At 43.5% G+C, this 72089-nt stretch overlaps 2 protein-coding genes and 1 long non-coding RNA gene across 3 annotated transcripts; all 3 read right to left on the minus strand.

Moving 5' to 3' along the window:
- Positions 1-13847: 13847 nt before the first annotated feature.
- LOC143751360 (uncharacterized) lies at positions 13848-15193 on the minus strand. The gene is made up of 3 exons (XR_013207200.1): positions 15062-15193; positions 14146-14277; positions 13848-13882 (listed from the first exon to the last, which is right to left on the minus strand). It is a non-coding gene; the product is annotated as an uncharacterized LOC143751360 (long non-coding RNA).
- A 10164-nt stretch (positions 15194-25357) lies between these two features.
- Positions 25358-28391, minus strand: LOC143751361 (uncharacterized). Its single transcript, XM_077243930.1, has 5 exons — positions 28108-28391; positions 27183-27314; positions 26782-26919; positions 26469-26550; positions 25358-26435 (listed from the first exon to the last, which is right to left on the minus strand). The coding sequence occupies exons 1-5, from the start codon at positions 28190-28192 to the stop codon at positions 25358-25360; spliced, it is 1515 nt and encodes a 504-aa protein (XP_077100045.1). The 5' UTR covers positions 28193-28391.
- Positions 28392-36579: 8188 nt separating this feature from the next.
- Positions 36580-39620, minus strand: LOC143751358 (uncharacterized). Its single transcript, XM_077243929.1, has 4 exons — positions 39337-39620; positions 38421-38552; positions 38020-38157; positions 36580-37386 (listed from the first exon to the last, which is right to left on the minus strand). Exons 1-4 carry the CDS (start codon positions 39419-39421, stop codon positions 36677-36679), a joined length of 1065 nt encoding a protein of 354 aa, XP_077100044.1. The 5' UTR covers positions 39422-39620; the 3' UTR covers positions 36580-36676.
- Between the last annotated feature and the right edge of the window lie 32469 nt (positions 39621-72089).

The raw sequence follows: 72089 nt of genomic DNA on the forward strand, positions 1-72089 counted from the left end.
CGTCACATTTTTTAAATTTCAGTACCGACTGTGAAGACGATGCTGAACTAGAAGTCTTCTAAGGACCCCCAACCTTGTGCCAGGCTAGGCCTTGACTTCCATTCACCAAAGATCCTCTGACTCCTACTGGTTCTCTCTCATCAAGACAACATCAGCAAAGATCAACTGGAGCCCTCAACAAACTGCATCAGGACAGTTTAATTCAAAAGGGGAAGGCATGCAAGAATCAAACTTAAGTCTCATTATTTGATACATTATGTATCCTTACCCATTTTAAAGAAGGGCGTGTTAGAACTAAACTGATGGTTTGCTCAAGGCTGCTGATCTGCTGAATTTTAAGCAATGCTATAACTTCTTGCTTTCCTGTATTCTGCTTCAGCTCTCTTTCCCTAGGTAAACATGTATGCATGCATGTATGTGTACGTTAGAGTATGTTTAGTCTACTTAAAGTCTTGTTCATGTCACACGTAAAGTTTTCCATGTTTCATGCTCACATACTGGAGTCCCTAATCGTGCAGATTTGGCCTAACGTAGAGAGCGTTCCTCCTTTAGCTAGGCTAATCTCTTTGAAGCTTGCACGGCCATAAAGTACTTGTCTGTATGCACATATCATACCATCCCAAAACAATTTCTGACGGACCAATCGAACATTGTTCAACGACAACCAATATATGTGACCACTATACTTTGTAGCAAATGCTTCAGAATGCAGCAGAAGACTATTGGTCTATAGGCAATACTGGTTGAAACTCTTCATATCCTGATAGCAATCAATATTAGAAGTGTTCTAAATGGTAAAATGAACATAGCTTCTGTAAAGGTCTCAGGACCCAAAAAAAAGTCAGTCCAATCGTTGCATTCGTATTCAGATTTGGATGTATTCGTTTTCATGTCAACACCATTAACGCCGAAATGAATCTGGATTAGTCAGATGGTACAACTAGAGCACTGTAAGATGTTTACGTTCATTATCACTGTAATGTTATGCGATTTGAGACATGAGACAATTTAACAGTCTTTCATCTCATGACACTTTGTAGACTCTGCTTTGTGCATTCATGCGTTTTGAAGGAGGCATGGCTTTGGATGCATTCAAAGCTAGCTTAATATTGCTAGCCTCTCTGAAACCGTTTTGAATGTGTTTGGGTCTTCAGGAGGGGAACTTACACATTCCTAAAGCAGGAATTCCAATGAGCCATTATGTGAGAGAACAGCCATTATGTGAGAGAACAGCCATTATGTGAGAGAACAGCCATTATGTGAGAGAACAGCCATTATGTGAGAGAACAGCCATTATGTGAGAGAACAGCCAAACTAACGCTGGCACACAAAAAACACCAACTTTGTTATCACACTTAAAGAAATATAAAAGAGAAAGTAGTCTTACAAGTGTGAGATTTATTTTGTGATAACAGGGAAAATATACCATACATCCAATGGTTAAATCAGCACAGTTACCTGCATGCATAGCCACATTACTTATGACCTGAACATTGGCCATAAGGGTTAGTTTGGCGACAGTTTTCAGCACACACTGGAGGCTTCGGGGGTTCGGCTCCAGGCCTCCCTGGTCGCTTCGGGGGTTCGGCTCCAGGCCTCCCTGGTCGCTTCGGGGGTTCGGCTCCAGGCCTCCCTGGTCGCATCGGGGGTCCGGCTCCAGGCCTCCCTGGAGCCATCGGGGGTCCGGCTCCAGGCCTCCCTGGAGCCATCGGGGGTCCGGCTCCAGGCCTCCCTGGAGCCATCGGGGGTCCGGCTCCAGGCCTCCCTGGAGCCATCGGGGGTCCGGCTCCAGGCCTCCCTGGAGCCATCGGGGGTCCGGCTCCAGGCCTCCCTGGAGCCATCGGGGGTCCGGCTCCAGGCCTCCCTGGAGCCATCGGGGGTCCGGCTCCAGGCCTCCCTGGAGCCATCGGGGGTCCGGCTCCAGGCCTCCCTGGAGCCATCGGGGGTTCGGCTGCAGGCTTAACCGGAGGTTCAGTTGCAGGCGGCTCTGGCAGTTCGGTGGAGGGCTCCGGCTCAGGCAGTTCGACGGAAGGCTCCGGTTCAGGCTCAAGCAGTTCAGTGGAAGGCTTCGGGGGTTCGGCTCCAGGCCTCCCTGGAGGCTTCGGGGGTTCGGCTCCAGGCCTCCCTGGAGGCATCGGGGGTTCGGCTCCAGGCCTCCCTGGAGGCATCGGGGGTTCGGCTCCAGGCCTCCCTGGAGGCATCGGGTGTTCGGCTCCAGGCCTCCCTGGAGGCATCGGGGGTTCGGCTCCAGGCCTCTCTGGAAGCTTTGGGCGTTCGCTCCCTGGAGGCTTCGGGGGTTCGGCTCCAGGCCTCCCTGGAGGCTTCGGGGGTTCAGCTCCAGGCCACCCTGGAGGCTTCGGGGGTTCAGCTCCAGGCCACCCTGGAGGCTTCGGGGGTTCAGCTCCAGGCCACCCTGGAGGCTTCGGGGGTTCAGCTCCAGGCCACCCTGGAGGCTTCGGGGGTTCAGCTCCAGGCCACCCTGGAGGCTTCGGGGGTTCAGCTCCAGGCCACCCTGGAGGCTTCGGGGGTTCAGCTTCAGGCCACCCTGGAGGCTTCGGGGGTTCGGCTGCAGGCTTCACTGGAGAGATACAGATTAGTCGATCCATTTAGCGGCATTCAGTCTCAGATACAGCACAAAAACCAAATTGCAAGTTTTACTCCGTATTAATCTTCTGTTAATTTTGTAAAGCCATCTTGTGCTTGAAACCATGCTAGTTGGCTAAATACTTTACATTGAGAACGACTTATTAGAAAACAAGACAAACTGAAATAACGAGGTAGCTGAGCCAAACACTAATACAACACACACCTGCAAATGGAGCCATACACTGATGTCCACAACCATTGCTGCAGCATTTCTCATTGTTCGGACAGTCACTGTCATAGCAACACATCTCGGCACACATTCCTGGTCCAAAATTTGTGCTTGGACACTCTCCTGGCTTTGCTGTTATACAGACACATGACAGAAACCACATCAATGAATGTCTCATTCACTGTATGAAAAAAAAAAAAAGAAAGTTGTCATAAGATGATAGTAGGAGGTTTTACCGGAATATTCAGTCTATCTACTTCATAGTTTCACGTTTAGTTCAATGTGTTGATTGCGGTTTCTTTGCAATTATTTGTGAAACTTACTAGCAATTTCTGAGTCAAAACATTTTTCAGCGTTTTTGGAAGGCGTGTAGCATCCATCATTAATAAAAACTCACTGAAAACAGGCGGCACACACACGGGGCCACAGGGAAATTTACAGCATTTGTGTCCTCCAAAGCAGTCTCTATCAGAAGTGCATCCGCGACGGGACGGCTCGACCGTCAGCGTCGCCGGACACTGACCGGACACTGCAGAAGAGGATTCAAGAGGATCATTTGTGTAGACCAGGAAGTGCTGTAATAGTTTGATTCAGCTTTTGCAAGTCAGGGGTATTGCAATGAGTCTCAAACTTTACAATATTCACACATTCATCTGCTTCAATTCAAAGTAGCTTAGAAATCTACAATTTTTCAATAATCTGCATCAATCGGTTTCAGAGACGGAGAGTGCTGTTACAACCCATCCCACTAAAGTAGAGGGAGTAATAGTGCAATGCTGATAGAAAACATGGACATCAGTTAATATGTTGTATACAAATTTACCAGTGTACATCATCAATTTATGCCATCCCCATGACCACCCTAATTTCCTTTTAAGCATTTTAATAGGCTACTCAGAAGACATAAATATAGAAATGCACTACATATACACAACGCAGAGCAACCGGTTATAATTAGCTCCCCATGTTATATTGTAGGCTTATTTAGTTGCTAAAACAAAAAGTTTAGGCAAAAGTTTAAACTCCGGATTGGTAATTTTGTAGCCATGTTATAAGACTAATGTTCTTGTTTTACATTAAACAAAAAGGCTTATATTAGTGATTATATGGGTTTTACTTGTACAATGAAAAACAGATGACAGTTTGCATATTTATACTTTGCTTATTAAAACTAAACCAACATACAAAGTTGAACTTCCACTTGACATCTGTACTGTATTTTTGTAAGCCTATGTGCTGAGATTCATCTAAAGTCAAATTTTGTTAGGCACTTTATTTATGCACTTCTTCGGGCTGTGTAATCAAGCTAAAACAACTTCTCACCTACAACTCCAGCGTCTGTTGTGCTCAAACATGCAGAAAGACACAATAAAACGGCACTAAACGAGCAGTACACTCGAGCGGTCATCCTCTCGACCTGCAATCTCACAATCAACTCTGCAGGAAGATGTGCTGAATTAGTGAGTCAGGAGGGGCAGACAGCGAGGAACACAAACCTACAAAGAAAAACCCCGTTGCTGAGTCCCACACACACACAAAAAAAACGCTGTCAAAGCAGTTTAAAGTGCTTTTTGAACGCGTTTTTAAAGTTCCAATTGGAGGCCCGTGTAACTCCAACCATAATGAAAATCACCTGCCTGTAGCTTTCTAATATAGCCTAATCTTGAAGACTTTGATTAGCTTGTTCAGGTGTGTTTGATTAGGGTTGGATGTCGTAATAATTGCTGTGATTAGGAGATGATTGAGCGTTTGTATGGCAACACTATCAATGCCGAATGATTCTGCATTGGTCAGGTGGTACAGGTCAGAGTTCTACCACAAGTTACAAGTTGGACTAAACTCCTACACCTAGTGATGGCAAAATGAGGCTTCCTGAACCACTGAGACCTCACAGACCATTGCTTCACCCAAAGGTTCATTACTCGAAGCTTCATTCAGCATTGCTCACTAGTGACACCTAGCTACTGTGCAAAGAAATAGCAGACCAATTAATTCATTCTGAAACAATGACCTGAGCAGACTTATGATGTCAGTATACCCCCCTGTTCTGTTTTATTTATTATTTTCTTCTCACTGTTAATGTCTGTAACCTTTCATTTGCAATAATAAAAATACCTGAGCAGACATTTGTCCATTGCCTGGGTATAAAATAAAATATGTATATTTCTCTGTCTGAATTTACTTCTGCAGAGACAACTGTCTCTCACACACACACACACACACACACACACACACACACACACACACACACACACACACACACACACACACACACACACACACACACACACACACACACACAGTTAATTAATTATTCATAAATGGTTTGGATAGTGACAGTATGAACAACAAAAGTGACACTGTGTTGAGTGCAGTGCTTATGGTGGAGGGAGTGTAATAAAGTAAAGTGCAACAGAAAAGTGTGGGGTGGTAAAGGTTAAGAATTGTTTCTGGTGATTTGTGCATTGAACTGTTACTATTTTTGTGCAGTGTTGTGCTTATGGGACTGGGGACGTAGAGGAACGAAGGAAGGATTAAAAATTATTTTTATTGAGGAACAGAATTTTTTCAAGTGTGTTGGGGCTTAGACGATTCCTCTTCTTGGACAGAACCTCTCCAGCCTTGGAAAAGATCCTTTCACATGGAACAGAGGATGCGGGGGAACATAAAAATGCCAGGGCCAGATGGTATAAATGAGGATACTGATGTTTATGTTGAGCCCAATATACCAGTGGATCCTCAGATCTTGTGAGATTCACTTCAGATAAATATCGGTCCACTTCTACAGTAGCATCTGCTGTTGCACTTGAGCTCCTTCTACCGTGTTCAACCGTGCTATCCAGCAGATGCCAAAGGTCACCTAATAATAGAGGTACAAAGAAAAAATACTCCATTAACAATGGTTCACATTACTAAATCACTAATGTGAACATTCACACAACAAACACATATAGTACTTACTGTTGTCTGTGGATTGGCCTGCTTCTGAAGAGGCTGGCAGCTGAGTTGGGGGTATATTGGTGGAAGCAGAATGGAGAGCAGAACTTCTGATTACAGTAGCGCATTCAGATTTTAATCTTGATATGCCTTCTTGCAGTTTCCCTTGACTTAAGAATCCCAGTTTTTTGAATCTGGGATCCAATAACGTGGGTATGGTCATCACACTTATTGATTCTAAATGTACTGCTTGTTCCCTGACCCTCCGTACAAGGCTGTCACCCAGCTGCCTTGCCGGATTGGACTTGAGGCCCTCTAGCTTACTCGTTACAGCGTGATTAAGCATCTTCATCAAAGGAATCACTTTGGAGGCAGACACCCTTTTCTCTCCTGAAAGCTCTACTGTAGCCTGGCGGAAAGGGGCAAGAACATGTAAAGCATCCTGGACTGCCTCATACTCCAGGGCTGTAGGAGGGGTGATGTCGGTCTTTAGAGAGGCCAGGGCTGCCCCCACTGGCTCTCTCAGCTGATAGAGACGTTCCAGCATGTTGTAAGTGCTGTTCCAGCGAGTGTCCACTTCAATTATCATTTTCAGAACTGGTCTCCCCATCTGCTCCTGTACTTGGGCCAGTCTCTCTTTTGCTGTAGTTCTTGTTCGGAAATAGGTCACAAGTTTCCTACATTTGGTTCGAATGTCGTTGAAGCTACTGATGTCATCAAAAGATTTCCCCACAATAAGGTTTAGTGCATGTGCAATGCATACCGCATGCCTAACATTCAGTGATCGTACACATGCTATCATGTTGGCTGCTGCATCAGTTACCAGGCACTTAACTTTATCCTTTATGCCCCACTCCTCCATGAGCTTGATATGTCCAGTAGCCAATTTCTCAGCAGTATGGCTCTTAGGGAAATGCTGTACACCTAGTAAAATAGTGCAGAGCTTGTCATTGTCAATAAAATGGCAAGTCACTGCTAGGTAGGCATCCATGTTTAGCGATGTCCACATGTCAGAGGTAAGGCTTATAGCCTGAACGTTCTGCAACTGCTCTCTTGCCTTCTCCTTAGCCTCCTTGCACTTATGATCAACCATGACCTTCAAAGCCTGTGGATAGAAATAAATGCAGTTACTCTTACTTTTAACTTCTTAAATAATGATGAACCACTTTATTAATCACATACCTTTCTAGTTGGGATCACGTAAGTGGGATCCAACACATGCAGGAGCTCCCTAAATCCATCATCATCCACAATGGAAAAGGGTTAGGAGTCCTTGATGACCATGTTCACCAGGGCCTCATTCACCATTTCTTTTTTGGAATCTATAATAAAATAAAATGCAGGTGTATTGTAGGAGCCTAAAACATTATTTAAATAATGTTTTTTAATGATTATTATCAATTACTTTGACTACTGTGTGGATTGTTAGTAGTCTGTGCATGCTCGTGCAGTGCTCGATAATGCCTGAGCATGGAGGACGTGTTATTGCTGTATGTCAGCTCCTTTAGGCACAGCAAGCATTTCACCTTGAAACATAAATTAATAGACATTAAATATAATACAGCCATATAGTGAGGATTATTATATAAAGACAGTAAAATAATAATAATAACAATATTAATACAAATTGTGTTTGTACCTTATTGTGAGCAACCATTTCAAAAAACTCCCAGACAGGGGAGGATTTCCTCTTTCTTGCTGGCTCCATTACAAGGAAAAAGGAAGAGGTCACAAAAAGCAAACAATTCCAAAAGGGCAATCCAAATCAAAAAGCAGTCCAGTCCAAATCCAAAAATCCAAAGCAATCCAAATAATCTTATCTAATTAATATAACAATACTATAATATAGCTACTATAATTAATACTAACAATATACTATAACTAATCTAACCTGATATAATGTAATAATATACACATATATTACTAACACATATATTAACCCTAACACATATATTGCACAATAACGACGATGAAACAACTCTCTAACTCCAACTCTCTAACTCTAACTCTCTGACTCTCTGACACTACTACAACTGATTCTACTACTCCTGCAACACCCACAAGGAGGCGCGAGTTTCGAACCCCCTTTATCCGGAAACGACACTCAGACCGAACCGATGACTTATCCACACAAACCGAGGCCTCGTTTGTCATTAGTCACGTGATTTTCACGTTAACAACACAAGCCTCGAATCGCGGCTTCATCTGGCACGCCCATTTTTGCTCGACACAAGCTCCGACGCCTCGCTTCAAATGTCACATCACTACCTACACCTAAACTCTCCAGGAAATGGATCTCTACTGGAGGCTGGCATAAATCTGCATAGAACATCAAGAGACACAGCACAGACACAGTAGCCTGGGAAAACCCAGACGAACTTCCGGCAAATTTAGATTTGCTCTGCAAGTTAGTCTGGCGAAGAGTTCATTCAAGCTCATTTCCAATATTTCCAAATCGAGGCAGCAATCACAAACGTTGAGGCGGGCTTTACAAGATGACGATCGATCTGATTGGTTTTAAGGTCTATCCAATTGCGCCCAGAGGCATTTGAGCGACGTCCCTTTGGAAATGAGCTGTCAATGAACTTTCTCCAGACCCTAACTCAGTTATGACTGAGAAGGGTCTGGTTTTAACCAGGCTATTTACACAGGGGCATGTCTAGAATTTGAATCTGAAATTTTTAGTCACTGACAACAATGTTTCCAGCCACTATAGTGAATATAATTTAATGATGGATGGTTTCATATGGATTACACAATCAGAGAATACTTGTTCACTCAAGCTTTCTATAGACATATTTCTCATCGTGACTGAGGCAAGTAGCCTATAGAGATTGCTAATGTGTCGTCATCATGACGTATTAACAGTGGTGAACGCAAAGCATTTTGGGAATCCACGGATTGCATGGAGGGAAGAACGCAGTGTTCAAGATGCCGTCTACCTGCTGTGTTATAAACTGCAATAACTGCACAGCCAACTTAATGCAAACTTAAAGATTGTTTAATGTTACTTCTCACATGTAATGATTTTTAGCCATTGCTTTAAATAAAATAAACAAAGACTGAATGAAATTCTGCCTCCTTTATCTGTATTAAGGAAGAATTGTGCACTTACATGCACTTCATGACGCACACGTACATTTGTGAATACGCTGAAGGTTTCTCCCTCTCTCCCTCTCTGCCGTGCGCGCGCTACACGGTTTGGAGCTCGCGAGCTCTAGATTCCGGGAGATTTGAACTAATTTGCGGGCATCAGGGAGCCGCTATCAATATGCGGGAGACTCCCAGAACTTCAGGCTGTCTGCAAAAGCACCACAACCCAGCCTGCTGCATTTTGTAGGATTATATTCTGTTTTTCACGCTAATTTTTCATTATTTTCATGCCAGAACACAAGCCTGCAATGCCAGCCCATGTAAACGAGAAAAACATACCCATAATTCAGTGTGTTCTGATGACGTTGCCGCCCAGTTGGTCGCATTTCTTAGCGATCTCTATAGAGTTTTGGTTCGTTTCTGTGACTCGCTCCAGTTCACGGAGACCGAGGCGGCAGAAAGCGCACCCTGTTTGTTTTCTCTGTTTTACAAAAGCGCAACATTTAATTGTTATTGTGAGTGCACTTAAATAAAAGTTTGTTTGCGTTTGTCGAATGTTAATTTAACATGCCAGAATTAAAATCCGATAGTAGAAGAATTCGTAGCGCCACTCGGCCAGGTGTGCCAAAATATGTATTTATAAACTTTAATATTTCATACAAAACAATCACAAAACGCTTTGTGACATTTTGAAAATCTGTGCTTGGATTAAGGCCACTGCAAATAGGATCGTAACTTAAACCCATCCCCCCCTGCAAATCGCACCCTGGGTGTGAGCGATGGAATGTTTAGGAGAACTACCTTTAGAAATTGTTTTTGTTCACTAATTATGAGGTTTTCCGGTTTAATCACGATCAGATTTTTTTCTAGATCCTACAGTAAATGCATTGTTTGACTTCACTTATCGAGAAATTGGCACATTTTATATAATGTAATACACTCGCACTTCTATCAATTAAGTGGGTAGAACAAAGACTGTGATTTGAGCTTTGACTTCCTAGTCATATGGTGCTGTAAGGGTCAAACAGGTCAATTTAGCTCGAAGGGAATTATTAATTAATTCATAGGGCGGCCGAGCAATTATAAATATACAAACTATAGTGAAAACACTATTTATTAGCAAGGTAACTTAGATCAGCAGTTTAAGACATTAAATTCGTAAGCACATAACACAAGAACACTTCTCTTTAAAATACAGACAAGTTTTTATTGATTACCCTAACAGATCAAACTGATATCTAACACAAACACATGCTCACACACATTCATACGAGTTACAGAAAGAAAGAGAGTGAAAGAATGAGTTGATGAAATCCCAAGGTTCTAGCATTATATGCACTTATAAGACATGACCTGAACGAACCATCAATCATTAATTTAACCCAAACACGTGGTGTGTTGGCGGTTGGATGGAAAGTCTTTGAAGTTGGAAGCGGGCTTTGCAGTCAAATCGTTGACCGAAACTTTACAGCAAAACTTAACTTAGAACCGAGACTCTCAATGGAACAGAAAACAAACTAAGTAAGAGAAAGAAAAGTGAGACGAGCTTGAATGTTCACGTTCGATGGCTTGAATGAAGCTGTTTAACCTATGTTCTTCTGATCTTGATTTGGGTTATTGCGTCTGCTCGCCTACAAGTTTACTCGTCTGGCTGGTCTAAAATGTCATGGCTACTCTAATGCTTTGTTCGTGTCCTAAGATTTTAAACTCAAATGTTTGTCCAGCCTCCTGGATGAGTTCTGACCAATTAGACACTGCCTTTAGATTAGAGGTGGCTGTTATTTCTGCTCCCGTCGTAATTTAGTCTTGCGTTATCTCTGTGATCTCTTTCCAACTCTAGCAGAGAGTACAGAGAGTACAGTTTAGACATGATTCCTATTATCTGATAAGACAAATATGACCCAGAAGGAATTTGCAGAGAGTTGTGTGTTCTTGCTGAGAAGGAGAAATAAACCCTTTTAATCCTATATATTCTATATATAACCACTTGAGAAATGTATAAACTAGTGTTGTCAAAAGTACCGACTTGGATACCAAGTTGGTGTGCTCTCAAACGCTCCGGTGCGTTGATCATTGTAGCCAATCGTAGACATATCCGATGAGCTCATGAACACAATGGCCAATCAGAGGTGTTTATGATTCTGCTCAACAGTGCTCAAAGCGTCACATTTTTTAAATTTCAGTACCGACTGTGAAGACGATGCTGAACTAGAAGTCTTCTAAGGACCCCCAACCTTGTGCCAGGCTAGGCCTTGACTTCCATTCACCAAAGATCCTCTGACCCCTACTGGTTCTCTCTCATCAAGACAACATCAGCAAAGATCAACTGGAGCCCTCAACAAACTGCATCAGGACAGTTTAATTCAAAAGGGCAAGGCATGCAAGTATCAAACTTAAGTCTCATTATTTGATACATTATGTATCCTTACCCATTTTAAAGAAGGGCGTGTTAGAACTAAACTGATGGTTTGCTCAAGTCTAATAATCTGCTGAATTTTAAGCAATGCTATAACTTCTTGCTTTCCTGTATTCTGCTTCAGCTCTCTTTCCCTAGGTAAACATGTATGCATGCATGTATGTGTACGTTAGAGTATGTTTAGTCTACTTAAAGTCTTGTTCATGTCACACGTAAAGTTGTCCATGTTTCATGCTCACATACTGGAGTCCCTAATCGTGCAGATTTTGCCTAACGTTGAGAGCGTTCCTCCTTTAGCTAGGCTAATCTCTTTGAAGCTTGCACGGCCATAAAGTACTTGTCTGTATGCACATATCATACCATCCCAAAACAATTTCTGACGGACCAATCGAACATTGTTCAACGACAACCAATATATGTGACCACTATACTTTGTAGCAAATGCTTCAGAATGCAGCAGAAGACTATTGGTCTATAGGCAATACTGGTTGAAACTCTTCATATCCTGATAGCAATCAATATTAGAAGTGTTCTAAATGGTAAAATGAACATACCTTCTGTAAAGGTCTCAGGACCCAAAAAAAAAAAAAAAAAGTCAGTCCAATCGTTGCATTCGTATTCAGATTTGGATTTATTCGTTTTCATGTCAACACCATTAACGCCGAAATGAATCTGGATTAGTCAGATGGTGCAACTAGAGCACTGTAAGATGTTTACGTTCATTATCACTGTAATGTTATGCGTTTTGAGACATGAGGCAATTTAACAGTCTTTCATCTCATGACACTTTGTAGACTCTGCTTTGTGCATTCATGCGTTTTGAAGGAGGCATGGCTTTGGATGCATTCAAAGCTAGCTTAATATTGCTAGCCTCTCTGAAACCGTTTTGAATGTGTTTGGGTCTTCAGGAGGGGAACTTACACATTCCTAAAGCAGGAATTCCAATGAGCCATTATGTGAGAGAACAGCCATTATGTGAGAGAACAGCCATTATGTGAGAGAACAGCCATTATGTGAGAGAACAGCCATTATGTGAGAGAACAGCCATTATGTGAGAGAACAGCCATTATGTGAGAGAACAGCCATTATGTGAGAGAACAGCCAAACTAACGCTGGAACACAAAAAACACCAACTTTGTTATCACACTTAAAGAAATATAAAAGAGAAAGTAGTCTTACAAGTGTGAGATTTATTTGGTGATAACAGGGAAAATATACCATACATCCAATGGTTAAATCAGCACAGTTACCTGCATGCATAGCCACATTACTTATGACCTGAACATTGGCCATAAGGGTTAGTTTGGCGACAGTTTTCAGCACACACTGGAGGCTTCGGGGGTCCGGCTCCAGGCCTCCCTGGAGGCTTCGGGGGTCCGGCTCCAGGCCTCCCTGGAGGCATCGGGGGTCCGGCTCCAGGCCTCCCTGGAGGCATCGGGGGTCCGGCTCCAGGCCTCCCTGGAGGCATCGGGGGTCCGGCTCCAGGCCTCCCTGGAGGCATCGGGGGTCCGGCTCCAGGCCTCCCTGGAGGCATCGGGGGTTCGGCTGTAGGCTTAACCGGAGGTTCAGTTGCAGGCGGCTCTGGGAGTTCGGTGGAGGGCTCCGGCAGTTCGACGGAAGGCTCCGGTTCAGGCTCAAGCAGTTCAGTGGAAGGCTTCGGGGGTTCGGCTCCAGGCCTCCCTGGAGGCATTGGGGGTTCGGCTCCAGGCCTCCCTGGTTGTTTTGGGGGTTCGGCTCCAGGCCTCCCTGGAGGCTTCGGGGGTTCGGCTCCAGGCCTCCCTGGAGGCTTCGGGGGTTCGGCTCCAGGCCTCCCTGGAGGCTTCGGGGGTTCGGCTCCAGGCCTCCCTGGAGGCTTCGGGGGTTCGGCTCCAGGCCTCCCTGGAGGCTTCGGGGGTTCGGCTCCAGGCCTCCCTGGAGGCTTCGGGGGTTCGGCTCCAGGCCTCCCTGGAGGCTTCGGGGGTTCGCTCCCTGGAGGCTTCGGGGGTTCGGCTCCAGGCCTTCCTGGAGGCTTCGGGGGTTCGGCTCCAGGCCTTCCTGGAGGCTTCGGGGGTTCGGCTCCAGGCCACCGTGGAGGCTTCAGGGGTTCAGCTCCAGGCCACCCTGGAGGCTTCGGGGGTTCAGCTCCAGGCCACCCTGGAGGCTTCGGGGGTTCAGCTCCAGACCACCCTGGAGGCTTCGGGGGTTCAGCTCCAGGCCTCCCTGGAGGCTTCGGGGGTTCCCTCCCTGGAGGCTTCGGGGGTTCGGCTGCAGGCTTCACTGGAGAGATACAGATTAGTCGATCCATTTAGCGGCATTCAGTCTCAGATACAGCACAAAAACCAAATTGCAAGTTTTACTCCGTATTAATCTTCTGTTAATTTTGTAAAGCCATCTTGTGCTTGAAACCATGCTAGTTGGCTAAATATTTTACATTGAGAACGACTTATTAGAAAACAAGACAAACTGAAATAACGAGGAAGCTGAGCCAAACACTAATACAACACACACCTGCAAATGGAGCCATACACTGATGTCCACAACCATTGCTGCAGCATTTCTCATTGTTCGGACAGTCACTGTCATAGCAACACATCTCGGCACACATGGTCCAAAATTTGTGCTTGGACACTCTCCTGGCTTTGCTGTTATACAGACACATGACAGAAACCACATCAATGAATGTCTCATTCACTGTATGAAAAAAAAAAGAAAGTTGTCATAAGATGATAGTAGGAGGTTTTACCGGAATATTCAGTCTATCTACTTCATAGTTTCACGTTTAGTTCAATGTGTTGCTTGCGGTTTCTTTGCAATTATTTGTGAAACTTACTAGCAATTTCTGAGTCAAAACATTTTTTCAGTGTTTTTGGAAGGCGTGTAGCATCCATCATTAATAAAAACTCACTGAAAACAGGCGGCACACACACGGGGCCACAGGGAAATTTACAGCATTTGTGTCCTCCAAAGCAGTCTCTATCAGAAGTGCATCCGCGACGGGACGGCTCGACCGTCAGCGTCGCCGGACACTGACCGGACACTGCAGAAGAGGATAATTTGTGTAGACCAGGAAGTGCTGTAATAGTTTGATTCAGCTTTTGCAAGTCAGGGGTATTGCAATGAGTCTCAAACTTTACAATATTCACACATTCATCTGCTTCAATTCAAAGTAGCTTAGAAATCTACAATTTTTCAATAATCTGCATCAATCGGTTTCAGAGACGGAGAGTGCCGTTACAACCCATCCCACTAAAGTAGAGGGAGTAATAGTGCAATGCTGATAGAAAACATGGACATCAGTTAATATGTTGTATACAAATTTACCGGTGTACATCGTCAATTTATGCCATCCCCATGACCACCCTAATTTCCTTTTAAGCATTTTAATAGGCTACTCAGAAGACATAAATATAGAAATGCACTACATATACACAACGCAGAGCAACCGGTTATAATTAGCTCCCCATGTTATATTGTAGGCTTATTTAGTTGCTAAAACAAAAAGTTTAGGCAAAAGTTTAAACTCCGGATTGGTAATTTTGTAGCCATGTTATAAGACTAATGTTCTTGTTTTACATTAAACAAAAAGGCTTGTATTAGTGATTATATGGGTTTTACTTGTACAATGAAAAACAGATGACAGTTTGCATATTTATACTTTGCTTATTAAAACTAAACCAACATACAAAGTTGAACTTCCACTTGACATCTGTACTGTATTTTTGTAAGCCTATGTGCTGAGATTCATCTAAAGTCAAATTTTGTTAGGCACTTTATTTATGCACTTCTTCGGGCTGTGTAATGAAGCTAAAATAACTTCTCACCTACAACTCCAGCGTCTGTTGTGCTCAAACATGCAGACAGACACAATAAAACGGCACTAAACGAGCAGTACACTCGAGCGGTCATCCTCTCGACCTGCAATCTCACAATCAACTCTGCAGGAAGATGTGCTGAATTAGCAGTGTTGGGAGTAACGCGTTACAAAAGTAATGCATTACAGTAACATATTACGTTTTGCTGTAACGCAGTAGTGTAAGGCATTACTAATCAATTTTCAGTAATATTTTACTCGGTACATGTTCGGTAAGGCTTGCGTTACAACAGACTTTTAGTTTTAATTGTAAAACAAACAAACAAACAAAAAAACCAGCAAGACCGCCAGACATTACGAATGAAAGATGCAAGTAGGCTAAATTAACTGTTCGTGGTCAGTCAATATCCGCGTGTGAGGTCCAAGTCTGTAATTAAAGACTAAATGGCAGCGTCTGATATATTTGTACAGCGATTTCTTTTTTACAGGAGTGCCGTGAGGTATGATTTCGGCCTCTGTGCTCACGCTGGCCAGTGGAAAAGCGGCTAATGGTGAAGATGGCATGATGAAGAAGACTATACATTCGCGAGATGGACGTATGAGCATTAGGCTATTCGTTCTGTTTTCTTTCTAAACAGTTAGGCTATGTTTATGTGGTATTTTTCATGTTTTCATCACGCAATCATGTTTTTGATGCCGTGGTGACGCGTTCATGTAAGGGCGGCGGCGCTGCCGATAAAGCACCTAAAAGCTGTCACAAAGAACCGGCAAAAGCAATGATTATGAATATGTCAAATATAGCAAGGAGACATGTTGATTGTTTATTAATAAAGTCAAGATGAAGTTGACGATGCTGACTCGCGATCTTCGCCGTAGTGAATGCACCAGAGAGAAATGCACATTTCATTTCATAAGCAGAGAGCAGTCTGTTTTCTTTCGTTTTGAATTGTTCTGTTTACAAGTAGACATTTCAATATAGATATATTTTTCAGGTCCGTACAATTAAAACAAAACGAAATTCACTTTAAAGAAAGGCTTCGTGTCTTCTGTGTAAGGTGTCTGTGAAAGTTTTAAAGCAGTCTTTTAGTGCCGCTTCAGAGCGGTCGCGTCCGTAACGGAGAACTGTCACGTCTGTAACATTATTTTTTCCTCATAAATGCGAACACGAAAAATAAAATAAAATGAATATTTTATGTTCTGTGGAGATCCAACCCTTCTTCATTAGATTTGCGCAGTGTAATTCACAGAATTACAACAACAAAAAATCGTTGCCTCCTAAAAGTTAAAGATTTTTTTTTGTCACACATGACTGTCGATTTCCCTAATATTAAATATAAAACGCATGTGTAGACTGATATTTTTCTAATGTCTGGACTCCTTTCTGGGAGGAGCCTATGGATAAACAGACGTTACAATATTTTGGTATTAATGCATTTTCTGAGAATTTATATAATTATATAAGTTAACTGCAAGTCTGCAAATGTCATGTCCATAACGCTGGAATTCCCAAATTTTAAATAATTTATCCTCAACTAGTTTTGTGGTGTAGGTCTACATATTTTATAATGTTAAGTTAACTTCAAATAATACTAATAGTAATTTAAAGATGTGGTAGCATTGGATCTGGACGGTATGGATAACGCTGTGAATTGGAAGGGGTGTGTCGCGATTCTGCAGGTTCGTGGATCTGAGTGTCGCGATTTCGGTTTCATATCGCATATCGTTACAGCTTTTTGAACGCGTTTTTAAAGTTCCAATTGGAGGCCCGCGTAACTCCAACCATAATGAAAATCACCTGCCTGTAGCTTTCTAATATAGCCTAATCTTGAAGACTTTGATTAGCTTGTTCAGGTGTGTTTGATTAGGGTTGGATGTCGTAATAATTGCCGTGATTAGGAGATGATTGAGCGTTTGTATGGCAACACTATCAATGCCGAATGATTCTGCATTGGTCAGGTGGTACAGGTCAGAGTTCTACCACAAGTTACAAGTTGGACTAAACTCCTACACCTAGTGATGGCAAAATGAGGCTTCCTGAACCACTGAGACCTCACAGACCATTGCTTCACCCAAAGGTTCATTACTCGAAGCTTCATTCAGCATTGCTCACTAGTGACACCTAGCTACTGTGCAAAGAAATAGCAGACCAATTAATTCATTCTGAAACAATGACCTGAGCAGACTTATGATGTCAGTATACCCCCCTGTTCTGTTTTATTTATTTATTTTCTTCTCACTGTTAATGTCTGTAACCTTTCATTTGCAATAATAAAAATACCTGAGCAGACATTTGTCCATTGCCTGGGTATAAAATAAAATATGTATATTTCTCTGTCTGAATTTACTTCTGCAGAGACAACTGTCTCTCTCACACACACACACACACACACACACACACACACACACACACACACACACACACACACACACACACACACACACACACACACACACAGTTAATTAATTATTCATAAATGGTTTGGATAGTGACAGTATGAACAACAAAAGTGACACTGTGTTGAGTGCAGTGCTTATGGTGGAGGGAGTGTAATAAAGTAAAGTGCAACAGAAAAGTGTGGGGTGGTAAAGGTTAAGAATTGTTTCTGGTGATTTTGTGCATTAAACTGTTACTATTTTTGTGCAGTGTTGTGCTTATGGGACTGGGGACGTAGAGGAACGAAGGAAGGATTAAAAATTATTTTTATTGAGGAACAGAATTTTTTCAAGTGTGTTGGGGCTTAGACGATTCCTCTTCTTGGACAGAACCTCTCCAGCCTTGGAAAAGATCCTTTCACATGGAACAGAGGATGCGGGGGAACATAAAAATGCCAGGGCCAGATGGTATAAATGAGGATACTGATGTTTATGTTGAGCCCAATATACCAGTGGATCCTCAGATCTTGTGAGATTCACTTCAGATAAATATCGGTCCACTTCTACAGTAGCATCTGCTGTTGCACTTGAGCTCCTTCTACCTTGTTCAACCGTGCTATCCAGCAGATGCCAAAGGTCACCTAATAATAGAGTTACAAAGAAAAAATACTCCATTAACAATGGTTCACATTACTAAATCACTAATGTGAACATTCACACAACAAACACATATAGTACTTACTGTTGTCTGTGGATTGGCCTGCTTCTGAAGAGGCTGGCAGCTGAGTTGGGGATATATTGGTGGAATGCAGAATGGAGACCAGAACTTCTGATTACAGTAGCGCATTCAGATTTTAATCTTGATATGCCTTCTTGCAGTTTCCCTTGACTTAAGAATCCCAGTTTTTTGAATCTGGGATCCAATAACGTGGGTATGGTCATCACACTTATTGATTCTAAATGTACTGCTTGTTCCCTGACCCTCCGTACAAGGCTGTCACCCAGCTGCCTTGCTGGATTGGACTTGAGGCCTTCTAGCTTACTCGTTACAGCGTGATTAAGCATCTTCATCAAAGGAATCACTTTGGAGGCAGACACCCTTTTCTCTCCTGAAAGCTCTACTGTAGCCTGGCGGAAAGGGGCAAGAACATGTAAAGCATCCTGGACTGCCTCATACTCCAGGGCTGTAGGAGGGGTGATGTCGGTCTTTAGAGAGGCCAGGGCTGCCCCCACTGGCTCTCTCAGCTGATAGAGACGTCCCAGCATGTTGTAAGTGCTGTTCCAGCGAGTTTCCACTTCAATTATCATTTTCAGAACTGGTCTCCCCATCTGCTCCTGTACTTGGGCCAGTCTCTCTTTTGCTGTAGTGCTTGTTCGGAAATAGGTCACAAGTTTCCTACATTTGGTTCGAATGTCGTTGAAGCTACTGATGTCATCAAAAGATTTCCCCACAATAAGGTTTAGTGCATGTGCAATGCATACCGCATGCCTAACATTCAGTGATCGTACACATGCTATCATGTTGGCTGCTGCATCAGTTACCAGGCACTTAACTTTATCCTTTATGCCCCACTCCTCCATGAGCTTGATATGTCCAGTAGCCAAGTTCTCAGCAGTATGGCTCTTAGGGAAATGCTGTACACCTAGTAAAATAGTGCAGAGCTTGTCATTGTCTATAAAATGGCAAGTCACTGCTAGGTAGGCATCCATGTTTAGCGATGTCCACATGTCAGAGGTAAGGCTTATAGCCTGAACGTTCTGCAACTGCTCTCTTGCCTTCTCCTTAGCCTCCTTGTACTTATGATCAACCATGACCTTCAAAGCCTGTGGTTAGAAATAAATGCAGTTACTCTTACTTTTAACTTCTTAAATAATGATGAACCACTTTATTAATCACATACCTTTCTAGTTGGGATCACGTAAGTGGGATCCAACACATGCAGGAGCTCCCTAAATCCATCATCATCCACAATGGAAAAGGGTTGGGAGTCCTTGATGACCATGTTCACCAGGGCCTCATTCACCATTTCTTTTTTGGAATCTATAATAAAATAAAATGAAGGTGTATTGTAGGAGCCTAAAACATTATTTAAATAATGTTTTTTTAATGATTATTATCAATTACTTTGACTACTGTGTGGATTGTTAGTAGTCTGTGCATGCTCGTGCAGTGCTCGATAATGCCTGAGCATGGAGGACGTGTTATTGCTGTATGTCAGCTCCTTTAGGCACAGCAAGCATTTCACCTTGAAACATAAATGAATAGACATTAAATATAATACAGCCATATAGTGAGGATTATTATATAAAGACAGTAAAATAATAATAATAACAATAATAATACAAATTGTGTTTGTACCTTATTGTGAGCAACCATTTAAAAAAACTCCCAGACAGGGGAGGATTTCCTCTTTCTTGCTGGCTCCATTACAAGGAAAAAGGAAGAGGTCACAAAAAGCAAACAATTCCAAAAGGGCAATCCAAATCAAAAAGCAGTCCAGTCCAAATCCAAAAATCCAAAGCAATCCAAATAATCTTATCTAATTAATATAACAATACTATAATATAGCTACTATAATTAATACTAACAATATACTATAACTAATCTAACCTGATATAATGTAATAATATACAGCCCTAACACATATATTGCACAATAACGACGATGAAACAACTCTCTAACTCCAACTCTCTAACTCTAACTCTCTGACTCTCTGACACTACTACAACTGATTCTACTACTCCTGCAACACCCACAAGGAGGCGCGAGTTTCGAACCCCCTTTATCCGGAAACGACACCCAGACCGAACCGATGACGTATCCACACAAACCGAGGCCTCGTTTGTCATTAGTCACGTGATTTTCACGTTAACAACACAAGCCTCGAATCGCGGCTTCATCTGGCACGCCCATTTTTGCTCGACACAAGATCCGACGCCTCGCTTCAAATCTCACATCACTACCTACACCTAAACTCTCCAGGAAATGGATCTCTACTGGAGGCTGGCATAAATCTGCATAGAACATCAAGAGACACAGCACAGACACAGTAGCCTGGGAAAACCCAGATGAACTTCCGGCAAATTTAGATTTGCTCTGCAAGTTAGTCTGGCGAAGAGTCCATTCAGGCTCATTTCCATTATTTCCAAATCGAGGCAGCAATCACAAACGTTGAGGCGGGCTTTACAAGATGACGATCGATCTGATTGGTTTTAAGGTCTATCCAATTGCGCCCAGAGGCATTTGAGCGACGTCCCTTTGGAAGTGAGCTGTCAATGAACTTTCTCCAGACCCTAACTCAGTTACGACTGAGAAGGGTCTGGTTTTAACCAGGCTATTTACACAGGGGCATGTCTAGAATTTGAATCTGAATTTTTTAGTCACTGACAACAATGTTTCCAGCCACTATAGTGAATATAATTTAATGATGGATGGTTTCATATGGATTACACAATCAGAGAATACTTGTTCACTCAAGCTTTCTATAGACATATTTCTCATCGTGACTGAGGCAAGTAGCCTATAGAGATTGCTAATGTGTCATCATCATGACGTATTAACAGTGGTGAACGCAAAGCATTTTGGGAATCCGCGGATTGCATGGAGGGAAGAACGCAGTGTTCAAGATGCCGTCTACCTGCTGTGTTATAAACTGCAATAACTGCACAGCCAACTTAATGCAAACTTAAAGATTGTTAAATGTTACTTCTCACATGTAATGATTTTTAGCCATCGCTTTAAATAAAATAAACAAAGACTGAATGAAATTCTGCCTCCTTTATCTGTATTAAGGAAGAATTGTGCACTTACATGCACTTCATGACGCACACGTACATTTGTGAATACGCTGAAGGTTTCTCCTTCTCTCCCTCTCTGCCGTGCGCGCGCTACACGGTTTGGAGCTCGCGAGCTCTAGATTCCGGGAGATTTGAACTAATTTGCGGGCATCAGGGAGACGCTATCAATATGCGGGAGACTCCCAGAACTTCAGGCTGTCTGCAAAAGCACCACAACCCAGCCTGCTGCATTTTGTAGGATTATATTCTGTTTTTCACGCTAATTTTTCATTATTTTCATGCCAGAACACAAGCCTGCAATGCCAGCCCATGTAAACGAGAAAAACATACCCATAATTCAGTGTGTTCTGATGACGTTGCCGCCCAGTTGGTCGCATTTCTTAGCGATCTCTATAGAGTTTTGGTTCGTTTCTGTGACTCGCTCCAGTTCACGGAGTCCGAGGCGGCAGAAAGCGCACCCTGTTTGTTTTCTCTGTTTTACAAAAGCGCAACATTTAATTGTTATTGTGAGTGCACTTAAATAAAAGTTTGTTTGCGTTTGTCGAATGTTAATTTAACATGCCAGAATTCAAATCCGATTGTAGAAGAATTCGTAGCGCCACTCGGCCAGGTGTGCCAAAATATGTATTTATAAACTTCAATATTTCATACAAAACAATCACAAAACGCTTTGTGACATTTTGAAAAACAGTGCTTGGATTAAGGCCACTGCAAATAGGATCGTAACTTAAACCCATCCCCCCCTGCAAATCGCACCCTGGGTGTGAGCGATGGAATGTTTAGGAGAACTACCTTTAGAAATTGTTTTTGTTCACTAATTATGAGGTTTTCCGGTTTAATCACGATCAGATTTTTTTCTAGATCCTACAGTAAATGCATTGTTTGACGTCACTTATCGAGAAATTGGCACATTTTATATAATGTAATACACTCGCACTTCTATCAATTAAGTGGGTAGAACAAAGACTGTGATTTGAGCTTTGACTTCCTAGTCATATGGTGCTGTAAGGGTCAAACAGGTCAATTTAGCTCAAAGGGAATAATGAATTAATTCATAGGGCGGCCGAGCAATTATAAATATCCAAACTATAGTGAAAACACTATTTATTAGCAAGGTAACTTAGATCAGCAGTTTAAGACTTTAAATTCGTAAGCACATAACACAAGAACACTTCTCTTTAAAATACAGACAAGTTTTTATTGATTACCCTAACAGATAAAACTGATATCTAACACAAACACATGCTCACACACATTCATATGAGTTACAGAAAGAAAGAGAGTGAAAGAATGAGTTGATGAAATCCCAAGGTTCTAGAATTATATGCACTTATAAGACATGACCTGAACGAACCATCAATCATTAATTTAACCCAAACACGTGGTGTGTTGGCGGTTGGATGGAAAGTCTTTGAAGTTGGAAGCGGGCTTTGCAGTCAAATCGTTGACCGAAACTTTACAGCAAAACTTAACTTAGAACCGAGACTCTCAACGGAACAGAAAACAAACTAAGTAAGAGAAAGAAAAGTGAGACGAGCTTGAATGTTCACGTTCGATGGCTTGAATGAAGCTATTTAACCTATGTTCTTCTGATCTTGATTTGGGTTATTGCGTCTGCTCGCCGAAAAAAAAGTTTACTCGTCTGGCTGGTCTAAAATGTCATGGCTACTCTAATTTGTTCGTGTCCTAAGATTTTAAACTCAAATGTTTGTCCAGCCTCCTGGATGAGTTCTGACCAATCAGACACTGCCTTTAGATTAGAGGTGGCTGTTATTTCTGCTCTCGTCGTAATTTAGTCATGCGTTATCTCTGTGATCTCTTTCCAACTCTAGCAGAGAGTACAGAGTACAGTTTAGACATGATTCCTATTATCTGATAAGACAAATATGACCCAGAAGGAATTTGCAGAGAGTTGTGTGTTCTTGCTGAGAAGGAGAAATAAACCCTTTTAATCCTATATATTCGTTTGTGCTCTCAAACGCTCCGGTGCGTTGATCATTGTAGCCAATCGTAGACATATCCGATGAGCTCATGAACACAATGGCCAATCAGAGGTGTTTATGATTCTGCTCAACAGTGCTCAAAGCGTCACATTTTTTAAATTTCAGTACCGACTGTGAAGACGATGCTGAACTAGAAGTCTTCTAAGCACCCCCAACCTTGTGCCAGGCTAGGCCTTGACTTCCATTCACCAAAGATCCTCTGACTCCTACTGGTTCTCTCTCATCAAGACAACATCAGCAAAGATCAACTGGAGCCCTCAACAAACTGCATCAGGACAGTTTAATTCAAAAGGGGAAGGCATGCAAGAATCAAACTTAAGTCTCATTATTTGATACATTATGTATCCTTACCCATTTTAAAGAAGGGCGTGTTAGAACTAAACTGATGGTTTGCTCAAGGCTGCTGATCTGCTGAATTTTAAGCAATGCTATAACTTCTTGCTTTCCTGTATTCTGCTTCAGCTCTCTTTCCCTAGGTAAACATGTATGCATGCATGTATGTGTACGTTAGAGTATGTTTAGTCTACTTAAAGTCTTGTTCATGTCACACGTAAAGTTTTCCATGTTTCATGCTCACATACTGGAGTCCCTAATCGTGCAGATTTGGCCTAACGTTGAGAGCGTTCCTCCTTTAGCTAGGCTAATCTCTTTGAAGCTTGCACGGCCATAAAGTACTTGTCTGTATGAACATATCATACCATCCCAAAACAATTTCTGACGGACCAATCGAACATTGTTCAACGACAACCAATATATGTGACCACTATGCTTTGTAGCAAATGCTTCAGAATGCAGCAGAAGACTATTGGTCTATAGGCAATACTGGTTGAAACTCTTCATATCCTGATAGCAATCAATATTAGAAGTGTTCTAAATAGTAAAATGTACATACCTTCTGTAAAGGTCTCAGGACCCAAAAAAAAAAAAAAGTCAGTCCAATCATTTCATTCGGATTCAGATTTGGATTTATTCGTTTTCATGTCAACGCCATTAACGCCGAAATGAATCTGGATTAGTCAGATAGTACAACTAGAGCACTGTAAGATGTTTACGTTCATTATCACTTTTAATGTTATGCGTTTTGAGACATGAGGCAATTTAACAGTCTTTCATCTCATGACACTTTGTAGACTCTGCTTTGTGCATTCATGCGTTTTGAAGGAGGCATGGCTTTGGATGCATTCAAAGCTAGCTTAATATTGCTAGCCTCTCTGAAACCGTTTTGAATGTGTTTGGGTCTTCAGGAGGGGAACTTACACATTCCTAAAGCAGGAATTCCAATGAGCCATTATGTAAGAGAACAGCCATTATTGTAAGAGAACAGCCATTATGTGAGAGAACAGCCATTATGTGAGAGAACAGCCAAACTAACGCTGGCACACAAAAAACACCAACTTTATCACACTTAAAGAAATATAAAAGAGAAAGTAGTCTTACAAGTGTGAGATTTATTTGGTGATAACAGGGAAAATATACCATACATCCAATGGTTAAATCAGCACAGTTACCTGCATGCATTGCCACATTACTTATGACCTGAACATTGGCCATAAGGGTTAGTTTGGCGACAGTTTTCAGCACACACTGGAGGCTTCGGGGGTTCGGCTCCAGGCCTCCCTGGTCGCTTCGGGGGTTCGGCTCCAGGCCTCCCTGGAGGCATCGGGGGTTCGGCTCCAGGCCTCCCTGGAGCCATCGGGGGTCCGGCTCCAGGCCTCCCTGGAGCCATCGGGGGCCCGGCTCCAGGCCTCCCTGGAGCCATCGGGGGCCCGGCTCCAGGCCTCCCTGGAGGCATCGGGGGTCCGGCTCCAGGCCTCCCTGGAGGCTTCGGGGGTCCGGCTCCAGGCCTCCCTGGAGGCTTCGGGGGTCCGGCTCCAGGCCTCCCTGGAGGCTTCGGGGGTCCGGCTCCAGGCCTCCCTGGAGGCTTCGGGGGTTCGGCTCCAGGCCTCCCTGGAGGCTTCGGGGGTTCGGCTCCTGGCCTCCCTGGAGGCTTCGGGGGTTCGGCTGCAGGGTTAACCAGAGGTTCAGTTGAAGGCGGCTCTGGCAGTTCGGTGGAGGGCTCCGGTTCAGGCTCAAGCAGTTCAGTGGAAGGCTTCGGGGGTTCGGCTCCAGGCCTCCCTGGAGGCATTGGGGGTTCAGCTCCAGGCCTCCCTGGAGGCTTCGGGGGTTCCCTCCCTGGAGGCATCGGGGGTTCGGCTCCAGGCCTCCCTCCCTGGAGGCATCGGGGGTTCGGCTCCAGGCCTCCCTGGAGGCATCGGGGGTTCGGCTCCAGGCCTCCCTGGAGGCATCGGGGGTTCGGCTCCAGGCCTCCCTGGAGGCATCGGGGGTTCGGCTCCAGGCCTCCCTGGAGGCATCGGGGGTTCGGCTCCAGGCCTCCCTGGAGGCATCGGGGGTTCGGCTCCAGGCCTCCCTGGAGGCATCGGGGGTTCGGCTCCAGGCCTCCCTGGAGGCATCGGGGGTTCGGCTCCAGGCCTCCCTGGAGGCATCGGGGGTTCGGCTCCAGGCCTCCCTGGAGGCATCGGGGGTTCGGCTCCAGGCCTCCCTGGAGGCATCGGGGGTTCGGCTCCAGGCCTCCCTGGAGGCATCGGGGGTTCGGCTCCAGGCCTCCCTGGAGGCATCGGGGGTTCGGCTCCAGGCCTCCCTGGAGGCATCGGGGGTTCGGCTCCAGGCCTCCCTGGAGGCATCGGGGGTTCGGCTCCAGGCCTCCCTGGAGGCATCGGGGGTTCGGCTCCAGGCCTCCCTGGAGGCATCGGGGGTTCGGCTCCAGGCCTCCCTGGAGGCATCGGGGGTTCGGCTCCAGGCCTCCCTGGAGGCATCGGGGGTTCGGCTCCAGGCCTCTCTGGAAGCTTTGGGCGTTCGCTCCCTGGAGGCTTCGGGGGTTCGGCTCCAGGCCACCCTGGAGGCTTCGGGGGTTCGGCTCCAGGCCTCCCTGGAGGCTTCGGGGGTTCGGCTCCAGGCCTCCCTGGAGGCTTCGGGGGTTCGGCTCCAGGCCTCCCTGGAGGCTTCGGGGGTTCGGCTCCAGGCCTCCCTGGAGGATTCGGGGGTTCGGCTCCAGGCCTCCCTGGTTTGGCTGCAGGCTTCACCGGAGGTTCAGTTGCAGGCGGCTCTGGCAGTTCGGTGGAGGGCTCCGGTTCAGGCTCAAGCAGTTCAGTGGAAGGCTTTGGGGGTTCGGCTCCAGGCCTCCCTGGAGGCATTGGGGGTTCAGCTCCAGGCCTCCCTGGAGGCTTCAGAGGTTCGGCTCCAGACCTCCCTGGAGGCATCGGGGGTTCGGCTCCAGGCCTCCCTGGAGGCTTCACTGGAGGCTTCGGGGGTTCGGCTGCAGGCTTCACTGGAGAGATACAGATTAGTCGATCCATTTAGTGGCATTCAGTCTCAGATACAGCACAAAAACCAAATTGCAAGTTTTACTCCGTATTAATCTTCTGTTAATTTTGTAAAGCCATCTTGTGCTTGAAACCATGCTAGTTGGCTAAATACTTTACATTGAGAACGACTTATTAGAAAACAAGACAAACTGAAATAACGAGGAAGCTGAGCCAAACACTAATACAACACACACCTGCAAATGGAGCCATACACTGATGTCCACAACCATTGCTGCAGCATTTCTCATTGTTCGGACAGTCACTGTCATAGCAACACATCTCGGCACACATTCCTGGTCCAAAATTTGTGCTTGGACACTCTCCTGGCTTTGCTGTTATACAGACACATGACAGAAACCACATCAATGAATGTCTCATTCACTGTATGAAAAAAAAAAGAAAGTTGTCATAAGATGATAGTAGGAGGTTTTACCGGAATATTCAGTCTATCTACTTCATAGTTTCACGTTTAGTTCAATGTGTTGCTTGCGGTTTCTTTGCAATTATTTGTGAAACTTACTAGCAATTTCTGAGTCAAAACGTTTTTTCAGTGTTTTTGGAAGGCGTGTAGCATCCATCATTAATAAAAACTCACTGAAAACAGGCGGCACACACACGGGGCCACAGGGAAATTTACAGCATTTGTGTCCTCCAAAGCAGTCTCTATCAGAAGTGCATCCGCGACGGGACGGCTCGACCGTCAGCGTCGCCGGACACTGACCGGACACTGCAGAAGAGGATTCAAGAGGATCATTTGTGTAGACCAGGAAGTGCTGTAATAGTTTGATTCAGCTTTTGCAAGTCAGGGGTATTGCAATGAGTCTCAAACTTTACAATATTCACACATTCATCTGCTTCAATTCAAAGTAGCTTAGAAATCTACAATTTTTCAATAATCTGCATCAATCGGTTTCAGAGACGGAGAGTGCTGTTACAACCCATCCCACTAAAGTAGAGGGAGTAATAGTGCAATGCTGATAGAAAACATGGACATCAGTTAATATGTTGTATACAAATTTACCGGTGTACATCATCAATTTATGCCATCCCCATGACCACCCTAATTTCCTTTTAAGCATTTTAATAGGCTACTCAGAAGACATAAATATAGAAATGCACTACATATACACAACGCAGAGCAACCGGTTATAATTAGCTCCCCATGTTATATTGTAGGCTTATTTAGTTGCTAAAACAAAAAGTTTAGGCAAAAGTTTAAACTCCGGATTGGTAATTTTGTAGCCATGTTATAAGACTAATGTTCTTGTTTTACATTAAACAAAAAGGCTTATATTAGTGATTATATGGGTTTTACTTGTACAATGAAAAACAGATGACAGTTTGCATATTTATACTTTGCTTATTAAAACTAAACCAACATACAAAGTTGAACTTCCACTTGACATCTGTACTGTATTTTGTAAGCCTATGTGCTGAGATTCATCTAAAGTCAAATTTTGTTAGGCACTTCATTTATGCACTTCTTCGGGCTGTGTAATGAAGCTAAAATAACTTCTCACCTACAACTCCAGCGTCTGTTGTGCTCAAACATGCAGACAGACACAATAAAACGGCACTAAACGAGCAGTACACTCGAGCGGTCATCCTCTCGACCTGCAATCTCACAATCAACTCTGCAGGAAGATGTGCTGAATTAGTGAGTCAGGAGGGGCAGACAGCGAGGAACACAAACCTACAAAGAAAAACCCCGTTGCTGAGTCCCACAAACACAAAAAAAAAACGCTGTCAAAGCAGTTTAAAGTGCTTTTTGAACGCGTTTTTAAAGTTCCAATTGGAGGCCCGTGTAACTCCAACCATAATGAAAATCACCTGCCTGTAGCTTTCTAATATAGCCTAATCTTGAAGACTTTGATTAGCTTGTTCAGGTGTGTTTGATTAGGGTTGGATGTTGTAATAATTGCCGTGATTAGGAGATGATTGAGCGTTTGTATGGCAACACTATCAATGCCGAATGATTCTGCATTGGTCAGGTGGTACAAGTCAGAGTTCTACCACAAGTTACAAGTTGGACTAAACTCCTACACCTTGGGTGCTTCTCATTTCTTATGTGTGCATCCTCGTTTCCTTTCCTCGCCTCCTTTCCTAGCGCCTCAGCTCCTCCCCTTGTAGGATGTGAGGGAAGGACGCAAGGAAAGAAAGTGAGGACGGAGGAATTGAATGAAAGCTTTTTTTATACATTGGAATACTTGATCACTCGAGCGTCACTTCATAGCGTCATCAGCAGCGCTCAAAGGATCTGCCCTTATGTTGTTGAAGTTTTTTTATTTAAGAAATGCATAATGAATAATAATAAAGCAAGATACCCTGTTGAAATATGTGAGATGTGTAGTTTATATAAACAGCAAGGGTAACGTATAAATTCAAATTATTGTGACCGATGTGAAGGGGAAGGAGAATGTATACGTGCGTCACGTTTAGTCAATAAAACACTTCCGCATAGGATACACATGTGTATCCTCGCTCATTACTCCTCTGAAAGCCTCCTCACTCCTCGATCCTCGACTCCTCGCAGTGCAATTAGAGATTTGAGATGTCCTTCAAGATGGCTGTGCTTGATTGGTTTCCGGGTCATAGGATGGAGGACAGAGGAGCGAGGAGACGAGGAGGGATATTGAGAAGCACCCCTAGTGATGGCAAAATGAGGCTTCCTGAACCACTGAGACCTCACAGACCATTGCTTCACCCAAAGGTTCATTACTCGAAGCTTCATTCAGCATTGCTCACTAGTGACACCTAGCTACTGTGCAAATAAATAGCAGACCAATTAATTCATTCTGAAACAATGACCTGAGCAGACTTATGATGTCAGTATACCCCCCTGTTCTGTTTTATTTATTTATTTTCTTCTCACTGTTAATGTCTGTAACCTTTCATTTGCAATAATAAAAATACCTGAGCAGACATTTGTCCATTGCCTGGGTATAAAATAAAATATGTATATTTCTCTGTCTGAATTTACTTCTGCAGAGACAACTGTCTCTCACACACACACACACACACACACACACACACACACACACACACACACACACACACACACACACACACACACACACACAGTTAATTAATTATTCATAAATGGTTTGGATAGTGACAGTATGAACAACAAAAGTGACACTGTTTTGAGTGCAGTGCTTATGGTGGAGGGAGTGTAATAAAGTAAAGTGCAACAGAAAAGTGTGGGGTGGTAAAGGTTAAGAATTGTTTCTGGTGATTTTGTGCATTGAACTGTTACTATTTTTGTGCAGTGTTGTGCTTATGGGACTGGGGACGTAGAGGAACGAAGGAAGGATTAAAAATTATTTTTATTGAGGAACAGAATTTTTTCAAGTGTGTTGGGGCTTAGACGATTCCTCTTCTTGGACAGAACCTCTCCAGCCTTGGAAAAGATCCTTTCACATGGAACAGAGGATGCGGGGGAACATAAAAATGCCAGGGCCAGATGGTATAAATGAGGATACTGATGTTTATGTTGAGCCCAATATACCAGTGGATCCTCAGATCTTGTGAGATTCACTTCAGATAAATATCGGTCCACTTCTACAGTAGCATCTGCTGTTGCACTTGAGCTCCTTCTACCGTGTTCAACCGTGCTATCCAGCAGATGCCAAAGGTCACCTAATAATAGAGGTACAAAGAAAAAATACTCCATTAACAATGGTTCACATTACTAAATCACTAATGTGAACATTCACACAACAAACACATATAGTACTTACTGTTGTCTGTGGATTGGCCTGCTTCTGAAGAGGCTGGCAGCTGAGTTGGGGGTATATTGGTGGAAGCAGAATGGAGAGCAGAACTTCTGATTACAGTAGCGCATTCAGATTTTAATCTTGATATGCCTTCTTGCAGTTTCCCTTGACTTAAGAATCCCAGTTTTTTGAATCTGGGATCCAATAACGTGGGTATGGTCATCACACTTATTGATTCTAAATGTACTGCTTGTTCCCTGACCCTCCGTACAAGGCTGTCACCCAGCTGCCTTGCCGGATTGGACTTGAGGCCCTCTAGCTTACTCGTTACAGCGTGATTAAGCATCTTCATCAAAGGAATCACTTTGCAGGCAGACACCCTTTTCTCTCCTGAAAGCTCTACTGTAGCCTGGCGGAAAGGGGCAAGAACATGTAAAGCATCCTGGACTGCCTCATACTCCAGGGCTGTAGGAGGGGTGATGTCGGTCTTTAGAGAGGCCAGGGCTGCCCCCACTGGCTCTCTCAGCTGATAGAGACGTTCCAGCATGTTGTAAGTGCTGTTCCAGCGAGTGTCCACTTCAATTATCATTTTCAGAACTGGTCTCCCCATCTGCTCCTGTACTTGGGCCAGTCTCTCTTTTGCTGTAGTTCTTGTTCGGAAATAGGTCACAAGTTTCCTACATTTGGTTCGAATGTCGTTGAAGCTACTGATGTCATCAAAAGATTTCCCCACAATAAGGTTTAGTGCATGTGCAATGCATACCGCATGCCTAACATTCAGTGATCGTACACATGCTATCATGTTGGCTGCTGCATCAGTTACCAGGCACTTAACTTTATCCTTTATGCCCCACTCCTCCATGAGCTTGATATATCCAGTAGCCAATTTCTCAGCAGTATGGCTCTTAGGGAAATGCTGTACACCTAGTAAAATAGTGCAGAGCTTGTCATTGTCAATAAAATGGCAAGTCACTGCTAGGTAGGCATCCATGTTTAGCGATGTCCACATGTCAGAGGTAAGGCTTATAGCCTGAACGTTCTGCAACTGCTCTCTTGCCTTCTCCTTAGCCTCCTTGTACTTATGATCAACCATGACCTTCAAAGCCTGTGGATAGAAATAAATGCAGTTACTCTTACTTTTAACTTCTTAAATAATGATGAACCACTTTATTAATCACATACCTTTCTAGTTGGGATCACGTAAGTGGGATCCAACACATGCAGGAGCTCCCTAAATCCATCATTATCCACAATGGAAAAGGGTTGGGAGTCCTTGATGACCATGTTCACCAGGGCCTCATTCACCATTTCTTTTTTGGAATCTATAATAAAATAAAATGCAGGTGTATTGTAGGAGCCTAAAACATTATTTAAATAATGTTTTTTAATGATTATTATCAATTACTTTGACTACTGTGTGGATTGTTAGTAGTCTGTGCATGCTCGTGCAGTGCTTGATAATGCCTGAGCATGGAGGACGTGTTATTGCTGTATGTCAGCTCCTTTAGGCACAGCAAGCATTTCACCTTGAAACATAAATTAATAGACATTAAATATAATACAGCCATATAGTGAGGATTATTATATAAAGACAGTAAAATAATAATAATAACAATATTAATACAAATTGTGTTTGTACCTTATTGTGAGCAACCATTTCAAAAAACTCCCAGACAGGGGAGGATTTCCTCTTTCTTGCTGGCTCCATTAAAGGAAAAAGGAAGAGGTCACAAAAAGCAAACAATTCCAAAAGGGCAATCCAAATCAAAAAGCAGTCCAGTCCAAATCCAAAAATCCAAAGCAATCCAAATAATCTTATCTGCCTCGAATCGCGGCTTCATCTGGCACGCCCATTTTTGCTCGACACAAGCTCCGACGCCTCGCTTCAAATGTCACATCACTACCTACACCTAAACTCTCCAGGAAATGGATCTCTACTGGAGGCTGGCATAAATCTGCATAGAACATCAAGAGACACAGCACAGACACAGTAGCCTGGGATAACCCAGACGAACTTCCGGCAAATTTAGATTTGCTCTGCAAGTTAGTCTGGCGAAGAGTCCATTCAAGCTCATTTCCAATATTTCCAAATCGAGGCAGCAATCACAAACGTTGAGGCGGGCTTTACAAGATGACGATCGATCTGATTGGTTTTAAGGTCTATCCAATTGCGCCCAGAGGCATTTGAGCGACGTCCCTTTGGAAGTGAGCTGTCAATGAACTTTCTCCAGACCCTAACTCAGTTACGACTGAGAAGGGTCTGGTTTTAACCAGGCTATTTACACAGGGGCATCTCTAGAATTTGAATCTGAAATTTTTAGTCACTGACAACAATGTTTCCAGCCACTATAGTGAATATAATTTAATGATGGATGGTTTCATATGGATTACACAATCAGAGAATACTTGTTCACTCAAGCTTTCTATAGACATATTTCTCATCGTGACTGAGGCAAGTAGCCTATAGAGATTGCTAATGTGTCGTCATCATGACGTATTAACAGTGGTGAACGCAAAGCATTTTGGGAATCCGCGGATTGCATGGAGGGAAGAACGCAGTGTTCAAGATGCCGTCTACCTGCTGTGTTATAAACTGCAATAACTACACAGCCAACTTAATGCAAACTTAAAGATTGTTTAATGTTACTTCTCACATGTAATGATTTTTAGCCATTGCTTTAAATAAAATAAACAAAGACTGAATGAAATTCTGCCTCCTTTATCTGTATTAAGGAAGAATTGTGCACTTACATGCACTTCATGACGCACACGTACATTTGTGAAAACGCTGAAGGTTTCTCCCTCTCTCCCTCTCTGCCGTGCGCGCGCTACACGGTTTGGAGCTCGCGAGCTCTAGATTCCGGGAGATTTGAACTAATTTGCGGGCATCAGGGAGCCGCTATCAATATGCGGGAGACTCCCAGAACTTCAGGCTGTCTGCAAAAGCACCACAACCCAGCCTGCTGCATTTTGTAGGATTATATTCTGTTTTTCACGCTAATTTTTCATTATTTTCATGCCAGAACACAAGCCTGCAATGCCAGCCCATGTAAACGAGAAAAACATACCCATAATTCAGTGTGTTCTGATGACGTTGCCGCCCAGTTGTTCACATTTCTTAGCGATCTCTATAGAGTTTTGGTTCGTTTCTGTGACTCGCTCCAGTTCACGGAGACCGAGGCGGCAGAAAGCGCACCCTGTTTGTTTTCTCTGTTTTACAAAAGCGCAACATTTAATTGTTATTGTGAGTGCACTTAAATAAAAGTTTGTTTGCGTTTGTCGAATGTTAATTTAACATGCCAGAATTAAAATCCGATAGTAGAAGAATTCGTAGCGCCACTCGGCCAGGTGTGCCAAAATATGTATTTATAAACTTTAATATTTCATACAAAACAATCACAAAACGCTTTGTGACATTTTGAAAATCTGTGCTTGGATTAAGGCCACTGCAAATAGGATCGTAACTTAAACCCATCCCCCCCTGCAAATCGCACCCTGGGTGTGAGCGATGGAATGTTTAGGAGAACTACCTTTAGAAATTGTTTTTGTTCACTAATTATGAGGTTTTCCGGTTTAATCACGATAAGATTTTTTTCTAGATCCTACAGTAAATGCATTGTTTGACTTCACTTATCGAGAAATTGGCACATTTTATATAATGTAATACACTCGCACTTCTATCAATTAAGTGGGTAGAACAAAGACTGTGATTTGAGCTTTGACTTCCTAGTCATATGGTGCTGTAAGGGTCAAACAGGTCAATTTAGCTCGAAGGGAATTATTAATTAATTCATAGGGCGGCCGAGCAATTATAAATATACAAACTATAGTGAAAACACTATTTATTAGCAAGGTAACTTAGATCAGCAGTTTAAGACATTAAATTCGTAAGCACATAACACAAGAACACTTCTCTTTAAAATACAGACAAGTTTTTATTGATTACCCTAACAGATAAAACTGATATCTAACACAAACACATGCTCACACACATTCATACGAGTTACAGAAAGAAAGAGAGTGAAAGAATGAATTGATGAAATCCCAAGGTTCTAGCATTATATGCACTTATAAGACATGACCTGAATGAACCATCAATCATTAATTTAACCCAAACACGTGGTGTGTTGGCGGTTGGATGGAAAGTCTTTGAAGTTGGAAGCGGGCTTTGCAGTCAAATCGTTGACCGAAACTTTACAGCAAAACTTAACTTAGAACCGAGACTCTCAATGGAACAGAAAACAAACTAAGTAAGAGAAAGAAAAGTGAGACGAGCTTGAATGTTCACGTTCGATGGCTTGAATGAAGCTGTTTAACCTATGTTCTTCTGATCTTGATTTGGGTTATTGCGTCTGCTCGCCTACAAGTTTACTCGTCTGGCTGGTCTAAAATGTCATGGCTACTCTAATGCTTTGTTCGTGTCCTAAGATTTTAAACTCAAATGTTTGTCCAGCCTCCTGGATGAGTTCTGACCAATTAGACACTGCCTTTAGATTAGAGGTGGCTGTTATTTCTGCTCTCGTCGTAATTTAGTCATGCGTTATCTCTGGGATCTCTTTCCAACTCTAGCAGAGAGTACAGAGAGTACAGTTTAGACATGATTCCTATTATCTGATAAGACAAATATGACCCAGAAGGAATTTGCAGAGAGTTGTGTGTTCTTGCTGAGAAGGAGAAATAAACCCTTTTAATCCTATATATTCTATATATAACCACTTGAGAAATGTATAAACTAGTGTTGTCAAAAGTACCGACTTGGGTACCAAGTTGGTGTGCTCTTAAACGCTCCGGTGCGTTGATCATTGTAGCCAATCGTAGACATATCCGATGAGCTCATGAACACAATGGCCAATCAGAGGTGTTTATGATTCTGCTCAACAGTGCTCAAAGCGTCACATTTTTTAAATTTCAGTACCGACTGTGAAGACGATGCTGAACTAGAAGTCTTCTAAGGACCCCCAACCTTGTGCCAGGCTAGGCCTTGACTTCCATTCACCAAAGATCCTCTGACTCCTACTGGTTCTCTCTCATCAAGACAACATCAGCAAAGATCAACTGGAGCCCTCAACAAACTGCATCAGGACAGTTTAATTCAAAAGGGCAAGGCATGCAAGTATCAAACTTAAGTCTCATTATTTGATACATTATGTATCCTTACCCATTTTAAAGAAGGGCGTGTTAGAACTAAACTGATGGTTTGCTCAAGTCTGCTAATCTGCTGAATTTTAAGCAATGCTATAACTTCTTGCTTTCCTGTATTCTGCTTCAGTTCTCTTTCCCTAGGTAAACATGTATGCATGCATGTATGTGTACGTTAGAGTATGTTTAGTCTACTTAAAGTCTTGTTCATGTCACACGTAAAGTTGTCCATGTTTCATGCTCACATACTGGAGTCCCTAATCGTGCAGATTTTGCCTAACGTTGAGAGCGTTCCTCCTTTAGCTAGGCTATTCTCTTTGAAGCTTGCACGGCCATAAAGTACTTGTCTGTATGCACATATCATACCATCCCAAAACAATTTCTGACGGACCAATCGAACATTGTTCAACGACAACCAATATATGTGACCACTATACTTTGTAGCAAATGCTTCAGAATGCAGCAGAAGACTATTGGTCTATAGGCAATACTGGTTGAAACTCTTCATATCCTGATAGCAATCAATATTAGAAGTGTTCTAAATGGTAAAATGAACATACCTTCTGTAAAGGTCTCAGGACCCCAAAAAAAAAAAAAAAGTCAGTCCAATCGTTGCATTCGTATTCAGATTTGGATTTATTCGTTTTCATGTCAACACCATTAACGCCGAAATGAATCTGGATTAGTCAGATGGTGCAACTAGAGCACTGTAAGATGTTTACGTTCATTATCACTGTAATGTTAAGCGTTTTGAGACATGAGGAAATTTAACAGTCTTTCATCTCATGACACTTTGTAGACTCTGCTTTGTGCATTCATGCGTTTTGAAGGAGGCATAGCTTTGGATGCATTCAAAGCTAGCTTAATATTGCTAGCCTCTCTGAAACCGTTTTGAATGTGTTTGGGTCTTCAGGAGGGGAACTTACACATTCCTAAAGCAGGAATTCCAATGAGCCATTATGTGAGAGAACAGCCATTATGTGAGAGAACAGCCATTATGTGAGAGAACAGCCATTATGTGAGAGAACAGCCATTATGTGAGAGAACAGCCATTATGTGAGAGAACAGCCAAACTAACGCTGGCACACAAAAAACACCAACTTTGTTATCACACTTAAAGAAATATAAAAGAGAAAGTAGTCTTACAAGTGTGAGATTTATTTGGTGATAACAGGGAAAATATACCATACATCCAATGGTTAAATCAGCACAGTTACCTGCATGCATAGCCACATTACTTATGACCTGAACATTGGCCATAAGGGTTAGTTTGGCGACAGTTTTCAGCACACACTGGAGGCTTCGGGGGTTCGGCTCCAGGCCTCCCTGGTCGCTTCGGGGGTTCGGCTCCAGGCCTCCCTGGAGGCATCGGGGGTCCGGCTCCAGGCCTCCCTGGAGGCATCGGGGGTCCGGCTCCAGGCCTCCCTGGAGGCATCGGGGGTCCGGCTCCAGGCCTCCCTGGAGGCATCGGGGGTCCGGCTCCAGGCCTCCCTGGAGGCATCGGGGGTCCGGCTCCAGGCCTCCCTGGAGGCATCGGGGGTCCGGCTCCAGGCCTCCCTGGAGGCATCGGGGGTCCGGCTCCAGGCCTCCCTGGAGGCATCGGGGGTTCGGCTGTAGGCTTAACCGGAGGTTCAGTTGCAGGCGGCTCTGGCAGTTCGGTGGAGGGCTCCGGCAGTTCGACGGAAGGCTCCGGTTCAGGCTCAAGCAGTTCAGTGGAAGGCTTCGGGGGTTCGGCTCCAGGCCTCCCTGGAGGCATTGGGGGTTCGGCTCCAGGCCTCCCTGGAGGCTTCGGGGGTTCGGCTCCAGGCCTCCCTGGAGGCTTCGGGGGTTCGGCTCCAGGCCTCCCTGGAGGCTTCGGGGGTTCGGCTCCAGGCCTCCCTGGAGGCTTTGGGGGTTCGGCTCCAGGCCTCCCTGGAGGCTTCGGGGGTTCGGCTCCAGGCCTCCCTGGAGGCTTCGGGGGTTCGGCTCCAGGCCTCCCTGGAGGCTTCGGGGGTTCGCTCCCTGGAGGCTTCGGGGGTTCGGCTCCAGGCCTTCCTGGAGGCTTCGGGGGTTCAGCTCCAGGCCACCCTGGAGGCTTCGGGGGTTCAGCTCCAGGCCACCCTGGAGGCTTCGGGGGTTCAGCTCCAGGCCACCCTGGAGGCTTCGGGGGTTCAGCTCCAGGCCACCCTGGAGGCTTCGGGGGTTCAGCTCCAGGCCTCCCTGGAGGCTTCGGGGGTTCGCTCCCTGGAGGCTTCGGGGGTTCAGCTCCAGGCCACCCTGGAGGCTTCGGGGGTTCAGCTCCAGGCCTCCCTGGAGGCTTCGGGGGTTCCCTCCCTGGAGGCTTCGGGGGTTCGGCTGCAGGCTTCACTGGAGAGATACAGATTAGTCGATCCATTTAGCGGCATTCAGTCTCAGATACAGCACAAAAACCAAATTGCAAGTTTTACTCCGTATTAATCTTCTGTTAATTTTGTAAAGCCATCTTGTGCTTGAAACCATGCTAGTTGGCTAAATATTTTACATTGAGAACGACTTATTAGAAAACAAGACAAACTGAAATAACGAGGAAGCTGAGCCAAACACTAATACAACACACACCTGCAAATGGAGCCATACACTGATGTCCACAACCATTGCTGCAGCATTTCTCATTGTTCGGACAGTCACTGTCATAGCAACACATCTCGGCACACATTCCTGGTCCAAAATTTGTGCTTGGACACTCTCCTGGCTTTGCTGTTATACAGACACATGACAGAAACCACATCAATGAATGTCTCATTCACTGTATGAAAAAAAAAAGAAAGTTGTCATAAGATGATAGTAGGAGGTTTTACCGGAATATTCAGTCTATCTACTTCATAGTTTCACGTTTAGTTCAATGTGTTGCTTGCGGTTTCTTTGCAATTATTTGTGAAACTTACTAGCAATTTCTGAGTCAAAACATTTTTTCAGTGTTTTTGGAAGGCGTGTAGCATCCATCATTAATAAAAACTCACTGAAAACAGGCGGCACACACACGGGGCCACAGGGAAATTTACAGCATTTGTGTCCTCCAAAGCAGTCTCTATCAGAAGTGCATCCGCGACGGGACGGCTCGACCGTCAGCGTCGCCGGACACTGACCGGACACTGCAGAAGAGGATAATTTGTGTAGACCAGGAAGTGCTGTAATAGTTTGATTCAGCTTTTGCAAGTCAGGGGTATTGCAATGAGTCTCAAACTTTACAATATTCACACATTCATCTGCTTCAATTCAAAGTAGCTTAGAAATCTACAATTTTTCAATAATCTGCATCAATCGGTTTCAGAGACGGAGAGTGCCGTTACAACCCATCCCACTAAAGTAGAGGGAGTAATAGTGCAATGCTGATAGAAAACATGGACATCAGTTAATATGTTGTATACAAATTTACCGGTGTACATCGTCAATTTATGCCATCCCCATGACCACCCTAATTTCCTTTTAAGCATTTTAATAGGCTACTCAGAAGACATAAATATAGAAATGCACTACATATACACAACGCAGAGCAACCGGTTATAATTAGCTCCCCATGTTATATTGTAGGCTTATTTAGTTGCTAAAACAAAAAGTTTAGGCAAAAGTTTAAACTCCGGATTGGTAATTTTGTAGCCATGTTATAAGACTAATGTTCTTGTTTTACATTAAACAAAAAGGCTTGTATTAGTGATTATATGGGTTTTACTTGTACAATGAAAAACAGATGACAGTTTGCATATTTATACTTTGCTTATTAAAACTAAACCAACATACAAAGTTGAACTTCCACTTGACATCTGTACTGTATTTTTGTAAGCCTATGTGCTGAGATTCATCTAAAGTCAAATTTTGTTAGGCACTTTATTTATGCACTTCTTCGGGCTGTGTAATGAAGCTAAAATAACTTCTCACCTACAACTCCAGCGTCTGTTGTGCTCAAACATGCAGACAGACACAATAAAACGGCACTAAACGAGCAGTACACTCGAGCGGTCATCCTCTCGACCTGCAATGTCACAATCAACTCTGCAGGAAGATGTGCTGAATTAGTGAGTCAGGAGGGGCAGACAGCGAGGAACACAAACCTACAAAGAAAAACCCCGTTGCTGAGTCCCACACACACAAAAAAAAAAACGCTGTCAAAGCAGTTTAAAGTGCTTTTTGAACGCGTTTTTAAAGTTCCAATTGGAGGCCCGTGTAACTCCAACCATAATGAAAATCACCTGCCTGTAGCTTTCTAATATAGCCTAATCTTGAAGACTTTGATTAGCTTGTTCAGGTGTGTTTGATTAGGGTTGGATGTCGTAATAATTGCCGTGATTAGGAGATGATTGAGCGTTTGTATGGCAACACTATCAATGCCGAATGATTCTGCATTGGTCAGGTGGTACAGGTCAGAGTTCTACCACAAGTTACAAGTTGGACTAAACTCCTACACCTAGTGATGGCAAAATGAGGCTTCCTGAACCACTGAGACCTCACAGACCATTGCTTCACCCAAAGGTTCATTACTCGAAGCTTCATTCAGCATTGCTCACTAGTGACACCTAGCTACTGTGCAAAGAAATAGCAGACCAATTAATTCATTCTGAAACAATGACCTGAGCAGACTTATGATGTCAGTATACCCCCCTGTTCTGTTTTATTTATTTATTTTCTTCTCACTGTTAATGTCTGTAACCTTTCATTTGCAATAATAAAAATACCTGAGCAGACATTTGTCCATTGCCTGGGTATAAAATAAAATATGTATATTTCTCTGTCTGAATTTACTTCTGCAGAGACAACTGTCTCTCTCACACACACACACACACACACACACACACACACACACACACACACACACACACACACACACACAGTTAATTAATTATTCATAAATGGTTTGGATAGTGACAGTATGAACAACAAAAGTGACACTGTGTTGAGTGCAGTGCTTATGGTGGAGGGAGTGTAATAAAGTAAAGTGCAACAGAAAAGTGTGGGGTGGTAAAGGTTAAGAATTGTTTCTGGTGATTTTGTGCATTGAACTGTTACTATTTTTGTGCAGTGTTGTGCTTATGGGACTGGGGACGTAGAGGAACGAAGGAAGGATTAAAAATTATTTTTATTGAGGAACAGAATTTTTTCAAGTGTGTTGGGGCTTAGACGATTCCTCTTCTTGGACAGAACCTCTCCAGCCTTGGAAAAGATCCTTTCACATGGAACAGAGGATGCGGGGGAACATAAAAATGCCAGGGCCAGATGGTATAAATGAGGATACTGATGTTTATGTTGAGCCCAATATACCAGTGGATCCTCAGATCTTGTGAGATTCACTTCAGATAAATATCGGTCCACTTCTACAGTAGCATCTGCTGTTGCACTTGAGCTCCTTCTACCTTGTTCAACCGTGCTATCCAGCAGATGCCAAAGGTCACCTAATAATAGAGTTACAAAGAAAAAATACTCCATTAACAATGGTTCACATTACTAAATCACTAATGTGAATATTCACACAACAAACACATATAGTACTTACTGTTGTCTGTGGATTGGCCTGCTTCTGAAGAGGCTGGCAGCTGAGTTGGGGATATATTGGTGGAATGCAGAATGGAGACCAGAACTTCTGATTACAGTAGCGCATTCAGATTTTAATCTTGATATGCCTTCTTGCAGTTTCCCTTGACTTAAGAATCCCAGTTTTTTGAATCTGGGATCCAAAAACGTGGGTATGGTCATCACACTTATTGATTCTAAATGTACTGCTTGTTCCCTGACCCTCCGTACAAGGCTGTCACCCAGCTGCCTTGCTGGATTGGACTTGAGGCCTTCTAGCTTACTCGTTACAGCGTGATTAAGCATCTTCATCAAAGGAATCACTTTGGAGGCAGACACCCTTTTCTCTCCTGAAAGCTCTACTGTAGCCTGGCGGAAAGGGGCAAGAACATGTAAAGCATCCTGGACTGCCTGATACTCCAGGGCTGTAGGAGGGGTGATGTCGGTCTTTAGAGAGGCCAGGGCTGCCCCCACTGGCTCTCTCAGCTGATAGAGACGTCCCAGCATGTTGTAAGTGCTGTTCCAGCGAGTTTCCACTTCAATTATCATTTTCAGAACTGGTCTCCCCATCTGCTCCTGTACTTGGGCCAGTCTCTCTTTTGCTGTAGTGCTTGTTCGGAAATAGGTCACAAGTTTCCTACATTTGGTTCGAATGTCGTTGAAGCTACTGATGTCATCAAAAGATTTCCCCACAATAAGGTTTAGTGCATGTGCAATGCATACCGCATGCCTAACATTCAGTGATCGTACACATGCTATCATGTTGGCTGCTGCATCAGTTACCAGGCACTTAACTTTATCCTTTATGCCCCACTCCTCCATGAGCTTGATATGTCCAGTAGCCAAGTTCTCAGCAGTATGGCTCTTAGGGAAATGCTGTACACCTAGTAAAATAGTGCAGAGCTTGTCATTGTCTATAAAATGGCAAGTCACTGCTAGGTAGGCATCCATGTTTAGCGATGTCCACATGTCAGAGGTAAGGCTTATAGCCTGAACGTTCTGCAACTGCTCTCTTGCCTTCTCCTTAGCCTCCTTGTACTTATGATCAACCATGACCTTCAAAGCCTGTGGTTAGAAATAAATGCAGTTACTCTTACTTTTAACTTCTTAAATAATGATGAACCACTTTATTAATCACATACCTTTCTAGTTGGGATCACGTAAGTGGGATCCAACACATGCAGGAGCTCCCTAAATCCATCATCATCCACAATGGAAAAGGGTTGGGAGTCCTTGATGACCATGTTCACCAGGGCCTCATTCACCATTTCTTTTTTGGAATCTATAATAAAATAAAATGAAGGTGTATTGTAGGAGCCTAAAACATTATTTAAATAATGTTTTTTTAATGATTATTATCAATTACTTTGACTACTGTGTGGATTGTTAGTAGTCTGTGCATGCTCGTGCAGTGCTCGATAATGCCTGAGCATGGAGGACGTGTTATTGCTGTATGTCAGCTCCTTTAGGCACAGCAAGCATTTCACCTTGAAACATAAATGAATAGACATTAAATATAATACAGCCATATAGTGAGGATTATTATATAAAGACAGTAAAATAATAATAATAACAATAATAATACAAATTGTGTTTGTACCTTATTGTGAGCAACCATTTAAAAAAACTCCCAGACAGGGGAGGATTTCCTCTTTCTTGCTGGCTCCATTACAAGGAAAAAGGAAGAGGTCACAAAAAGCAAACAATTCCAAAAGGGCAATCCAAATCAAAAAGCAGTCCAGTCCAAATCCAAAAATCCAAAGCAATCCAAATAATCTTATCTAATTAATATAACAATACTATAATATAGCTACTATAATTAATACTAACAATATACTATAACTAATCTAACCTGATATAATGTAATAATATACAGCCCTAACACATATATTGCACAATAACGACGATGAAACAACTCTCTAACTCCAACTCTCTAACTCTAACTCTCTGACTCTCTGACACTACTACAACTGATTCTACTACTCCTGCAACACCCACAAGGAGGCGCGAGTTTCGAACCCCCTTTATCCGGAAACGACACTCAGACCGAACCGATGACGTATCCACACAAACCGAGGCCTCGTTTGTCATTAGTCACGTGATTTTCACGTTAACAACACAAGCCTCGAATCGCGGCTTCATCTGGCACGCCCATTTTTGCTCGACACAAGATCCGACGCCTCGCTTCAAATCTCACATCACTACCTACACCTAAACTCTCCAGGAAATGGATCTCTACTGGAGGCTGGCATAAATCTGCATAGAACATCAAGAGACACAGCACAGACACAGTAGCCTGGGAAAACCCAGATGAACTTCCGGCAAATTTAGATTTGCTCTGCAAGTTAGTCTGGCGAAGAGTCCATTCAGGCTCATTTCCATTATTTCCAAATCGAGGCAGCAATCACAAACGTTGAGGCGGGCTTTACAAGATGACGATCGATCTGATTGGTTTTAAGGTCTATCCAATTGCGCCCAGAGGCATTTGAGCGACGTCCCTTTGGAAGTGAGCTGTCAATGAACTTTCTCCAGACCCTAACTCAGTTACGACTGAGAAGGGTCTGGTTTTAACCAGGCTATTTACACAGGGGCATGTCTAGAATTTGAATCTGAATTTTTTAGTCACTGACAACAATGTTTCCAGCCACTATAGTGAATATAATTTAATGATGGATGGTTTCATATGGATTACACAATCAGAGAATACTTGTTCACTCAAGCTTTCTATAGACATATTTCTCATCGTGACTGAGGCAAGTAGCCTATAGAGATTGCTAATGTGTCATCATCATGACGTATTAACAGTGGTGAACGCAAAGCATTTTGGGAATCCGCGGATTGCATGGAGGGAAGAACGCAGTGTTCAAGATGCCGTCTACCTGCTGTGTTATAAACTGCAATAACTGCACAGCCAACTTAATGCAAACTTAAAGATTGTTAAATGTTACTTCTCACATGTAATGATTTTTAGCCATCGCTTTAAATAAAATAAACAAAGACTGAATGAAATTCTGCCTCCTTTATCTGTATTAAGGAAGAATTGTGCACTTACATGCACTTCATGACGCACACGTACATTTGTGAATACGCTGAAGGTTTCTCCTTCTCTCCCTCTCTGCCGTGCGCGCGCTACACGGTTTGGAGCTCGCGAGCTCTAGATTCCGGGAGATTTGAACTAATTTGCGGGCATCAGGGAGACGCTATCAATATGCGGGAGACTCCCAGAACTTCAGGCTGTCTGCAAAAGCACCACAACCCAGCCTGCTGCATTTTGTAGGATTATATTCTGTTTTTCACGCTAATTTTTCATTATTTTCATGCCAGAACACAAGCCTGCAATGCCAGCCCATGTAAACGAGAAAAACATACCCATAATTCAGTGTGTTCTGATGACGTTGCCGCCCAGTTGGTCGCATTTCTTAGCGATCTCTATAGAGTTTTGGTTCGTTTCTGTGACTCGCTCCAGTTCACGGAGTCCGAGGCGGCAGAAAGCGCACCCTGTTTGTTTTCTCTGTTTTACAAAAGCGCAACATTTAATTGTCCCTGGAGGCATCGGGGGTCCGGCTCCAGGCCTCCCTGGAGGCATCGGGGGTCCGGCTCCAGGCCTCCCTGGAGGCATCGGGGGTTCGGCTGTAGGCTTAACCGGAGGTTCAGTTGCAGGCGGCTCTGGCAGTTCGGTGGAGGGCTCCGGCAGTTCGACGGAAGGCTCCGGTTCAGGCTCAAGCAGTTCAGTGGAAGGCTTCGGGGGTTCGGCTCCAGGCCTCCCTGGAGGCATTGGGGGTTCGGCTCCAGGCCTCCCTGGAGGCTTCGGGGGTTCGGCTCCAGGCCTCCCTGGAGGCTTCGGGGGTTCGGCTCCAGGCCTCCCTGGAGGCTTCGGGGGTTCGGCTCCAGGCCTCCCTGGAGGCTTTGGGGGTTCGGCTCCAGGCCTCCCTGGAGGCTTCGGGGGTTCGGCTCCAGGCCTCCCTGGAGGCTTCGGGGGTTCGGCTCCAGGCCTCCCTGGAGGCTTCGGGGGTTCGCTCCCTGGAGGCTTCGGGGGTTCGGCTCCAGGCCTTCCTGGAGGCTTCGGGGGTTCAGCTCCAGGCCACCCTGGAGGCTTCGGGGGTTCAGCTCCAGGCCACCCTGGAGGCTTCGGGGGTTCAGCTCCAGGCCACCCTGGAGGCTTCGGGGGTTCAGCTCCAGGCCACCCTGGAGGCTTCGGGGGTTCAGCTCCAGGCCTCCCTGGAGGCTTCGGGGGTTCGCTCCCTGGAGGCTTCGGGGGTTCAGCTCCAGGCCACCCTGGAGGCTTCGGGGGTTCAGCTCCAGGCCTCCCTGGAGGCTTCGGGGGTTCCCTCCCTGGAGGCTTCGGGGGTTCGGCTGCAGGCTTCACTGGAGAGATACAGATTAGTCGATCCATTTAGCGGCATTCAGTCTCAGATACAGCACAAAAACCAAATTGCAAGTTTTACTCCGTATTAATCTTCTGTTAATTTTGTAAAGCCATCTTGTGCTTGAAACCATGCTAGTTGGCTAAATATTTTACATTGAGAACGACTTATTAGAAAACAAGACAAACTGAAATAACGAGGAAGCTGAGCCAAACACTAATACAACACACACCTGCAAATGGAGCCATACACTGATGTCCACAACCATTGCTGCAGCATTTCTCATTGTTCGGACAGTCACTGTCATAGCAACACATCTCGGCACACATTCCTGGTCCAAAATTTGTGCTTGGACACTCTCCTGGCTTTGCTGTTATACAGACACATGACAGAAACCACATCAATGAATGTCTCATTCACTGTATGAAAAAAAAAAGAAAGTTGTCATAAGATGATAGTAGGAGGTTTTACCGGAATATTCAGTCTATCTACTTCATAGTTTCACGTTTAGTTCAATGTGTTGCTTGCGGTTTCTTTGCAATTATTTGTGAAACTTACTAGCAATTTCTGAGTCAAAACATTTTTTCAGTGTTTTTGGAAGGCGTGTAGCATCCATCATTAATAAAAACTCACTGAAAACAGGCGGCACACACACGGGGCCACAGGGAAATTTACAGCATTTGTGTCCTCCAAAGCAGTCTCTATCAGAAGTGCATCCGCGACGGGACGGCTCGACCGTCAGCGTCGCCGGACACTGACCGGACACTGCAGAAGAGGATAATTTGTGTAGACCAGGAAGTGCTGTAATAGTTTGATTCAGCTTTTGCAAGTCAGGGGTATTGCAATGAGTCTCAAACTTTACAATATTCACACATTCATCTGCTTCAATTCAAAGTAGCTTAGAAATCTACAATTTTTCAATAATCTGCATCAATCGGTTTCAGAGACGGAGAGTGCCGTTACAACCCATCCCACTAAAGTAGAGGGAGTAATAGTGCAATGCTGATAGAAAACATGGACATCAGTTAATATGTTGTATACAAATTTACCGGTGTACATCGTCAATTTATGCCATCCCCATGACCACCCTAATTTCCTTTTAAGCATTTTAATAGGCTACTCAGAAGACATAAATATAGAAATGCACTACATATACACAACGCAGAGCAACCGGTTATAATTAGCTCCCCATGTTATATTGTAGGCTTATTTAGTTGCTAAAACAAAAAGTTTAGGCAAAAGTTTAAACTCCGGATTGGTAATTTTGTAGCCATGTTATAAGACTAATGTTCTTGTTTTACATTAAACAAAAAGGCTTGTATTAGTGATTATATGGGTTTTACTTGTACAATGAAAAACAGATGACAGTTTGCATATTTATACTTTGCTTATTAAAACTAAACCAACATACAAAGTTGAACTTCCACTTGACATCTGTACTGTATTTTTGTAAGCCTATGTGCTGAGATTCATCTAAAGTCAAATTTTGTTAGGCACTTTATTTATGCACTTCTTCGGGCTGTGTAATGAAGCTAAAATAACTTCTCACCTACAACTCCAGCGTCTGTTGTGCTCAAACATGCAGACAGACACAATAAAACGGCACTAAACGAGCAGTACACTCGAGCGGTCATCCTCTCGACCTGCAATGTCACAATCAACTCTGCAGGAAGATGTGCTGAATTAGTGAGTCAGGAGGGGCAGACAGCGAGGAACACAAACCTACAAAGAAAAACCCCGTTGCTGAGTCCCACACACACAAAAAAAAAAACGCTGTCAAAGCAGTTTAAAGTGCTTTTTGAACGCGTTTTTAAAGTTCCAATTGGAGGCCCGTGTAACTCCAACCATAATGAAAATCACCTGCCTGTAGCTTTCTAATATAGCCTAATCTTGAAGACTTTGATTAGCTTGTTCAGGTGTGTTTGATTAGGGTTGGATGTCGTAATAATTGCCGTGATTAGGAGATGATTGAGCGTTTGTATGGCAACACTATCAATGCCGAATGATTCTGCATTGGTCAGGTGGTACAGGTCAGAGTTCTACCACAAGTTACAAGTTGGACTAAACTCCTACACCTAGTGATGGCAAAATGAGGCTTCCTGAACCACTGAGACCTCACAGACCATTGCTTCACCCAAAGGTTCATTACTCGAAGCTTCATTCAGCATTGCTCACTAGTGACACCTAGCTACTGTGCAAAGAAATAGCAGACCAATTAATTCATTCTGAAACAATGACCTGAGCAGACTTATGATGTCAGTATACCCCCCTGTTCTGTTTTATTTATTTATTTTCTTCTCACTGTTAATGTCTGTAACCTTTCATTTGCAATAATAAAAATACCTGAGCAGACATTTGTCCATTGCCTGGGTATAAAATAAAATATGTATATTTCTCTGTCTGAATTTACTTCTGCAGAGACAACTGTCTCTCTCACACACACACACACACACACACACACACACACACACACACACACACACACACACACACACACACACACACACACACACACACACACACAGTTAATTAATTATTCATAAATGGTTTGGATAGTGACAGTATGAACAACAAAAGTGACACTGTGTTGAGTGCAGTGCTTATGGTGGAGGGAGTGTAATAAAGTAAAGTGCAACAGAAAAGTGTGGGGTGGTAAAGGTTAAGAATTGTTTCTGGTGATTTTGTGCATTGAACTGTTACTATTTTTGTGCAGTGTTGTGCTTATGGGACTGGGGACGTAGAGGAACGAAGGAAGGATTAAAAATTATTTTTATTGAGGAACAGAATTTTTTCAAGTGTGTTGGGGCTTAGACGATTCCTCTTCTTGGACAGAACCTCTCCAGCCTTGGAAAAGATCCTTTCACATGGAACAGAGGATGCGGGGGAACATAAAAATGCCAGGGCCAGATGGTATAAATGAGGATACTGATGTTTATGTTGAGCCCAATATACCAGTGGATCCTCAGATCTTGTGAGATTCACTTCAGATAAATATCGGTCCACTTCTACAGTAGCATCTGCTGTTGCACTTGAGCTCCTTCTACCTTGTTCAACCGTGCTATCCAGCAGATGCCAAAGGTCACCTAATAATAGAGTTACAAAGAAAAAATACTCCATTAACAATGGTTCACATTACTAAATCACTAATGTGAATATTCACACAACAAACACATATAGTACTTACTGTTGTCTGTGGATTGGCCTGCTTCTGAAGAGGCTGGCAGCTGAGTTGGGGATATATTGGTGGAATGCAGAATGGAGACCAGAACTTCTGATTACAGTAGCGCATTCAGATTTTAATCTTGATATGCCTTCTTGCAGTTTCCCTTGACTTAAGAATCCCAGTTTTTTGAATCTGGGATCCAAAAACGTGGGTATGGTCATCACACTTATTGATTCTAAATGTACTGCTTGTTCCCTGACCCTCCGTACAAGGCTGTCACCCAGCTGCCTTGCTGGATTGGACTTGAGGCCTTCTAGCTTACTCGTTACAGCGTGATTAAGCATCTTCATCAAAGGAATCACTTTGGAGGCAGACACCCTTTTCTCTCCTGAAAGCTCTACTGTAGCCTGGCGGAAAGGGGCAAGAACATGTAAAGCATCCTGGACTGCCTGATACTCCAGGGCTGTAGGAGGGGTGATGTCGGTCTTTAGAGAGGCCAGGGCTGCCCCCACTGGCTCTCTCAGCTGATAGAGACGTCCCAGCATGTTGTAAGTGCTGTTCCAGCGAGTTTCCACTTCAATTATCATTTTCAGAACTGGTCTCCCCATCTGCTCCTGTACTTGGGCCAGTCTCTCTTTTGCTGTAGTGCTTGTTCGGAAATAGGTCACAAGTTTCCTACATTTGGTTCGAATGTCGTTGAAGCTACTGATGTCATCAAAAGATTTCCCCACAATAAGGTTTAGTGCATGTGCAATGCATACCGCATGCCTAACATTCAGTGATCGTACACATGCTATCATGTTGGCTGCTGCATCAGTTACCAGGCACTTAACTTTATCCTTTATGCCCCACTCCTCCATGAGCTTGATATGTCCAGTAGCCAAGTTCTCAGCAGTATGGCTCTTAGGGAAATGCTGTACACCTAGTAAAATAGTGCAGAGCTTGTCATTGTCTATAAAATGGCAAGTCACTGCTAGGTAGGCATCCATGTTTAGCGATGTCCACATGTCAGAGGTAAGGCTTATAGCCTGAACGTTCTGCAACTGCTCTCTTGCCTTCTCCTTAGCCTCCTTGTACTTATGATCAACCATGACCTTCAAAGCCTGTGGTTAGAAATAAATGCAGTTACTCTTACTTTTAACTTCTTAAATAATGATGAACCACTTTATTAATCACATACCTTTCTAGTTGGGATCACGTAAGTGGGATCCAACACATGCAGGAGCTCCCTAAATCCATCATCATCCACAATGGAAAAGGGTTGGGAGTCCTTGATGACCATGTTCACCAGGGCCTCATTCACCATTTCTTTTTTGGAATCTATAATAAAATAAAATGAAGGTGTATTGTAGGAGCCTAAAACATTATTTAAATAATGTTTTTTTAATGATTATTATCAATTACTTTGACTACTGTGTGGATTGTTAGTAGTCTGTGCATGCTCGTGCAGTGCTCGATAATGCCTGAGCATGGAGGACGTGTTATTGCTGTATGTCAGCTCCTTTAGGCACAGCAAGCATTTCACCTTGAAACATAAATGAATAGACATTAAATATAATACAGCCATATAGTGAGGATTATTATATAAAGACAGTAAAATAATAATAATAACAATAATAATACAAATTGTGTTTGTACCTTATTGTGAGCAACCATTTAAAAAAACTCCCAGACAGGGGAGGATTTCCTCTTTCTTGCTGGCTCCATTACAAGGAAAAAGGAAGAGGTCACAAAAAGCAAACAATTCCAAAAGGGCAATCCAAATCAAAAAGCAGTCCAGTCCAAATCCAAAAATCCAAAGCAATCCAAATAATCTTATCTAATTAATATAACAATACTATAATATAGCTACTATAATTAATACTAACAATATACTATAACTAATCTAACCTGATATAATGTAATAATATACAGCCCTAACACATATATTGCACAATAACGACGATGAAACAACTCTCTAACTCCAACTCTCTAACTCTAACTCTCTGACTCTCTGACACTACTACAACTGATTCTACTACTCCTGCAACACCCACAAGGAGGCGCGAGTTTCGAACCCCCTTTATCCGGAAACGACACTCAGACCGAACCGATGACGTATCCACACAAACCGAGGCCTCGTTTGTCATTAGTCACGTGATTTTCACGTTAACAACACAAGCCTCGAATCGCGGCTTCATCTGGCACGCCCATTTTTGCTCGACACAAGATCCGACGCCTCGCTTCAAATCTCACATCACTACCTACACCTAAACTCTCCAGGAAATGGATCTCTACTGGAGGCTGGCATAAATCTGCATAGAACATCAAGAGACACAGCACAGACACAGTAGCCTGGGAAAACCCAGATGAACTTCCGGCAAATTTAGATTTGCTCTGCAAGTTAGTCTGGCGAAGAGTCCATTCAGGCTCATTTCCATTATTTCCAAATCGAGGCAGCAATCACAAACGTTGAGGCGGGCTTTACAAGATGACGATCGATCTGATTGGTTTTAAGGTCTATCCAATTGCGCCCAGAGGCATTTGAGCGACGTCCCTTTGGAAGTGAGCTGTCAATGAACTTTCTCCAGACCCTAACTCAGTTACGACTGAGAAGGGTCTGGTTTTAACCAGGCTATTTACACAGGGGCATGTCTAGAATTTGAATCTGAATTTTTTAGTCACTGACAACAATGTTTCCAGCCACTATAGTGAATATAATTTAATGATGGATGGTTTCATATGGATTACACAATCAGAGAATACTTGTTCACTCAAGCTTTCTATAGACATATTTCTCATCGTGACTGAGGCAAGTAGCCTATAGAGATTGCTAATGTGTCATCATCATGACGTATTAACAGTGGTGAACGCAAAGCATTTTGGGAATCCGCGGATTGCATGGAGGGAAGAACGCAGTGTTCAAGATGCCGTCTACCTGCTGTGTTATAAACTGCAATAACTGCACAGCCAACTTAATGCAAACTTAAAGATTGTTAAATGTTACTTCTCACATGTAATGATTTTTAGCCATCGCTTTAAATAAAATAAACAAAGACTGAATGAAATTCTGCCTCCTTTATCTGTATTAAGGAAGAATTGTGCACTTACATGCACTTCATGACGCACACGTACATTTGTGAATACGCTGAAGGTTTCTCCTTCTCTCCCTCTCTGCCGTGCGCGCGCTACACGGTTTGGAGCTCGCGAGCTCTAGATTCCGGGAGATTTGAACTAATTTGCGGGCATCAGGGAGACGCTATCAATATGCGGGAGACTCCCAGAACTTCAGGCTGTCTGCAAAAGCACCACAACCCAGCCTGCTGCATTTTGTAGGATTATATTCTGTTTTTCACGCTAATTTTTCATTATTTTCATGCCAGAACACAAGCCTGCAATGCCAGCCCATGTAAACGAGAAAAACATACCCATAATTCAGTGTGTTCTGATGACGTTGCCGCCCAGTTGGTCGCATTTCTTAGCGATCTCTATAGAGTTTTGGTTCGTTTCTGTGACTCGCTCCAGTTCACGGAGTCCGAGGCGGCAGAAAGCGCACCCTGTTTGTTTTCTCTGTTTTACAAAAGCGCAACATTTAATTGTTATTGTGAGTGCACTTAAATAAAAGTTTGTTTGCGTTTGTCGAATGTTAATTTAACATGCCAGAATTCAAATCCGATTGTAGAAGAATTCGTAGCGCCACTCGGCCAGGTGTGCCAAAATATGTATTTATAAACTTCAATATTTCATACAAAACAATCACAAAACGCTTTGTGACATTTTGAAAAACAGTGCTTGGATTAAGGCCACTGCAAATAGGATCGTAACTTAAACCCATCCCCCCCTGCAAATCGCACCCTGGGTGTGAGCGATGGAATGTTTAGGAGAACTACCTTTAGAAATTGTTTTTGTTCACTAATTATGAGGTTTTCCGGTTTAATCACGATCAGATTTTTTTCTAGATCCTACAGTAAATGCATTGTTTGACGTCACTTATCGAGAAATTGGCACATTTTATATAATGTAATACACTCGCACTTCTATCAATTAAGTGGGTAGAACAAAGACTGTGATTTGAGCTTTGACTTCCTAGTCATATGGTGCTGTAAGGGTCAAACAGGTCAATTTAGCTCGAAGGGAATTATTAATTAATTCATAGGGCGGCCGAGCAATTATAAATATACAAACTATAGTGAAAACACTATTTATTAGCAAGGTAACTTAGATCAGCAGTTTAAGACATTAAATTCGTAAGCACATAACACAAGAACACTTCTCTTTAAAATACAGACAAGTTTTTATTGATTACCCTAACAGATAAAACTGATATCTAACACAAACACATGCTCACACACATTCATACGAGTTACAGAAAGAAAGAGAGTGAAAGAATGAATTGATGAAATCCCAAGGTTCAAGCATTATATGCACTTATAAGACATGACCTGAATGAACCATCAATCATTAATTTAACCCAAACACGTGGTGTGTTGGCGGTTGGATGGAAAGTCTTTGAAGTTGGAAGCGGGCTTTGCAGTCAAATCGTTGACCGAAACTTTACAGCAAAACTTAACTTAGAACCGAGACTCTCAATGGAACAGAAAACAAACTAAGTAAGAGAAAGAAAAGTGAGACGAGCTTGAATGTTCACGTTCGATGGCTTGAATGAAGCTGTTTAACCTATGTTCTTCTGATCTTGATTTGGGTTATTGCGTCTGCTCGCCTACAAGTTTACTCGTCTGGCTGGTCTAAAATGTCATGGCTACTCTAATGCTTTGTTCGTGTCCTAAGATTTTAAACTCAAATGTTTGTCCAGCCTCCTGGATGAGTTCTGACCAATTAGACACTGCCTTTAGATTAGAGGTGGCTGTTATTTCTGCTCTCGTCGTAATTTAGTCATGCGTTATCTCTGGGATCTCTTTCCAACTCTAGCAGAGAGTACAGAGAGTACAGTTTAGACATGATTCCTATTATCTGATAAGACAAATATGACCCAGAAGGAATTTGCAGAGAGTTGTGTGTTCTTGCTGAGAAGGAGAAATAAACCCTTTTAATCCTATATATTCTATATATAACCACTTGAGAAATGTATAAACTAGTGTTGTCAAAAGTACCGACTTGGGTACCAAGTTGGTGTGCTCTCAAACGCTCCGGTGCGTTGATCATTGTAGCCAATCGTAGACATATCCGATGAGCTCATGAACACAATGGCCAATCAGAGGTGTTTATGATTCTGCTCAACAGTGCTCAAAGCGTCACATTTTTTAAATTTCAGTACCGACTGTGAAGACGATGCTGAACTAGAAGTCTTCTAAGGACCCCCAACCTTGTGCCAGGCTAGGCCTTGATTTCCATTCACCAAAGATCCTCTGACTCCTACTGGTTCTCTCTCATCAAGACAACATCAGCAAAGATCAACTGGAGCCCTCAACAAACTGCATCAGGACAGTTTAATTCAAAAGGGCAAGGCATGCAAGTATCAAACTTAAGTCTCATTATTTGATACATTATGTATCCTTACCCATTTTAAAGAAGGGCGTGTTAGAACTAAACTGATGGTTTGCTCAAGTCTGCTAATCTGCTGAATTTTAAGCAATGCTATAACTTCTTGCTTTCCTGTATTCTGCTTCAGCTCTCTTTCCCTAGGTAAACATGTATGCATGCATGTATGTGTACGTTAGAGTATGTTTAGTCTACTTAAAGTCTTGTTCATGTCACACGTAAAGTTGTCCATGTTTCATGCTCACATACTGGAGTCCCTAATTGTGCAGATTTTGCCTAACGTTGAGAGCGTTCCTCCTTTAGCTAGGCTATTCTCTTTGAAGCTTGCACGGCCATAAAGTACTTGTCTGTATGCACATATCATACCATCCCAAAACAATTTCTGACGGACCAATCGAACATTGTTCAACGACAACCAATATATGTGACCACTATACTTTGTAGCAAATGCTTCAGAATGCAGCAGAAGACTATTGGTCTATAGGCAATACTGGTTGAAACTCTTCATATCCTGATAGCAATCAATATTAGAAGTGTTCTAAATGGTAAAATGAACATACCTTCTGTAAAGGTCTCAGGACCCCCAAAAAAAAAAAAAAGTCAGTCCAATCGTTGCATTCGTATTCAGATTTGGATTTATTCGTTTTCATGTCAACACCATTAACGCCGAAATGAATCTGGATTAGTCAGATGGTGCAACTAGAGCACTGTAAGATGTTTACGTTCATTATCACTGTAATGTTAAGCGTTTTGAGACATGAGGCAATTTAACAGTCTTTCATCTCATGACACTTTGTAGACTCTGCTTTGTGCATTCATGCGTTTTGAAGGAGGCATAGCTTTGGATGCATTCAAAGCTAGCTTAATATTGCTAGCCTCTCTGAAACCGTTTTGAATGTGTTTGGGTCTTCAGGAGGGGAACTTACACATTCCTAAAGCAGGAATTCCAATGAGCCATTATGTGAGAGAACAGCCATTATGTGAGAGAACAGCCATTATGTGAGAGAACAGCCATTATGTGAGAGAACAGCCATTATGTGAGAGAACAGCCATTATGTGAGAGAACAGCCATTATGTGAGAGAACAGCCAAACTAACGCTGGCACACAAAAAACACCAACTTTGTTATCACACTTAAAGAAATATAAAAGAGAAAGTAGTCTTACAAGTGTGAGATTTATTTGGTGATAACAGGGAAAATATACCATACATCCAATGGTTAAATCAGCACAGTTACCTGCATGCATAGCCACATTACTTATGACCTGAACATTGGCCATAAGGGTTAGTTTGGCGACAGTTTTCAGCACACACTGGAGGCTTCGGGGGTTCGGCTCCAGGCCTCCCTGGTCGCTTCGGGGGTTCGGCTCCAGGCCTCCCTAGAGGCTTCGGGGGTCCGGCTCCAGGCCTCCCTGGAGGCATCGGGGGTCCGGCTCCAGGCCTCCCTGGAGGCATCGGGGGTCCGGCTCCAGGCCTCCCTGGAGGCATCGGGGGTCCGGCTCCAGGCCTCCCTGGAGGCATCGGGGGTCCGGCTCCAGGCCTCCCTGGAGGCATCGGGGGTCCGGCTCCAGGCCTCCCTGGAGGCATCGGGGGTCCGGCTCCAGGCCTCCCTGGAGGCATCGGGGGTCCGGCTCCAGGCCTCCCTGGAGGCATCGGGGGTCCGGCTCCAGGCCTCCCTGGAGGCATCGGGGGTCCGGCTCCAGGCCTCCCTGGAGGCATCGGGGGTTCGGCTGTAGGCTTAACCGGAGGTTCAGTTGCAGGCGGCTCTGGCAGTTCGGTGGAGGGCTCCGGCAGTTCGACGGAAGGCTCCGGTTCAGGCTCAAGCAGTTCAGTGGAAGGCTTCGGGGGTTCGGCTCCAGGCCTCCCTGGAGGCATTGGGGGTTCGGCTCCAGGCCTCCCTGGAGGCTTCGGGGGTTCGGCTCCAGGCCTCCCTGGAGGCTTCGGGGGTTCGGCTCCAGGCCTCCCTGGAGGCTTCGGGGGTTCGGCTCCAGGCCTCCCTGGAGGCTTTGGGGGTTCGGCTCCAGGCCTCCCTGGAGGCTTCGGGGGTTCGGCTCCAGGCCTCCCTGGAGGCTTCGGGGGTTCGCTCCCTGGAGGCTTCGGGGGTTCGGCTCCAGGCCTTCCTGGAGGCTTCGGGGGTTCAGCTCCAGGCCACCCTGGAGGCTTCGGGGGTTCAGCTCCAGGCCACCCTGGAGGCTTCGGGGGTTCAGCTCCAGGCCACCCTGGAGGCTTCGGGGGTTCAGCTCCAGGCCACCCTGGAGGCTTCGGGGGTTCAGCTCCAGGCCTCCCTGGAGGCTTCGGGGGTTCGCTCCCTGGAGGCTTCGGGGGTTCAGCTCCAGGCCACCCTGGAGGCTTCGGGGGTTCAGCTCCAGGCCTCCCTGGAGGCTTCGGGGGTTCCCTCCCTGGAGGCTTCGGGGGTTCGGCTGCAGGCTTCACTGGAGAGATACAGATTAGTCGATCCATTTAGCGGCATTCAGTCTCAGATACAGCACAAAAACCAAATTGCAAGTTTTACTCCGTATTAATCTTCTGTTAATTTTGTAAAGCCATCTTGTGCTTGAAACCATGCTAGTTGGCTAAATATTTTACATTGAGAACGACTTATTAGAAAACAAGACAAACTGAAATAACGAGGAAGCTGAGCCAAACACTAATACAACACACACCTGCAAATGGAGCCATACACTGATGTCCACAACCATTGCTGCAGCATTTCTCATTGTTCGGACAGTCACTGTCATAGCAACACATCTCGGCACACATTCCTGGTCCAAAATTTGTGCTTGGACACTCTCCTGGCTTTGCTGTTATACAGACACATGACAGAAACCACATCAATGAATGTCTCATTCACTGTATGAAAAAAAAAAGAAAGTTGTCATAAGATGATAGTAGGAGGTTTTACCGGAATATTCAGTCTATCTACTTCATAGTTTCACGTTTAGTTCAATGTGTTGCTTGCGGTTTCTTTGCAATTATTTGTGAAACTTACTAGCAATTTCTGAGTCAAAACATTTTTTCAGTGTTTTTGGAAGGCGTGTAGCATCCATCATTAATAAAAACTCACTGAAAACAGGCGGCACACACACGGGGCCACAGGGAAATTTACAGCATTTGTGTCCTCCAAAGCAGTCTCTATCAGAAGTGCATCCGCGACGGGACGGCTCGACCGTCAGCGTCGCCGGACACTGACCGGACACTGCAGAAGAGGATAATTTGTGTAGACCAGGAAGTGCTGTAATAGTTTGATTCAGCTTTTGCAAGTCAGGGGTATTGCAATGAGTCTCAAACTTTACAATATTCACACATTCATCTGCTTCAATTCAAAGTAGCTTAGAAATCTACAATTTTTCAATAATCTGCATCAATCGGTTTCAGAGACGGAGAGTGCCGTTACAACCCATCCCACTAAAGTAGAGGGAGTAATAGTGCAATGCTGATAGAAAACATGGACATCAGTTAATATGTTGTATACAAATTTACCGGTGTACATCGTCAATTTATGCCATCCCCATGACCACCCTAATTTCCTTTTAAGCATTTTAATAGGCTACTCAGAAGACATAAATATAGAAATGCACTACATATACACAACGCAGAGCAACCGGTTATAATTAGCTCCCCATGTTATATTGTAGGCTTATTTAGTTGCTAAAACAAAAAGTTTAGGCAAAAGTTTAAACTCCGGATTGGTAATTTTGTAGCCATGTTATAAGACTAATGTTCTTGTTTTACATTAAACAAAAAGGCTTGTATTAGTGATTATATGGGTTTTACTTGTACAATGAAAAACAGATGACAGTTTGCATATTTATACTTTGCTTATTAAAACTAAACCAACATACAAAGTTGAACTTCCACTTGACATCTGTACTGTATTTTTGTAAGCCTATGTGCTGAGATTCATCTAAAGTCAAATTTTGTTAGGCACTTTATTTATGCACTTCTTCGGGCTGTGTAATGAAGCTAAAATAACTTCTCACCTACAACTCCAGCGTCTGTTGTGCTCAAACATGCAGACAGACACAATAAAACGGCACTAAACGAGCAGTACACTCGAGCGGTCATCCTCTCGACCTGCAATGTCACAATCAACTCTGCAGGAAGATGTGCTGAATTAGTGAGTCAGGAGGGGCAGACAGCGAGGAACACAAACCTACAAAGAAAAACCCCGTTGCTGAGTCCCACACACACAAAAAAAAAAACGCTGTCAAAGCAGTTTAAAGTGCTTTTTGAACGCGTTTTTAAAGTTCCAATTGGAGGCCCGTGTAACTCCAACCATAATGAAAATCACCTGCCTGTAGCTTTCTAATATAGCCTAATCTTGAAGACTTTGATTAGCTTGTTCAGGTGTGTTTGATTAGGGTTGGATGTCGTAATAATTGCCGTGATTAGGAGATGATTGAGCGTTTGTATGGCAACACTATCAATGCCGAATGATTCTGCATTGGTCAGGTGGTACAGGTCAGAGTTCTACCACAAGTTACAAGTTGGACTAAACTCCTACACCTAGTGATGGCAAAATGAGGCTTCCTGAACCACTGAGACCTCACAGACCATTGTTTCACCCAAAGGTTCATTACTCGAAGCTTCATTCAGCATTGCTCACTAGTGACACCTAGCTACTGTGCAAAGAAATAGCAGACCAATTAATTCATTCTGAAACAATGACCTGAGCAGACTTATGATGTCAGTATACCCCCCTGTTCTGTTTTATTTATTTATTTTCTTCTCACTGTTAATGTCTGTAACCTTTCATTTGCAATAATAAAAATACCTGAGCAGACATTTGTCCATTGCCTGGGTATAAAATAAAATATGTATATTTCTCTGTCTGAATTTACTTCTGCAGAGACAACTGTCTCTCTCACACACACACACACACACACACACACACACACACACACACACACACACACACACACACACACACACACACACAGTTAATTAATTATTCATAAATGGTTTGGATAGTGACAGTATGAACAACAAAAGTGACACTGTGTTGAGTGCAGTGCTTATGGTGGAGGGAGTGTAATAAAGTAAAGTGCAACAGAAAAGTGTGGGGTGGTAAAGGTTAAGAATTGTTTCTGGTGATTTTGTGCATTGAACTGTTACTATTTTTGTGCAGTGTTGTGCTTATGGGACTGGGGACGTAGAGGAACGAAGGAAGGATTAAAAATTATTTTTATTGAGGAACAGAATTTTTTCAAGTGTGTTGGGGCTTAGACGATTCCTCTTCTTGGACAGAACCTCTCCAGCCTTGGAAAAGATCCTTTCACATGGAACAGAGGATGCGGGGGAACATAAAAATGCCAGGGCCAGATGGTATAAATGAGGATACTGATGTTTATGTTGAGCCCAATATACCAGTGGATCCTCAGATCTTGTGAGATTCACTTCAGATAAATATCGGTCCACTTCTACAGTAGCATCTGCTGTTGCACTTGAGCTCCTTCTACCTTGTTCAACCGTGCTATCCAGCAGATGCCAAAGGTCACCTAATAATAGAGTTACAAAGAAAAAATACTCCATTAACAATGGTTCACATTACTAAATCACTAATGTGAACATTCACACAACAAACACATATAGTACTTACTGTTGTCTGTGGATTGGCCTGCTTCTGAAGAGGCTGGCAGCTGAGTTGGGGATATATTGGTGGAATGCAGAATGGAGACCAGAACTTCTGATTACAGTAGCGCATTCAGATTTTAATCTTGATATGCCTTCTTGCAGTTTCCCTTGACTTAAGAATCCCAGTTTTTTGAATCTGGGATCCAAAAACGTGGGTATGGTCATCACACTTATTGATTCTAAATGTACTGCTTGTTCCCTGACCCTCCGTACAAGGCTGTCACCCAGCTGCCTTGCTGGATTGGACTTGAGGCCTTCTAGCTTACTCGTTACAGCGTGATTAAGCATCTTCATCAAAGGAATCACTTTGGAGGCAGACACCCTTTTCTCTCCTGAAAGCTCTACTGTAGCCTGGCGGAAAGGGGCAAGAACATGTAAAGCATCCTGGACTGCCTGATACTCCAGGGCTGTAGGAGGGGTGATGTCGGTCTTTAGAGAGGCCAGGGCTGCCCCCACTGGCTCTCTCAGCTGATAGAGACGTCCCAGCATGTTGTAAGTGCTGTTCCAGCGAGTTTCCACTTCAATTATCATTTTCAGAACTGGTCTCCCCATCTGCTCCTGTACTTGGGCCAGTCTCTCTTTTGCTGTAGTGCTTGTTCGGAAATAGGTCACAAGTTTCCTACATTTGGTTCGAATGTCGTTGAAGCTACTGATGTCATCAAAAGATTTCCCCACAATAAGGTTTAGTGCATGTGCAATGCATACCGCATGCCTAACATTCAGTGATCGTACACATGCTATCATGTTGGCTGCTGCATCAGTTACCAGGCACTTAACTTTATCCTTTATGCCCCACTCCTCCATGAGCTTGATATGTCCAGTAGCCAAGTTCTCAGCAGTATGGCTCTTAGGGAAATGCTGTACACCTAGTAAAATAGTGCAGAGCTTGTCATTGTCTATAAAATGGCAAGTCACTGCTAGGTAGGCATCCATGTTTAGCGATGTCCACATGTCAGAGGTAAGGCTTATAGCCTGAACGTTCTGCAACTGCTCTCTTGCCTTCTCCTTAGCCTCCTTGTACTTATGATCAACCATGACCTTCAAAGCCTGTGGTTAGAAATAAATGCAGTTACTCTTACTTTTAACTTCTTAAATAATGATGAACCACTTTATTAATCACATACCTTTCTAGTTGGGATCACGTAAGTGGGATCCAACACATGCAGGAGCTCCCTAAATCCATCATCATCCACAATGGAAAAGGGTTGGGAGTCCTTGATGACCATGTTCACCAGGGCCTCATTCACCATTTCTTTTTTGGAATCTATAATAAAATAAAATGAAGGTGTATTGTAGGAGCCTAAAACATTATTTAAATAATGTTTTTTTAATGATTATTATCAATTACTTTGACTACTGTGTGGATTGTTAGTAGTCTGTGCATGCTCGTGCAGTGCTCGATAATGCCTGAGCATGGAGGACGTGTTATTGCTGTATGTCAGCTCCTTTAGGCACAGCAAGCATTTCACCTTGAAACATAAATGAATAGACATTAAATATAATACAGCCATATAGTGAGGATTATTATATAAAGACAGTAAAATAATAATAATAACAATAATAATACAAATTGTGTTTGTACCTTATTGTGAGCAACCATTTAAAAAAACTCCCAGACAGGGGAGGATTTCCTCTTTCTTGCTGGCTCCATTACAAGGAAAAAGGAAGAGGTCACAAAAAGCAAACAATTCCAAAAGGGCAATCCAAATCAAAAAGCAGTCCAGTCCAAATCCAAAAATCCAAAGCAATCCAAATAATCTTATCTAATTAATATAACAATACTATAATATAGCTACTATAATTAATACTAACAATATACTATAACTAATCTAACCTGATATAATGTAATAATATACAGCCCTAACACATATATTGCACAATAACGACGATGAAACAACTCTCTAACTCCAACTCTCTAACTCTAACTCTCTGACTCTCTGACACTACTACAACTGATTCTACTACTCCTGCAACACCCACAAGGAGGCGCGAGTTTCGAACCCCCTTTATCCGGAAACGACACTCAGACCGAACCGATGACTTATCCACACAAACCGAGGCCTCGTTTGTCATTAGTCACGTGATTTTCACGTTAACAACACAAGCCTCGAATCGCGGCTTCATCTGGCACGCCCATTTTTGCTCGACACAAGCTCCGACGCCTCGCTTCAAATGTCACATCACTACCTACACCTAAACTCTCCAGGAAATGGATCTCTACTGGAGGCTGGCATAAATCTGCATAGAACATCAAGAGACACAGCACAGACACAGTAGCCTGGGAAAACCCAGACGAACTTCCGGCAAATTTAGATTTGCTCTGCAAGTTAGTCTGGCGAAGAGTTCATTCAAGCTCATTTCCAATATTTCCAAATCGAGGCAGCAATCACAAACGTTGAGGCGGGCTTTACAAGATGACGATCGATCTGATTGGTTTTAAGGTCTATCCAATTGCGCCCAGAGGCATTTGAGCGACGTCCCTTTGGAAGTGAGCTGTCAATGAACTTTCTCCAGACCCTAACTCAGTTACGACTGAGAAGGGTCTGGTTTTAACCAGGCTATTTACACAGGGGCATGTCTAGAATTTGAATCTGAAATTTTTAGTCACTGACAACAATGTTTCCAGCCACTATAGTGAATATAATTTAATGATGGATGGTTTCATATGGATTACACAATCAGAGAATACTTGTTCACTCAAGCTTTCTATAGACATATTTCTCATCGTGACTGAGGCAAGTAGCCTATAGAGATTGCTAATGTGTCGTCATCATGACGTATTAACAGTGGTGAACGCAAAGCATTTTGGGAATCCGCGGATTGCATGGAGGGAAGAACGCAGTGTTCAAGATACCGTCTACCTGCTGTGTTATAAACTGCAATAACTGCACAGCCAACTTAATGCAAACTTAAAGATTGTTTAATGTTACTTCTCACATGTAATGATTTTTAGCCATCGCTTTAAATAAAATAAACAAAGACTGAATGAAATTCTGCCTCCTTTATCTGTATTAAGGAAGAATTGTGCACTTACATGCACTTCATGACGCACACGTACATTTGTGAATACGCTGAAGGTTTCTCCCTCTCTCCCTCTCTGCCGTGCGCGCGCTACACGGTTTGGAGCTCGCGAGCTCTAGATTCAGGGAGATTTGAACTAATTTGCGGGCATCAGGGAGCCGCTATCAATATGCGGGAGACTCCCAGAACTTCAGGCTGTCTGCAAAAGCACCACAACCCAGCCTGCTGCATTTTGTAGGATTATATTCTGTTTTTCACGCTAATTTTTCATTATTTTCATGCCAGAACACAAGCCTGCAATGCCAGCCCATGTAAACGAGAAAAACATACCCATAATTCAGTGTGTTCTGATGACGTTGCCGCCCAGTTGGTCGCATTTCTTAGCGATCTCTATAGAGTTTTGGTTCGTTTCTGTGACTCGCTCCAGTTCACGGAGACCGAGGCGGCAGAAAGCGCACCCTGTTTGTTTTCTCTGTTTTACAAAAGCGCAACATTTAATTGTTATTGTGAGTGCACTTAAATAAAAGTTTGTTTGCATTTGTCGAATGTTAACTTAACATGCCAGAATTAAAATCCGATAGTAGAAGAATTCGTAGCGCCACTCGGCCAGGTGTGCCAAAATATGTATTTATAAACTTTAATATTTCATACAAAACAATCACAAAACGCTTTGTGACATTTTGAAAATCTGTGCTTGGATTAAGGCCACTGCAAATAGGATCGTAACTTAAACCCATCCCCCCCTGCAAATCGCACCCTGGGTGTGAGCGATGGAATGTTTAGGAGAACTACCTTTAGAAATTGTTTTTGTTCACTAATTATGAGGTTTTCCGGTTTAATCACGATCAGATTTTTTTCTAGATCCTACAGTAAATGCATTGTTTGACTTCACTTATCGAGAAATTGGCACATTTTATATAATGTAATACACTCGCACTTCTATCAATTAAGTGGGTAGAACAAAGACTGTGATTTGAGCTTTGACTTCCTAGTCATATGGTGCTGTAAGGGTCAAACAGGTCAATTTAGCTCGAAGGGAATTTTTAATTAATTCATAGGGCGGCCGAGCAATTATAAATATACAAACTATAGTGAAAACACTATTTATTAGCAAGGTAACTTAGATCAGCAGTTTAAGACATTAAATTCGTAAGCACATAACACAAGAACACTTCTCTTTAAAATACAGACAAGTTTTTATTGATTACCCTAACAGATAAAACTGATATCTAACACAAACACATGCTCACACACATTCATACGAGTTACAGAAAGAAAGAGAGTGAAAGAATGAGTTGATGAAATCCCAAGGTTCTAGCATTATATGCACTTATAAGACATGACCTGAATGAACCATCAATCATTAATTTAACCCAAACACGTGGTGTGTTGGCGGTTGGATGGAAAGTCTTTGAAGTTGGAAGCGGGCTTTGCAGTCAAATCGTTGACCGAAACTTTACAGCAAAACTTAACTTAGAACCGAGACTCTCAATGGAACAGAAAACAAACTAAGTAAGAGAAAGAAAAGTGAGACGAGCTTGAATGTTCACGTTCGATGGCTTGAATGAAGCTGTTTAACCTATGTTCTTCTGATCTTGATTTGGGTTATTGCGTCTGCTCGCCTACAAGTTTACTCGTCTGGCTGGTCTAAAATGTCATGGCTACTCTAATGCTTTGTTCGTGTCCTAAGATTTTAAACTCAAATGTTTGTCCAGCCTCCTGGATGAGTTCTGACCAATTAGACACTGCCTTTAGATTAGAGGTGGCTGTTATTTCTGCTCTCGTCGTAATTTAGTCATGCGTTATCTCTGGGATCTCTTTCCAACTCTAGCAGAGAGTACAGAGAGTACAGTTTAGACATGATTCCTATTATCTGATAAGACAAATATGACCCAGAAGGAATTTGCAGAGAGTTGTGTGTTCTTGCTGAGAAGGAGAAATAAACCCTTTTAATCCTATATATTCTATATATAACCACTTGAGAAATGTATAAACTAGTGTTGTCAAAAGTACCGACTTGGGTACCAAGTTGGTGTGCTCTCAAACGCTCCGGTGCGTTGATCATTGTAGCCAATCGTAGACATATCCGATGAGCTCATGAACACAATGGCCAATCAGAGGTGTTTATGATTCTGCTCAACAGTGCTCAAAGCGTCACATTTTTTAAATTTCAGTACCGACTGTGAAGACGATGCTGAACTAGAAGTCTTCTAAGGACCCCCAACCTTGTGCCAGGCTAGGCCTTGACTTCCATTCACCAAAGATCCTCTGACTCCTACTGGTTCTCTCTCATCAAGACAACATCAGCAAAGATCAACTGGAGCCCTCAACAAACTGCATCAGGACAGTTTAATTCAAAAGGGCAAGGCATGCAAGTATCAAACTTAAGTCTCATTATTTGATACATTATGTATCCTTACCCATTTTAAAGAAGGGCGTGTTAGAACTAAACTGATGGTTTGCTCAAGTCTGCTAATCTGCTGAATTTTAAGCAATGCTATAACTTCTTGCTTTCCTGTATTCTGCTTCAGCTCTCTTTCCCTAGGTAAACATGTATGCATGCATGTATGTGTACGTTAGAGTATGTTTAGTCTACTTAAAGTCTTGTTCATGTCACACGTAAAGTTGTCCATGTTTCATGCTCACATACTGGAGTCCCTAATCGTGCAGATTTTGCCTAACGTTGAGAGCGTTCCTCCTTTAGCTAGGCTATTCTCTTTGAAGCTTGCACGGCCATAAAGTACTTGTCTGTATGCACATATCATACCATCCCAAAACAATTTCTGACGGACCAATCGAACATTGTTCAACGACAACCAATATATGTGACCACTATACTTTGTAGCAAATGCTTCAGAATGCAGCAGAAGACTATTGGTCTATAGGCAATACTGGTTGAAACTCTTCATATCCTGATAGCAATCAATATTAGAAGTGTTCTAAATGGTAAAATGAACATACCTTCTGTAAAGGTCTCAGGACCCAAAAAAAAAAAAAAAAGTCAGTCCAATCGTTGCATTCGTATTCAGATTTGGATTTATTCGTTTTCATGTCAACACCATTAACGCCGAAATGAATCTGGATTAGTCAGATGGTACAACTAGAGCACTGTAAGATGTTTACGTTCATTATCACTGTAATGTTATGCGTTTTGAGACATGAGACAATTTAACAGTCTTTCATCTCATGACACTTTGTAGACTCTGCTTTGTGCATTCAAGCGTTTTGAAGGAGGCATGGCTTTGGATGCATTCAAAGCTAGCTTAATATTGCTAGCCTCTCTGAAACCGTTTTGAATGTGTTTGGGTCTTCAGGAGGGGAACTTACACATTCCTAAAGCAGGAATTCCAATGAGCCATTATGTGAGAGAACAGCCATTATGTGAGAGAACAGCCATTATGTGAGAGAACAGCCATTATGTGAGAGAACAGCCATTATGTGAGAGAACAGCCATTATGTGAGAGAACAGCCATACTAACGCTGGCACACAAAAAACACCAACTTTGTTATCACACTTAAAGAAATATAAAAGAGAAAGTAGTCTTACAAGTGAGAGATTTATTTGGTGATAACAGGGAAAATATACCATACATCCAATGGTTAAATCAGCACAGTTACCTGCATGCATAGCCACATTACTTATGACCTGAACATTGGCCATAAGGGTTAGTTTGGCGACAGTTTTCAGCACACACTGGAGGCTTCGGGGGTTCGGCTCCAGGCCTCCCTGGTCGCTTCGGGGGTTCGGCTCCAGGCCTCCCTGGTCGCTTCGGGGGTTCGGCTCCAGGCCTCCCTGGAGCCATCGGGGGTCCGGCTCCAGGCCTCCCTGGAGCCATCGGGGGTCCGGCTCCAGGCCTCCCTGGAGCCATCGGGGGTCCGGCTCCAGGCCTCCCTGGAGCCATCGGGGGTTCGGCTGCAGGCTTAACCGGAGGTTCAGTTGCAGGCGGCTCTGGCAGTTCGGTGGAGGGCTACGGCTCAGGCAGTTCGACGGAAGGCTCCGGTTCAGGCTCAAGCAGTTCAGTGGAAGGCTTCGGGGGTTCGGCTCCAGGCCTCCCTGGAGGCATTGGGGGTTCAGCTCCAGGCCTCCCTGGAGGCTTCGGGGGTTCCCTCCCTGGGTGCTTTGGGGGTTCGGCTCCAGGCCTCCCTGGTTGTTTTGGGGGTTCGGCTCCAGGCCTCCCTGGAGGCTTCGGGGGTTCGGCTCCAGGCCACCCTGGAGGCTTCGGGGGTTCGGCTCCAGGCCACCCTGGAGGCTTCGGGGGTTCGGCTCCAGGCCACCCTGGAGGCTTCGGGGGTTCGGCTCCAGGCCACCCTGGAGGCTTCGGGGGTTCGGCTCCAGGCCTCCCTGGAGGCATCGGGGGTTCGGCTCCAGGCCTTTCTGGAAGCTTTGGGCGTTCGCTCCCTGGAGGCTTCGGGGGTTCGGCTCCAGGCCTCCCTGGAGGCTTCGGGGGTTCAGCTCCAGGCCACCCTGGAGGCTTCGGGGGTTCAGCTCCAGGCCACCCTGGAGGCTTCGGGGGTTCAGCTCCAGGCCTCCCTGGAGGCTTCGGGGGTTCCCTCCCTGGAGGCTTCGGGGGTTCCCTCCCTGGAGGCTTCGGGGGTTCCCTCCCTGGAGGCTTCGGGGGTTCCCTCCCTGGAGGCTTCGGGGGTTCCCTCCCTGGAGGCTTCGGGGGTTCCCTCCCTGGAGGCTTCGGGGGTTCCCTCCCTGGAGGCTTCGGGGGTTCCCTCCCTGGAGGCTTCGGGGGTTCCCTCCCTGGAGGCTTCGGGGGTTCCCTCCCTGGAGGCTTCGGGGGTTCCCTCCCTGGAGGCTTCGGGGGTTCCCTCCCTGGAGGCTTCGGGGGTTCCCTCCCTGGAGGCTTCGGGGGTTCCCTCCCTGGAGGCTTCGGGGGTTCCCTCCCTGGAGGCTTCGGGGGTTCCCTCCCTGGAGGCTTCGGGGGTTCCCTCCCTGGAGGCTTCGGGGGTTCCCTCCCTGGAGGCTTCGGGGGTTCCCTCCCTGGAGGCTTCGGGGGTTCCCTCCCTGGAGGCTTCGGGGGTTCCCTCCCTGGAGGCTTCGGGGGTTCCCTCCCTGGAGGCTTCGGGGGTTCCCTCCCTGGAGGCTTCGGGGGTTCCCTCCCTGGAGGCTTCGGGGGTTCCCTCCCTGGAGGCTTCGGGGGTTCCCTCCCTGGAGGCTTCGGGGGTTCCCTCCCTGGAGGCTTCGGGGGTTCCCTCCCTGGAGGCTTCGGGGGTTCCCTCCCTGGAGGCTTCGGGGGTTCGGCTGCAGGCTTCACTGGAGAGATACAGATTAGTCGATCCATTTAGCGGCATTCAGTCTCAGATACAGCACAAAAACCAAATTGCAAGTTTTACTCCGTATTAATCTTCTGTTAATTTTGTAAAGCCATCTTGTGCTTGAAACCATGCTAGTTGGCTAAATACTTTACATTGAGAACGACTTATTAGAAAACAAGACAAACTGAAATAACGAGGAAGCTGAGCCAAACACTAATACAACACACACCTGCAAATGGAGCCATACACTGATGTCCACAACCATTGCTGCAGCATTTCTCATTGTTCGGACAGTCACTGTCATAGCAACACATCTCGGCACACATTCCTGGTCCAAAATTTGTGCTTGGACACTCTCCTGGCTTTGCTGTTATACAGACACATGACAGAAACCACATCAATGAATGTCTCATTCACTGTATGAAAAAAAAAAGAAAGTTGTCATAAGATGATAGTAGGAGGTTTTACCGGAATATTCAGTCTATCTACTTCATAGTTTCACGTTTAGTTCAATGTGTTGATTGCGGTTTCTTTGCAATTATTTGTGAAACTTACTAGCAATTTCTGAGTCAAAACGTTTTTTCAGTGTTTTTGGAAGGCGTGTAGCATCAATCATTAATAAAAACTCACTGAAAACAGGCGGCACACACACGGGGCCACAGGGAAATTTACAGCATTTGTGTCCTCCAAAGCAGTCTCTATCAGAAGTGCATCCGCGACGGGACGGCTCGACCGTCAGCGTCGCCGGACACTGACCGGACACTGCAGAAGAGGATTCAAGAGGATCATTTGTGTAGACCAGGAAGTGCTGTAATAGTTTGATTCAGCTTTTGCAAGTCAGGGGTATTGCAATGAGTCTCAAACTTTACAATATTCACACATTCATCTGCTTCAATTCAAAGTAGCTTAGAAATCTACAATTTTTCAATAATCTGCATCAATCGGTTTCAGAGACGGAGAGTGCTGTTACAACCCATCCCACTAAAGTAGAGGGAGTAATAGTGCAATGCTGATAGAAAACATGGACATCAGTTAATATGTTGTATACAAATTTACCGGTGTACATCGTCAATTTATGCCATCCCCATGACCACCCTAATTTCCTTTTAAGCATTTTAATAGGCTACTCCGAAGACATAAATATAGAAATGCACTACATATACACAACGCAGAGCAACCGGTTATAATTAGCTCCCCATGTTATATTGTAGGCTTATTTAGTTGCTAAAACAAAAAGTTTAGGCAAAAGTTTAAACTCCGGATTGGTAATTTTGTAGCCATGTTATAAGACTAATGTTCTTGTTTTACATTAAACAAAAAGGCTTATATTAGTGATTATATGGGTTTTACTTGTACAATGAAAAACAGATGACAGTTTGCATATTTATACTTTGCTTATTAAAACTAAACCAACATACAAAGTTGAACTTCCACTTGACATCTGTACTGTATTTTTGTAAGCCTATGTGCTGAGATTCATCTAAAGTCAAATTTTGTTAGGCACTTTATTTATGCACTTCTTCGGGCTGTGTAATGAAGCTAAAATAACTTCTCACCTACAACTCCAGCGTCTGTTGTGCTCAAACATGCAGACAGACACAATAAAACGGCACTAAACGAGCAGTACACTCGAGCGGTCATCCTCTCGACCTGCAATCTCACAATCAACTCTGCAGGAAGATGTGCTGAATTAGTGAGTCAGGAGGGGCAGACAGCGAGGAACACAAACCTACAAAGAAAAACCCCGTTGCTGAGTCCCACACACACAAAAAAAAAAAACGCTGTCAAAGCAGTTTAAAGTGCTTTTTGAACGCGTTTTTAAAGTTCCAATTGGAGGCCCGTGTAACTCCAACCATAATGAAAATCACCTGCCTGTAGCTTTCTAATATAGCCTAATCTTGAAGACTTTGATTAGCTTGTTCAGGTGTGTTTGATTAGGGTTGGATGTCGTAATAATTGCTGTGATTAGGAGATGATTGATTCTGCGTTCCAAACCGCATACTTCCCTACTATTTAGTATGGGAAAAGAGTAGGCGAGCGAAAAAGTATGTATTAATCCAAAAGAGTAGGCGGGAATTACCTGGGTGACGTACCAATTATCGCGAGATTTGGACTTAAGTGCGTTCTAATGTGCCTACTTTCCTACTATATAGTAGGCGAAAACAGTACGTGAAGGAAGCAGTACGTTCGAAATATCAGTATTCATAAAAGAGTAGGGGAGAAGTTCCCGGATGGCTTACTGCTTCCGGCCCGATTTTTGAGTGCTAAACCGATGGATACTCTTCTATCCCAGGAGGCCACGCGAGAGCATACGTCATTATCAAACATCACGGAGATCAGCGACGCCGGGGGTTTTCAAATGTGAGTAAACACGGTTCCTTATCTGTTAAACTACAATAGAGTAGACGTTTTAACTGTTGAAGGTGTAAAGTAGTTAGACAGTATAGTATAGTTGTGATTTTGCTGTAAAAACATGCTTTGTATAGCTAGCTAACAGGGGAGCTCTAAGCACACGTAACGTCTCTAAATTGGATTTACATAACCATATACATCTTAAACACGCTTATTTAAAATGTCTATTTACATCTGAAAGGAAAATATTGTAAGTATTGACATATTGCAGATGAGCACATCACAACATGAAAAAGACATCTGAGTGATGTATGACAAAACAAATTACATTTTGCTTGTTTTATTAAATTATATCATTTTTAGTATATAAAAAAAAGTAATATAATTAAGTATTGGTCAGCATTTAATATTATTTTGTTTAAGTTTTGGGGTGGGCTAACAATGCAATTCATTCTGAGGTAATATTAATTTTTTATGAGCGATACTTGCATTTTTCGAGTATAAAGTCAACAGTTTCTCCAAAGGAGATCTTCGAGCAGCGGCCCGTCTCCTTGTGCACTGCAGACAGTAAACGCAGAGGAAAACTGTTCTAGGTTCTGCTGTCGAGTTACTGATGTTATGAAGTGTTAGTGCACCTGTCGCTCATATAATTTAAACTTATAAACTTATTACATAAAGATCATGGAAAGATACTAGTTGTATCTAACAATGAACAATCATAATGACAAAACAGAAGACATAAAGATCATTGGTTTGTGTACATCATAATATGATATTTATACACAGGAAAGAACAATAACAAGGCTAAATATCTTTAAATATAAATAGTTCTTCATAATACATTAAAAAATAGTTTTGTTGTTATTGTCTGAGGGATGAAACGAGAGGTAAATTCATCAAGAAAAGAGGAAAACTTGAAGGAGAAACTTTTTGTGTATAAAATAAAGAAATTAACAACATATTCAAGAGATAACGATTTTGGGGTTTCTTAAAAAATCGTTATAAGGAACTGTGGGTCACATTAGAAGGGTTTAAAATATAACAACTTAAATCAACACTAAATGTATTCACAAAATAAATTGGCAGCTGTTTCTTCAACAATACCACAAAATGAGCAAGTTTCATCAATATCAAGATATTTACAGATAGATGAATTAAACGTGTCGTTCATCTTTTAAGTTGTTGCGTTTGTGATAACGTGTCGTAGGTCACATGATAACGTCAACATGGCGGATGATGTCCGGATCGCATTCATACTCAACGAGATTTGGCTATAAAGTACCTACTCTTTTAGCGCTCGTTAAGTAAGTACTCATTGAAATTAAGTACCTACTCATTGAGTATGCGGTTTGGAACGCAGCCTGAGCGTTTGTATGGCAACACTATCAATGCCGAATGATTCTGCATTGGTCAGGTGGTACAGGTCAGAGTTCTACCACAAGTTACAAGTTGGACTAAACTCCTACACCTAGTGATGGCAAAATGAGGCTTCCTGAACCACTGAGACCTCACAGACCATTGCTTCACCCAAAGGTTCATTACTCGAAGCTTCATTCAGCATTGCTCACTAGTGACACCTAGCTACTGTGCAAAGAAATAGCAGACCAATTAATTCATTCTGAAACAATGACCTGAGCAGACTTATGATGTCAGTATACCCCCCTGTTCTGTTTTATTTATTTATTTTCTTCTCACTGTTAATGTCTGTAACCTTTCATTTGCAATAATAAAAATACCTGAGCAGACATTTGTCCATTGCCTGGGTATAAAATAAAATATGTATATTTCTCTGTCTGAATTTACTTCTGCAGAGACAACTGTCTCTCACACACACACACACACACACACACACAC

The sequence above is a fragment of the Siphateles boraxobius genome, unplaced genomic scaffold (assembly GCF_051911475.1).
Source record: "Siphateles boraxobius isolate OS27281-9 unplaced genomic scaffold, OSU_SipBor_1 250, whole genome shotgun sequence".
Classification (NCBI taxonomy): Eukaryota; Metazoa; Chordata; class Actinopteri; order Cypriniformes; family Leuciscidae; genus Siphateles; species Siphateles boraxobius.

What these genes read in the sequence shown, in the direction of transcription:
- LOC143751361 (XM_077243930.1), bottom strand. Translation starts at nt 28,192, where the DNA reads ATGACCGCTCGAGTGTACTGCTCGTTTAGTGCCGTTTTATTGTGTCTG. An exon ending in AACAGACGCTGGAGTTGTAG is followed by an intron (nt 27,315 to 28,107) that starts GTGAGAAGTTAT and finishes CCTCTTCTGCAG; the next exon opens with TGTCCGGTCAGTGTCCGGCG. An exon ending in GTGTATGGCTCCATTTGCAG is followed by an intron (nt 26,551 to 26,781) that starts GTGTGTGTTGTA and finishes GTATCTCTCCAG; the next exon opens with TGAAGCCTGCAGCCGAACCC.
- LOC143751358 (XM_077243929.1), bottom strand. Translation starts at nt 39,421, where the DNA reads ATGACCGCTCGAGTGTACTGCTCGTTTAGTGCCGTTTTATTGTGTCTG. An exon ending in AACAGACGCTGGAGTTGTAG is followed by an intron (nt 38,553 to 39,336) that starts GTGAGAAGTTAT and finishes CCTCTTCTGCAG; the next exon opens with TGTCCGGTCAGTGTCCGGCG. An exon ending in GTGTGTGCCGCCTGTTTTCA is followed by an intron (nt 38,158 to 38,420) that starts GTGAGTTTTTAT and finishes TCTGTATAACAG; the next exon opens with CAAAGCCAGGAGAGTGTCCA.